The 70,309-nt window shown below is 32.2% G+C and overlaps 9 protein-coding genes across 17 annotated transcripts; 5 read left to right on the top strand and 4 right to left on the bottom strand.

Moving 5' to 3' along the window:
• The first annotated feature begins 4,244 nt into the window (after positions 1-4,244).
• IAA16 (indoleacetic acid-induced protein 16) lies at positions 4,245-6,716 on the top strand. Of its 2 annotated transcripts, none has more exons than XM_020356541.3 (4): positions 4,245-4,718; positions 5,638-6,030; positions 6,148-6,209; positions 6,330-6,716. In XM_020356541.3, the coding sequence occupies exons 1-4, from the start codon at positions 4,417-4,419 to the stop codon at positions 6,365-6,367; spliced, it is 795 nt and encodes a 264-aa protein (XP_020212130.2). In that variant the 5' UTR covers positions 4,245-4,416; the 3' UTR covers positions 6,368-6,716. The 2 variants fall into 2 exon arrangements, with proteins under 2 accessions (XP_020212130.2, XP_020212131.2); XM_020356542.3 differs by having other exon boundaries at positions 4,248-4,718; positions 5,644-6,030.
• Positions 6,717-13,612: 6,896 nt separating this feature from the next.
• On the top strand, positions 13,613-14,431 carry LOC109797127 (wound-induced protein). The gene has a single exon (XM_020357050.3). It carries the CDS (start codon positions 13,725-13,727, stop codon positions 14,334-14,336), a length of 612 nt encoding a protein of 203 aa, XP_020212639.1. The 5' UTR covers positions 13,613-13,724; the 3' UTR covers positions 14,337-14,431.
• Positions 14,432-19,250: 4,819 nt separating this feature from the next.
• On the top strand, positions 19,251-20,058 carry LOC109797141 (pathogenesis-related protein PR-4). The gene is made up of 2 exons (XM_020357068.3): positions 19,251-19,556; positions 19,666-20,058. The coding sequence occupies exons 1-2, from the start codon at positions 19,299-19,301 to the stop codon at positions 19,834-19,836; spliced, it is 429 nt and encodes a 142-aa protein (XP_020212657.1). The 5' UTR covers positions 19,251-19,298; the 3' UTR covers positions 19,837-20,058.
• Positions 20,059-21,856: 1,798 nt separating this feature from the next.
• On the bottom strand, positions 21,857-27,328 carry TPR10 (ankyrin repeat family protein). The gene is made up of 13 exons (XM_020356191.3): positions 27,179-27,328; positions 27,039-27,101; positions 26,781-26,951; positions 26,461-26,592; positions 26,181-26,320; positions 25,588-25,674; positions 25,028-25,153; positions 24,610-24,762; positions 24,029-24,094; positions 23,369-23,470; positions 22,949-23,122; positions 22,778-22,857; positions 21,857-22,322 (listed from the first exon to the last, which is right to left on the bottom strand). Exons 1-13 carry the CDS (start codon positions 27,207-27,209, stop codon positions 22,274-22,276), a joined length of 1,374 nt encoding a protein of 457 aa, XP_020211780.2. The 5' UTR covers positions 27,210-27,328; the 3' UTR covers positions 21,857-22,273.
• A 2,238-nt stretch (positions 27,329-29,566) lies between these two features.
• On the bottom strand, positions 29,567-30,842 carry LOC145949384 (uncharacterized). The gene is made up of 2 exons (XM_083059206.1): positions 30,157-30,842; positions 29,567-29,988 (listed from the first exon to the last, which is right to left on the bottom strand). The coding sequence occupies exons 1-2, from the start codon at positions 30,626-30,628 to the stop codon at positions 29,909-29,911; spliced, it is 552 nt and encodes a 183-aa protein (XP_082915332.1). The 5' UTR covers positions 30,629-30,842; the 3' UTR covers positions 29,567-29,908.
• Positions 30,843-32,155: 1,313 nt separating this feature from the next.
• Positions 32,156-34,921, top strand: ANX1 (Malectin/receptor-like protein kinase family protein). Its single transcript, XM_020357269.2, has one exon. The coding sequence runs from the start codon at positions 32,156-32,158 to the stop codon at positions 34,745-34,747; it is 2,592 nt and encodes an 863-aa protein (XP_020212858.1). The 3' UTR covers positions 34,748-34,921.
• Positions 34,922-35,174: 253 nt separating this feature from the next.
• Positions 35,175-39,831, bottom strand: LOC109796844 (FAD/NAD(P)-binding oxidoreductase family protein). The gene is made up of 8 exons (XM_020356666.3): positions 39,022-39,831; positions 38,667-38,936; positions 37,945-38,071; positions 37,795-37,856; positions 37,432-37,659; positions 37,081-37,202; positions 36,077-36,215; positions 35,175-35,654 (listed from the first exon to the last, which is right to left on the bottom strand). The coding sequence occupies exons 1-8, from the start codon at positions 39,346-39,348 to the stop codon at positions 35,493-35,495; spliced, it is 1,437 nt and encodes a 478-aa protein (XP_020212255.1). The 5' UTR covers positions 39,349-39,831; the 3' UTR covers positions 35,175-35,492.
• A 300-nt stretch (positions 39,832-40,131) lies between these two features.
• LOC109797583 (uncharacterized) lies at positions 40,132-44,463 on the bottom strand. Of its 8 annotated transcripts, none has more exons than XM_020357667.3 (7): positions 44,304-44,463; positions 42,572-43,043; positions 41,807-41,895; positions 41,486-41,579; positions 41,289-41,360; positions 40,921-41,031; positions 40,132-40,706 (listed from the first exon to the last, which is right to left on the bottom strand). In XM_020357667.3, exons 2-7 carry the CDS (start codon positions 43,037-43,039, stop codon positions 40,461-40,463), a joined length of 1,080 nt encoding a protein of 359 aa, XP_020213256.1. In that variant the 5' UTR covers positions 43,040-43,043; positions 44,304-44,463; the 3' UTR covers positions 40,132-40,460. The 8 variants fall into 8 exon arrangements, with proteins under 8 accessions (XP_020213256.1, XP_082915331.1, XP_020213255.1 ...); XM_083059205.1 differs by lacking the exon at positions 44,304-44,463 and adding an exon at positions 43,771-44,243 and having other exon boundaries at positions 40,132-40,703; positions 41,822-41,895; XM_020357666.3 differs by lacking the exon at positions 44,304-44,463 and adding an exon at positions 43,771-44,240 and having other exon boundaries at positions 40,132-40,703; positions 41,486-41,576.
• Positions 44,464-66,608: 22,145 nt separating this feature from the next.
• Positions 66,609-67,974, top strand: DAN1 (Alba DNA/RNA-binding protein). Its single transcript, XM_020356189.3, has 5 exons — positions 66,609-66,783; positions 67,134-67,182; positions 67,343-67,405; positions 67,490-67,554; positions 67,645-67,974. Exons 1-5 carry the CDS (start codon positions 66,658-66,660, stop codon positions 67,750-67,752), a joined length of 411 nt encoding a protein of 136 aa, XP_020211778.1. The 5' UTR covers positions 66,609-66,657; the 3' UTR covers positions 67,753-67,974.
• The last annotated feature ends 2,335 nt before the right edge of the window (positions 67,975-70,309 follow it).

The raw sequence follows: 70,309 nt of genomic DNA, 5'->3' as shown, positions 1-70,309 counted from the left end.
ATCTTAGAATCAATTATACTACTTCAAGTTTAATTTTTTAACCTGAAATATCTTAAGTAAATGTTTGAAGGCATTGTGCAATCAATTGTTTTCTAAAAAAATAAATAAATGAAATTAGCTTGTACAATCATGTTCACATTGAAGCACTTTAAAATATGTCAAACATAAGCAATTACAGCCACATATTTGAAGTTTTCTTTATAATATTGTATTATATATTTAGTATTTTTAAATATATTTATATTAATAATATTACTGTATAGTGCCAAAAAAATTGTTGACACTAATAATTTATTATTTGTATTTTCTTAACTAAAGATTGAAATTTGTAGCTCATCTTAAATATAAGTCAGCATTCAAAATACTATACAGTAATATTATTACTGTATACTAATAATCGATTCTATGGGAGATTGGGAGACGAGAAGTATACTAGCAGCAGCTTTTTGGGCTCTGTTCTCCAATGTCAGCCCGCGGTTAATCCAATCTAAGGGAATGGGTTGGGCCTCTCTCACTGACCCATTTTTTATGCTTCTTCAAAGTGATTTTGGGATGGCCATTGAACAGTTCCAGCAATAGAAACAACACAACATATTTTGGCTGTTTTCCTCTCCCTCTTTTGATTGAAGACAAATCCAGATTGCATAAGCTAATATTATTAAATCATTCAACTGGTTAGGAGATTATTTTTCTTCATTAACATGATTCGTTTAGTATTTTAAAATTAATAATTAAAAACTAATTTATCCTCGTAAAATATAACTTTATTAGTTAAATATTATTTTAAACAAACAAGAATCAAACTTATAAATATATTCTTTATAAATACAAATGTAAAAAAAATATTGCATATTTTTATGGATTTTTTTAAAAAATAAAAAATTACATAATAGTAGATAGTTAATTGAAAGTATAAAAAGCTATGAAGTGAAATTTGTAATTTTTTTTAAAAAAAACTGCGATTTATATATATAAAAAAACAGTTACAAAAATAAAATTGAATAAAAATTATGTATAAATGTATAATTTTCTTTAATATAATTATAGATATTTCACAACTTCTTCAAATGGTAAGGTAATTACCAAAAGCGAGATTAAATTAAATTATCATGTAGACTTATAAATGACATAAAACTAAATTATATAGAAGCAAATATATCCACATAAAAAGAAACACAAAAGACGGTCACTTAAATTAATATTTCTTTTATTAATTATATAGATTTACAACAGAGAAAAATAAAATAAAATTTTTCATAATTTTTTTTAAAAAAATTAATATGAAAGAATTTCTAATATGAGTAAACTTATCTAATAAATAAGTTTGAATAAACCTTTTGAAAATATTTTTAAGAGATGAAAATAAGATAAATTTATCTACAAGTCAAAATTAGCTTATATATAAAATTTAATTTTCTTCTTTACTTCGATAATGTTATAAAATCATTATATAGTACTTAGAAGAAGAAAAGAAGTGAAAATTAAAAGACATGAAGGTTGTATTGTACGAAAAAGAAATCAACATCAGGTGATAAATGGCACACGTGTGGTGTAATAAAAGCGTTTGAATAGAGTTTTGGACGGGGATAGGTGGCAGAACACGTGTGGGACCTGAGATTCAGACAAGACTGACAGAGAGAGGGATGGGGCCATACGCACACGAGGGTTCCTGTTAGTTGGCACACCCTAAGCCCATTGGGTTTGGGCCTCCATCTCCTAATTGCATGTCGTTTTCTCTCCTTTTTGTTGTTTGCACTCTCTTATCCATGCATGCATCGCCATTCTAGTACTGCATTTATGACATGCCCAACCCTCTCTTCAATTTCCTAGGGCCAGATTAACCTCTCTATAAAATACAATTATATTCATAATTCAAATTAAATGCAATATGCTAGTTCAATAATTCATCTTGTATGGAGAAGCCCCATATATAGCTGATGCAGATTAATTAATTCATTCTTAGAGGTCTCACTCATGTCTCATTCTGGTCCAAATGTTTTCAAAATTGCAATGGTCTCTCCTCATTTCAATTTTCATATGATCTGATCATTGGTTAAAATTGATTTCAAACTTTTGCCTACTTCATATTAGACACACATAAAAAACCTCAGTGATTTAGTGTAATATCAGAAAAAATATTTTTTTAATTTCTTTTTTTCCCCGACTTGATAAGTTGATTTGTCTAAGGATTTATTATTAGTATACATATATACGAGTTTCTATTAACTTGGAGTTACATGTTAACTGTTAAACCATGCTGTCCGATGATTTTAGGCAAATCCAATCTTTTCATTATTTGTCTTTTTCAATGAAAAAGTTCTTTTCTTACTTTTTAAAGTTTTTTTTTTTTTTTTTTTGAAATGGAAAAGAAAGTTGGGAGAAAAAAAGACAAACAAGAAAGGAGCGAAAAAACCATTTCATTGATGAGCATCATGTTCGCCCCCAAAAACTTCATTCGGTCCCCACTGTGAATCATTTCAGATCTACCATCCTGAAAGCGAGAATTCTAAAAACAAGATCAAACACATAACATCTTTGCTTTATTGAACAAATATAGATTGATTAAAATGTTCTTATACATGAAGATCATTCTGCAGCAAGGTCTGCTCTGGTTCCAATATTTAATTTAATTTACACACATACATACTAGGAACTATAATTTTTTTATGTGTATAATGATAGACAACAATATTTAAACCTACACTTTTGATAAACTATTTAAATCCTCTCATCTCCAAGCTGAATTTATATACTTGAAGTCTAGAACTAATTTTAAATATCTTATCACTATTTTTAGTATTTTAGAAGGTAAAATGATGCCTTAGCTAAACACCTTTACTTCCTTTCTTATCATATTTATAGCCTTTTCTATTTCTTATTTCTCTACCGTTAATTGAGGCATATATAAGCTTAAAGGGTGTCAAATGATTATATTTGAGCATGAAATGATCATTATTTCTTTTTCTAAGTGGTTCAAAAGTTTTAATAGTAATAAAGCAATACTAATTACAGAATATTGAAATATTCAATCGAGAGTAAAAACGAAATGCGATCTTAGATAAGATTTATTTGCTGTTTCATATATATATATAGCGAAATGCTAGCTCCCAAAGTCATTATCATTATCTCGGAAACAACTTTGCCTAATTATCATCTAAAAATAAATTTATTTACGTGAATAATTTTGAAGATACACATAAACTCGATCGCACTATCACAAGTGTGCCAAAAGCTTTTTAAGTTGTTTATTTGATTGCAATCATGACAGCAGGAATTTATACGCAAATAAAAAATTAAACGCTTTGTAGAAGGTGAAGTGGTATTGTATATGTGAAGTATAGTACTAGTTATGATAATTAATAAGGTTGATTGGTAATTTGGTATTAAAGTAGTATGTAATTAATGTTTGAAGGCATGGTTGAAAACAGTGAAACCTTTTAACCAGAACAGTGGTTGGACCCTCCGTAGGGGACCGCTTTAGATTGCGGCCACGAAAAGTGGACAAAGGATAAGTATATAAAGATTGAAAAAGATTCAATGCCAAACATGACAATAGTTAAGCCTTATCTCTCCCATCTCTTTTTTCTGCATAATCATCGATTACAAAACCAGCATAACTTTCATGAGTTTCACTCACCCACGATGTACTGCTGTTAACTTAATTTATATATGTTACACATCAAAGTTAAAAACTTTAATAAAGTAAAGCATTAGCTGCATAACATATTTTCTTTTTTATTTTGGTAGAAACTACCAAACAATCATACTCAGATAGGTAAAATTATTATAAATAATCAAACTTTTCTTTTAAATATTTAATGCACTTACATAAAACTTAAATTTCATTATTACTACTTAAGTTCAAACACACTTGGACAAATATAATGAGAATTTTTAATTCGTTAAAGATCACATAAAAAAAAATAGAATTATTTCACATTTGATTTAGAAAAAAGATTATGAGAACAAAATTCTGATTTTTTAATTCGTTGAACAAATATTTGCCTTCACCTAGTAAATGGAATTAATAATTGGTGTGTGGAGCCTGGCAAGCAAATTAAAGGCAGGCAGAAGCAAAGCAAACTAGGATGTTCACCACAATTATTCCCATTTTAATGACATCATCCCTGACGTCATCCCCCGACAAGCACCGGATGATCCAACCATCCGAATCTATTCCACGTGGAATCATATCCACCGCCCGATCCCCCTCCAACACACCACACTCTCCACATATATCACCAAAACCTTATTCCAAACACACACCTCGTTCTCCACACATCTCAAGCCTAAACACCTTTCTGAACTCAAATCAGAAAAACCAATCAAGAAAACACGAACATAACATATAACAACATACATAACACATACACACCCGACTCCTGACATCAACTGACTCTGAACCTCGGCGAGTTAATGACGGAGGCAGAGCGAGACAAGTACAGCATGATCAACTTTGAAGAGACCGAGTTGCGACTCGGCCTGCCACTCAGTGGAGGCGAGGCCGAGTCCACGCTCAAAAACACTTGCGCTGTCTTTAACGGGAAGAGGGTCTTTTCGGAGACAAGCACCACTACCGTCGATTTGAAGCTTAACCTTTCATCAACCTCCAATACTGTCTCTGCTGACGTGGCCAAAGACAACGCAACTGCGGCTAACTCCACTGCACCACCTCCTTCTCCAGCTCGTGCCAACGACCCAGCAAAGCCACCCGCAAAGTTAGTTTTTCCTCCTTCATGCTTTTATTACTTCCTAGTTCCTATACATGTTTCTCTATGCTTTTAATATTCCATGATTATGTTTAATGCATCCATGCTACCTGATAATTAGTTATCGCGCCAAACTGTCTGATCATGTGCTAGTTTTATGATCCATGTAAAATAGCCAAATAAATGTAGTTTTTGATCTCTGCCTCTCAACGTTGTAATTAACTTGTAATTAATACTCACAAGAATTGAGATAGAAAAGAATAAAGGGTCATGTCCCGGCCAGTTTCAATCATGAGATCTTAGTTTAGAAGGTAATTAATCTTTGACCAAAGGAAAATTAAGGGTCCTCGATCCCTTTGAATTTATGATACCAATAGGGTACTTTCAAGTTTGCTGGCTAGTAGTTAAATAATGAAAAAAATTAAGGGTAAGAAGTTGATATATATATTCCAAATAGGCATTCTAAATGATGTATTATGAACTGCAAACGCTTCTAATTGATTTGTGAATTGGAGTAACGGCTAAAAGTAAAAAAGAGAATTAATTCGGAATTGAAGGAGAAAAGGAAAGTGTCGTGGAGATTTTAAGCAAGAAAAAGTAAGGAGTGATGGAGGATGAGTATTGAGATAAACAAGTTTGGTTTTGCGGATGGCATGCTTCGTTGTCGGGTAGACAGTGGAAAAGGACAAGACACATGGAATCTTACTTTTTCTCAACCACCCAACAATTCCTCACACTCAAACCAAAAAGGAAAAGGATAGTCCACGCCCCTGTCCCATCACTCCAACATTATTATTATTATACTAATTATACCAATTCAAAAACAATCAATACATAATCTTTTTTATTATTAACTTATAAACCAGACCCAGACGCCTCGTAACAATTATTTCCGTGCCTTGACCGTGTAATTAATGAGTTAATTAAGTTTCAGGGCACAAGTGGTGGGTTGGCCACCAGTGAGGTCATTCAGAAAGAACATTGTGAGTAACGTTCAAAGGAGTAACAAGAAGGAGGAGGGTGAAAAAGGGGCGAGCACAAGTGGCAGCAACAACGGTGCAGCTTTCGTGAAAGTGAGCATGGATGGTGCTCCCTATCTACGCAAGGTGGATTTGAAGATGTACAAGAGCTACCAAGAGCTCTCGGATGCACTGGCTAAAATGTTCAGTTCCTTCACCACCATTGACAAATGTGGATCCCAAGGCATGAAGGACTTCATGAATGAGACCAAATTGATTGATCTTCTCAACGGCTCTGATTATGTCCCAACTTATGAAGACAAAGACGGAGACTGGATGCTCGTCGGTGACGTACCCTGGGAGTCAGTCTTCATCATTAATTTCATATTCTAATTTCTATCACATATATATATTTTAATTAATCATTAATATTAATTACTAACTACGATACATATATATATATGATTTTAATTTCACAGAATGTTCGTCGAATCATGCAAGCGCCTGCGCATAATGAAAGGATCTGAGGCTATCGGGCTAGGTTAGCCATCTAAATTATGCTACCTTCAAATTTTAACCACAAAACATCTTATCTTAATTTTAATTAATGTGTATTGACCCTGAGCTTGTTATTATTATTATTATTATTTTTTATTTACAGCACCAAGAGCCGTGGAAAAGTGCAAGAGCAGAAGTTGAAGTTAATTAAATTTGGAGTTTGTACATTCCATGTTAGACAACAATGAATATGCTCTTGGGCGTCCATGGGAAGCATTAATGCTATTTTCTCCAGCAAGGGGTTGTCTAAGTCTAGTATAGGAGCCGAGTTAATTATATAATGTGTCGGTACCATTTTTTAAAAATAATTTTCTTGTATATCCTATGTTATATGTATATGAGAAAATAGTTGGACATTAGGGGCAAGAAATAATGGAGTATGTTTATATGAGCCCGTTTTTGTTTCTAAGTACAAAAGTGAAACGGTTGTCTATCGTTGGTGTACGTACGTGCTTGTCTAATAAGAATAATGTCTACGTTGATTGCTGTACGCATACCCTATACGTTAGCATGTATTAATTAATTACGCAACGTGCTATTTTCTGTCACAAACATGAAACATTAATATTATTAGCAAGTAGGATTAGGTTTTGTTTGGCATGCATATGGTTGTGGAAGGAAATACATAGTGATAAGGTGGGCCAGAATGGATCATGTGCTTCGTGCAACAGCCTCTCATTAAGGGCTCCACTAATTTAATTCACATGTTCCCACTTTCTATCCCGTGGCTTTCCTTCCCTGTCTAATATCGCACTGTCTCTTCCATTCAAAGGGCACAACTATTTACTTATGAAATTACATTTGAGGACTATTAATTGTTATATGAAACTTCTTTTAATTCCTAGGTAGCTGGGAGAATTTGAAAATACTTTCAAGCTCTAAACGAGTAAATTCATTTTTCTTCATCATTTTCACAAACATGGCCTAGCTAAAAAATTTCATTTACAAAACTTATTTTAGAAAATTTAAACTCCCTAAGGAACACGTGGTGATGGAGTAATTGTTTAACTATCAAAGGTACAGGGTGGAAAAAGAAATTTCAGGTGAATGCGACGTAAAGTAGAACTCAGGATAAGGATAATGGTCTAACCTTGTAAAACAATGGAAGCATGCATTATAAAGTTAGCTAGATGATTTGGATGGAGTCCAGCTTAGCTAAGTAGGAGTCTCACGCTTTCTTTTTCGCGCATGTACAATAATGGTGTTAACTAGATACTTACTTCACCAACTATTTATTAAATTAAGATGAATAATTTTAAACAAGGATATTTTAATAAAAAATATAAAAATATTTTTAAATAATTCTTATAAAAGATCAAACATCACTTTTGGATTAGGTCAGTTTTTTAAAAGTAAAATAAATTTAGGATAAATTTAATGTTATTAACAAAAGTTAATCAACTTTATCATTGAGTTTGTGAATTATCTAATGTAGAATTTTTCTAACATAACTAAATATTTTGAGTTTAGGTTATGAGTATGCAAATACATTAAATAATTAGAGATAAAGTTTGATCCCTTGTAATGGTTTTATTTGTCTCTAGTAGAAATGTTTATGATAAAAAGGATCGAAAGGAATAGTATCCAAACTTTTCACTTTACCTTGTATAATATTTAGTTAAACAGAAATGAATAAGAAAATAATTTTTATACTCTCTTTTATCTGGTTCAAATATTTGGAAAAAGAAATGGGTATAAGATTTTGACTCTAGTAGAAATGTTTATGAGAAATGAATAATAAAATAACTTTTTTATTTTATTTTTTATATGTATATCTAATTTCATTTATAATAAGTATTTTTTTTTTGCTTTTTTCTTAAGAAGCAATTCCTATCTACTTAAAAAAAACTAATTTAAAAACATTAGTTCATAAATACTTTTTAAGTTTAAATAAATGCATCATAATTTCTATTAAAAAAATTAAGCAAAATTGATTTTTCATTTACTTATGCATTTCTTTTCATGATGGACTTTCATATATAACTCTTCATGACATTATTTTATTGTTAAATTTTCTATAAATGAATATACAAATAAACAAGATTCACTATTTGTAAAATGCGATGTGATGAAACTTGCAAGTCGGCCATAATAAAGTTTAGAGAAGTAATCAGAAGTCAGTAAGTATGTTTTCAATTATTATAAAAATCAATATATATTATATTTATATACATATATATTAATTTGTGAATGAATAATAATTGATATATTATTGGTGTAAAAATATAAATCATATATTATTTATTAAAAAATAATAATAAACAAGCAAATACTATTGCTTTTATTCGAAAAGCATTATATAAAAAATAATACAATAATATTATTTTGTAAAAAAAATAAACTTATTCTGAATTGATTGATTGTTGGGCAGAAAGTATTTTTTTTTTCTGTCAAAAATAAATGTGACTAAGTTCTAGTTAAACAAGAATTAGTTCTATAATCAATCTAAATAATTATAGTTTAAGAGATATTTTAACCAAGAAGCCGAAAGCCCTAATTATAACAGTTAAAAATGTGACGAGTGATATATCATATCCTTTTTATATATGAACACTAATAGAATTTGTAGAAAAGCCTTTAATAGCTTTAATAATTCCCTTTCACTCTCGCTCAAATAAAATGCAATGAATTCAAAAAATTTAATAAGTGAAATTATGTTCAAATATATAAAAGATATTGAGTTCAAATTTTGTGAATAAAAAATATAATTAATAGAAAATCATATTAAACGTAATCATTTACAGAATTAATAAATATTTACGCCAGTAATTTGATAACAAATTATGTCCAAAAATTTAATCGAAGCGTGTTAATCTTTGTCTGATTGTTGACCAAGTACCGGTGTAAGTTGTCATGCATAACTTTTTAATGAAGTAACTTTCTATTCCTTATTTATTATTTTTTTTTATAATTTTTGAATGAAGTAATTTTCTATTCCTTATTTTATTTTGATTTTTGAATTGTTAAAAATTTAAAATACAAAATATATTAATTAGTTGCAAATATGTTTAAATATAAAATAAGAGAATACGAGTAAAAATAAATTAAATCATATACAAAATACACAAATCCTTTCATTAATTAAATAATATATATACAAAGAATTATTTTAAAAAATAGATAATGTTTTAAAATATGAAAAATTAGTACTTGTTAATAAGTAAGAAATAAAAGAAATTAGAATAACTTTCTTTGAATTTAACAATTTTGTATGCTGCACGAATACATTAGAAAATACGAATTCTTAAGCAAAAAAAAAATATATAGTAAAAACTGTCCTCATATTCACTATTGTGTGTGTGTGTGTGTTTTTTTTTACCTTATGAGATAAAAATAAATTAAATAAAATACTGAAAAATTAAAAAAATTATGAAAATAAATTGTGCAAATAATCACTTGTCATTTTATATGGATTAAGCATATTTTTAATCCATAATTTTTATTTATCAATTTTCACTTTTAGTTCCTAAATAAATTTTATTTAATTTTAGTCTATTTATTTTTCCTCCAAAGACAAAAAGAAATGTTAATGAGAAGAAAAGTTTAAAAACCAAAAGTGAAAATCAACAAAAATAAAAATTAAAAATAAAACTAGTAAAAAAATTGTTCAAAGATTAAAAATAAAAATAAAAAGTTCAAAAACTAAAACATATTTAATCTTTTTTATATTGAGTTTAATAGACATATGCTAGCAATACAGAGATTTTTATACCAATATAACTTTTAAAGTTAGTTATTTTAATTGGTAACAAACTTTTATTATATAGCAATGCAATTAAATGGTAATATAGAAAAAGTGGTTACGTTTTAAAAATCGGACCGGTCATCAAGCTGGTTAGGGTACTGGATCAGTGGGTTAAAAGTCAGACTGGTGGATCACTAATTGAACCGCATGACCCGATTTTTATTAAATTTTTTTTTAAAATGTTAAATATATTTTATACTTATAAATTTCAATAAATTCATATCCTATTTTAAATTTTAATTTCCATCTTATTTAAAATTATCTTTATTTTTATTTTAGATAAAGAAATATATAAAAAAATATTACGTGTTAAACTTTATATTAATACAAATTAAAAATATAAATAATATGTACATATATAATATGTTTGCAATTAATATTATAAAATAATATATGTAATATCTATATAGATATTATATTAATAAATATATAATTTAAATTTAATAATATATTATAAAAGTTATTTAAGTTGCATATATTACAAACAAATACATTAAAATAAGTAGTCATTCTTATGTTTAATATAATACTCTTTACTTTTCCATTAACATATTTAATTCTTATTGTTATTTTTGGGGTTTGTGATCCCTTAAAAAAATAAAAATAAAAATTGTGGTTGAACCGGTTTAACCTACCAGTTCATTGGTCAAACCAGAAAATTAACTGGTTTAATTCAGTTTGAAACGGATCGACATAACCAATTTAACTTAAAATTCGGACCGGATGGACCACCGGTTCCCAATTTAACCAGTCGAATCTGGTTTTTAAAACATTGGTTACACGTACTATAACTGCGTGAACTGTTTTTTCTTTCTTATCTTTTAAATATTAATGTAGTTATCGAAATTCAAATTCAAGCCATGCAACTCGAAAAAGTTATTACTTTTATGTTTAAAACTAAAGTTCAGTGTATTTAGGGTCCTTAGGGATTAATTGGGTTTTAAATTGAGCTAATCTTATAACTTTTTCCCCTCTAATAAATTAACATATATAAACATAGTATAATTTGCAAAACCAAATTTTATAAAGTAAAACGATAAGAGAGAAAGCAGAGAAACATAGTTCATTAAATGAGTGGTGAGGTCGAGAAAAAACAGAAAAAATAAATTCTAGAAATATTATAAAAATTCAAAGTTTAGTTTTCATACATATTATAAGAATTTTATATGAATAACTAATCAGAAATTATTTTAAATAAGACTTTTAAAGTAATTATTATTAAAGTAAAAAAAAATATATAACCATTTTTTTTATAAAAACTATATATATAATTATTAGGATACAAATAAAATCTCACATCATTTAAAAAAAAAGTGAACATAAGTTTATGTATATACAATTATTTCCATTAATTTATGTAAAACTTTTATTTTATAATATATATAAATATATATTAATAAGATATTAAAGAGGTGTTGATATATGATAATTTCTTATGTCTAAAAATCATAAATCATGATAATTATAAAAAATTATTTAGTTGATCATAAATTTTGTGAGAATGTTTTTTATACTAAACATTGATTAAATGGCAGTAGATATTAGAAAAATAAAATTTTAATTTTATTAAAAAAAAATACCATCTATATGTTTAAAAAAAAAAAAAGAATTGTAGCAAGTTGTCTTTAAAGATACAGATGGAGAGAGGGGTTTGTGATTAAATCATAAAACTTATTGGCTGCAGACAGATCTTCCAAGATTGGATCGTTGTCTCATCCTCAAACCATTAGCCGCCTCATTTCTCATCTTATTTTACTCCTCTACGTAACTTCCTTCAATTCTCGAATTTTTTACCAAAATATTATTTTGAAAAAAAAATTACAAGATTAACAACTGTACAGGTTTATTTCTCACACTAGAACCATTTATTGTGAATGCTCAGAATTCGGTTCTTGGGGAACCGAATTCTGAGCTTCAAAATGTAATTTTTTTTGTTTTTTCAACTCAGAATTCGATTCCCGAGAAACCGAATTCTGAGTTGGTTTTATATTTTTTTTTCGTGTTTGTGGGGAAAATTTGGGCAGATTTTGGAAGTGGAACGGCCCGTTCCGAAATCAGAACGGGTCGTTCCGCTTAAGGCCACAGAGTGAATTTTTTGAAATTGAAACGGGCCAAGTACGGGCTGTTCCAGAGTTAAGAACGACCCGTTCTTGGCCCGTTTCAATTTCAAAAAATTCACTCTGTGGCTTTAAGCAGAACGACCCGTTCTGCTCTTGGAACGGGCCGTTCCACTTCCAAAATCTGCCCAACTTTCCCCACAAACACGAAAAAAAAAAATATATAAAACTAACTCAGAATTCGGTTCCCCGGAAACCGAATTCTAAGTTGAAAAAACAAAAAAAATTACACTTTGAAGCTCAGAATTCGGTTCCTTGGGAACCGAATTCTGAGCATGCACAGTAAATGATTCTAGTGTGGTAAATAAACATGCACAGTTGTTAATCTTGTAATTTTAAAAAAAAAAATAATATTTTGGTAAAATATTCTCAATTCTCTGCCATTTTTTTATGTGATAAACATACAGTATTATACACAAAACCATTATGCATTCTTAAATTCTCATATACACGTATAGCAAAAAGATGTTAATTAGTTTTAGAAACTAAAATTAAAATATTTTTAAAAAATAAAAAAAGTATAATAAAAAATGATTTATTTAGAAGAGTTTTGTATAGCCGCCGGGGACACGTGTTGTGTGGTAACATAAATGCATGGGAGAGACGGTGACTTGGTAAGAATGATAGATATAATTAGCGAGGCAAAGTTGGAAAAAAAAATGAATAATTAATCAGAAATTATTTTAAATAAGACTTTTAAAGTAATTATTATATATTAAAGTAAAAAATTGTATGTAACTAATTTTCTTATAAGCATTGTATATGTAACTATTAGCATACATTTTCATTAATCTTATAAAAGAAATTGTCTTAATAATATCATAATAATTGGTTAAGATACCGAAAAAAAAAACAAATATATAATTTTTTTTAGAAATAGTTGATATTATTTTCTAATTAAAATAAAAGTTTTACTTTGATAATATATAGAAATATATAATGATAAGATATATTAAAGAGATATTTGATATATAACAAAATTTTCTTATTGTCTAAAAATCATAAATCATGATAATCATAAAAAAAAAAACTATTTAGTTGATGATAAATTTTGTGAGAATGTTTTTTATACTAAACATTTCTTAAATGGCAGTAGATATTAGCAAAATAAAATTATAATTATAATTAAAAAAATACCATCTATATGTTTTTTAAAAAAATTGTAGCAAATTCTGTGTTTAAAAATATAGATGGAGAGAGGGGTTTGTGATATATTAAATCATAAAGCTTATTGGCTGGAGACAGATCTTCCAAGATTGGATCGCTGACTCATCCTCAAACCATTAGCCGCCTTATTTCTTATCTTATTTTACTCCCTCTACGTAAGTTCCTTCAATTCTCTGCCATTTTTTAATGATAAACATACAGTATTATACATAAAACCATTATGCATTCTTAAATTATCGTATACACGTATAGCAAAAAGATGTTAATTAGTTTCAGAAACTAAAATTAAAATATTAAAAAAAAAATAAAAAAAAAGTATAATAAAAAATGATTTATTTAGAAGAGCAGCCGGGAACATGTGCTGTGTGGTAACATAAATGCATGGGAGAGATCAGAGACGGTGAGTTGGTAAGAATGATAGATATAAATAGCGAGGCAAAGTTGGAAAAAAGATGTTGAAGTTTGAGACATGGGAAAATTGGGGTTAGGCCTTGTGGTATTGCTATGTTTGATAGCGACGGCGATCGCCGAACAATGCGGTAGTCAAGCCGGTGGGAAGACATGCCCCAACAACCTCTGCTGCAGCCAGTACGGGTGGTGCGGCAACGCCGAAGATTACTGTTCTCCCTCCAAGAACTGCCAAAGCAATTGCTGGGGCGGTGGCGGTGAAAGCGCTTCGAACGTGCGCGCCACTTATCACTACTACCAACCGGAGCTGCACGGGTGGGACTTGAACGCCGTGAGCGCTTATTGCTCCACTTGGGACGCTGGGAAGCCTTACTCGTGGCGCAGCAAATATGGGTGGACCGCTTTCTGTGGGCCCGTTGGGCCTCGCGGGCAGGCCTCGTGCGGAAAGTGCCTGCGGGTCACCAACACGGGCACGGGAGCCCAGACCACTGTGAGGATCGTTGATCAGTGCAGCAACGGAGGCTTGGATTTGGACGTCGGAGTTTTCAACCGTTTGGATACCGATGGGAGAGGTTACCAACAGGGTCATCTCATTGTTAACTATCAGTTTGTGGATTGTGGGAATGAGATCGACCGCACCCAACCATTACTCTCCATTCTCGATGCTCCTTAATCACATCAATATGTAATAATCGTCCAACCAATAATTACTTGGGGATTTTGTTATCCTTAATCACATCAATGTCCACCTTTTATTTTTTTTTTCTTCTTCTTTTCTTACTCTCTCTTCTCACTCTATTACTGCAAACTCTATTACTATTTATCAAAGATTGCACAAAAAGTATACTCTCATATCTCTCCAAAAACCAGGTTTTAAATTATGCTTATTACACATCTAGGTATGATAGATTGGGGACACTTGTTTTCACTATCAATTTATACATACATAATTTTTTTTAATAATAAATAATATATTTTAAAAAATAAAATTATATTTTAATAAATAAATAAATAAATAAATATATATATATTTATAAATTATCATATGTATAAAATATAAATTCAGAAAAATTATTTATTTATTTAATATTTTTAAATTTTTGAATGAAATTAGTTCTCATATAAATAATACTTTTTAATTAATTTTTTTTAAGTTTAATTATAATATATATATATATATATTAATGTTCACATATATAATGTAATATATTAAAAAAAATTAATTTTTAATAAAATAAAATTTACATCATGTATGTTTATTTTTTGTTCTTTTATTTATTATATATGTTGACTAAAAAAGTCAAAATAAGAAAGATTGAAAGTTTTATATTTTATTTAAATATTATTAAATATATTTTAAAATAAATTATTATTTAAAAATTTATATCATATATAAAAAATATATTTACATCATAAATAAATTAAACTTGATTTTTATAAAATTCAACATATATATTTTTATATTTTTATTAGTGTTAAATTATTATAAAATAGATCTTTAAGATTGTAGTTCTAATTAAATATTTTAAAAAATATTATAATAAATAAATATATCATATTTAAGACGTATATTTTTAAATAAAATAAAGTTCAAATTTATTAAATTATCATAGTCTAATCTAATTTTCATCTTTAACTATTATTATAAATATAAAAACTTATAAAAAATAATTATAATATATTTATACTTTTAAAAGTTATGTAAATTTTTTTTATATTATAAATATATTATGTCCACTATATAAATTTTTTGAATCCATTAGATGTTCACAAAACTTACCGCTACGGAGACTATAAATTTTAAGAAGAGGAGGTGGTGGATTATTACTCCACGCTATGTAATGGATAATCATTTATTGACTTTGACTTAGCCTTGTTAGGTCCCTGAATGCAAAATTTTCAACTTTAATTAATTTAATTGATAAAAACAGTGAATTAAATTGTTTGACATTTCTGGTTTTTATTTGAGGGGCAAGAACAGGGGATAGGGGATTTAACCTTAACTCTTTACCAAGAATATAACTTGCGACACTGTATAATGATACGTGTTATTGAATTATTAACAAAATGCTATTAAATTATTCTAAATGATCTCTTATAGAACTATATAGAGTATTATATTTGGGATATCTTATAATTTTTCTGCTTAAGAGTTGGGTAAGTAATAAATGAATTGTGCTTATTCTACGAAACACAGATCCGATTATAAGAAAGTGATTTGTGAAACAAAAATTAATGACATTATTTCGTGTGGTGAAATTAGCCTTAAACAATCAGAGGAAGAGGAAATATTGATGTGTACGTGGAATTTAATTTAGATAATACATCTTTCAAGATTTGAGTCTTCTAGAAGATTAACCTATACCCCTTTTTTGCCAAGTACTGGATCATCAACAAAGATTTGAGTTAAGTATTATATTGAGAAAATATTAGAATGAGTATTTACAAAGTTTATTTATATTTACAAAAATATTTATAAATTATATATATAGAGAGAGGGTCACTTAAATAATCATAAACTCTAAACTGTAAATAATTATAACAATATTTCTACGTTAATTTAAATTAATAAAATGAAGTATCAAATAACTTTCAAATTTTTAAAAATTTTGTAAATTAAATTTATATATCAAGAATTTTTAATTTAACGGTTGGATCGTTAAAAAAATAATATAAATTATAAATTATTAAGTGAAATAAATTTAAATATACTTACGAACCATTATATATATATATATATATATATACTCACATAATTTTTAATAAATTTATTGATAAAATTTTCTAAAACAAAATTTATTTTTTTCAATAGATTTTATGACAAAGTTTATACTACATATTTTTCCTGAAATAAAAAATATTAAAATATTTAATTAAATTATTTCAAATGCATTGTCATACGTTTTAAGATAAAAAAAATCCCAACTGCGATATTGGCCTTAAAGTGTCATTATCTCTTAATTTCATTTGTTAACTAAAACTCAAACTGGAAAAAAAAAAAAAAACTAAAACTCCAGTTAAATATACAATTATATAAAATATTAAAGGGATTAACTCCAACGAAGAATACCTGTGACAGTAATATATATAAAATAAAAATAAAAATCAAGCTCTAGTCCACACTAGGTTTGTTTTTAGCTAGCTTGTAGATAGCTATGGAATTATGGTGACTTTTAACATTTTTAAAGTTCAATTAAATTCTATAAATACTATTTTGTGATCTCGTAAGGTAATATATATATATATATATATATATATATATATATATATATATATATATATTCTTTTAACATAATCTTATATCAATGAAATATCAAATTATTTTAGATTAATATAAAATTTTACAATATGATATAAGATTAAAGAATTTTTAATTTAATAATAAAATTTAAAAAATAATTATTTAATTAAAAACTATTAAATAATATAATAGTTAATAAAAGTTATACCAGCGTTATTTAATATCTCTCACTACATGTATAAATAAATAGATAAATAATAACTGCAACTCTCTATTATTAATGCGTAAATACAAAAATTTAAACTGATTTCACTCTTTTACTATTATAACTACCATAATAATCTGTTATTTATTTTATATCTTATTATTTATTTAAATAAAATACAGAGACATAAAACACTCAACATTATGTTATAACGTGAAAAATGAAAATTTATTTTTAAAACGATGTTTAGGATGCGGAGAAACGAAAAATAACCAAATGGAAGAGGTTATAAATTCAATGGAATGATGGATGGCTGATGAAAATTTGTTTATGGCGCATCTGGTTGCGAAATTTTCGGGGATGAACAAATCAACATTCCGTTTCGGTCTAAACAACCAAACGTGAGAAAAAAGTAAAAGAAAAGTATATATATATATATATATATATATATATATATATATATATATATATATAGAAGAGGGTTCAAATGATACTGATATAACTTTTACTAAGGATTATACCATTCAATAACTTTATATTAAATGTAAATTTTATAAATTCAACTGTTAGATTGAAAGTTCACATCACTTTATATGTATAAATCAAATTTTGTTAAAATTGAACAACTTGAAAATAATCAATGATCTTATAAAATGTAAGATTTTTAATAAATATAAAAAATTATTAAAATGTCCCTTAAATAAAATATTTAATTATGGATAAATTTTTAATTTTACTTTGATTTTTTGGTTCGTCCATGGAGTATCCAGGGCTGATAGCAATGACTAATCTCCTTGCTACATTGGAGACACTCAAAAGGTGGAATAACTGGTCTCAAGATTTCGAATCCCTGACCTTACTTAAGCGTGGATCAACCCCTACTGCTACTGAACCACACGCTTGAGATTTAATTTTACTTTGATTAAATATCATATTAACATTTTATTTAATTAGTTTCACTACGTGAAATATTAAATTCCTTAAATGTTATGGTAACTTATTACAAAATATAAATAATTTTTTAATATTATATTAATTACGTAAAAAGGAATTAATGTATCAAATTTTTAAAAAAGTTAAATGAAATGAATTGTGTATTTTATAAAAGTAAATCAGTTAATTAATCTATTTTTTTTATAAAATAAATTAATTCAAATTTTTAAAAGTAAGGATAATTTTTTTTAAAACTGCATCAATTTGGTATGGTGCAATAATATATTTTATATCCGTATATGAATCAAATTTTAAAAAAAATAAACCAAACTAAATTGACTGGCTTTATGAAAATAAATCGGATAACTAAATTAATTTTACAAAATAAATTGATTCAGGTTTATTTTAAAATAAATCAAAATTTTTAATATAAATCATATGGGTTATGAACCGATGATCTATTTAAATTTTGTATCCACCTGGAGCTACGCAAGTGGACAAATTTACATACATCATGTTGATGTGCATAACGGCATTGGACTGGAAAATAAACCACACTCGCCGCTTACAGTTGGAGAAAGGAAAGTGAAGACCAACTTCCTAAATACCACATCCCTTCATTCATTTAATTGGGACTCGTAGGAGAGTTCAACTTCTTATGCTGACCGTCGCCAATCGTTGATAGTTTTTAACTTTTTCCCCCCAATTTCTTTGATTCAATTTTACCTAATTTCCTTTTTAATTATATCAGTGTCAAATACAATTACCAAATCAATTCACTTTTACAATTTTCTTTTTTAATTCACTTGATGGATAAATATAACTGAACACTACTACACAATTACCAAAAGAATTCACTAAAAAGGGCAAGAAAAAAGTGAAAATAAAAGTAATAACCAATTAACATCTTTTCAGAAACTTATATCTAATTAAATAGAATTTTCATTCATTGTCTTCACCTCATCTACCATACAGAATTTTCAACAACATGCATCATTTGTTATATTTCCAAGACTTTGAATTTCTTCCTCTAGAAGTAAGATGTTTGTCACCATAAGCCATGTGTCCTGTCTATGAAGCAACTCATACATTATTATCCCTTTGGATCTCCTCGTTACCAAGGAAAGCAAAAATTGTCATACTTTTCAAACAAAGAAAGGGCATTTCCATAATTTTGTATCCTAGACAGGCCCTATAAATATGCATGTACCTCTAGCTAGTGCTAAAATCAAGTGCAATTAGAAAGAAGTAGGATAATGGCAAAGGTTTCTCTGTTTGTGGTGTGTGTGGTTTGTATTCTAGCAGTGGCCTCTGCTCAGAGTGCGACCAATGTGAGAGCTACATATCACTTGTACCAACCTGAGCAGCATAACTGGGACTTACTGGCAGTGAGTGCATATTGCGCCACTTGGGATGCTAACAAGTCCTTAGCATGGCGCAGCAAATACGGTTGGACAGCTTTTTGTGGACCCTCTGGACCTCAGGGCCAACAAGCTTGTGGCAAATGCTTGAGGGTACGTGTTATTATTAACTCCTTTATTTCTAAATAAATATGATGGATAGATTTTAATTAATTTTTGGTTGATGGAAATGAGTAATTTTTGATGGGGGTACCTGTTGCAGGTGACAAACACTCGAACAAACGCACAACAAACGGTGAGAATAGTTGATCAGTGCAGCAACGGGGGGTTGGATTTGGATATTACTCCGTTCCAAAAGCTGGATACCGATGGGAACGGGAATGCTCAAGGCCATCTAATTGTCAACTATGACTTTGTAGACTGTGGTGACTAAGTAGTTCCATTAGTTTCTGGCTACTACTTATACTACAATAACCTTTTCCATGCTTTTTCTCTACTCATGTCATAAATGGAATTGAATAAACAAAGCCATACAAGTGCTTTATTACTCGATAACAACAAATAAATAAAGGGATGTCATTAAGTTGCTCTGGATTTGAAAGGAGCAATGAATAGTATTATCATGTAATAGCTGAAATGGGTGTCCCTTTGTTTCTTTTTGTTGCGTGCCTCAAACTGCCACTTTATACCATGTTTCTTTCGAAAATTGTCATTACATGTTGTGTGGAGATTCATCGGGATTACACGGATATTCAGTGATGTGACGTGAAAGATAAAAAAACTTGGCAAATGTGATTACATATGTTAGTGGTTTATCAACTTTCTATTCTTTCCCAAAGCAAGAGAAAAATAAAAAACTTGCCAACGTCGGGTAAGAAAGACCTGAAATAAATTCAAAGATGCACAACTGGAATTTGGCATATAATTTTGTGTGGTGAGGGCTTTCCGTGTATAGGATATAGGATATGCGTGACATAGGATATTGTAGTTAAATTTAGCAGATAATATTGTGTCATGTATTTTTAGCTCTTATTTCGAGTGAATACAAATGTTATTTCAGCGGTTATTTGATAGTTTAAGAGTTTGATATTACAAGTGTTTAAAATTTCTTTAGAATAAGATGATTATTGATCCAAGGGACACTCGAACTAGAGTAGTTCACTAGTTCCTCGGTCTCTAACGACGGCTTAGCGTGGCTGAGTATGATAGATGAAGTGATAGCACCAATAGAGACTCTTAATAGTCAAAGTCATTTGAGATTTTGTAAAATAAGTAATAACAGTACGTATATTAGATCAAGAAGATACCCGCAAATAGGGCTTAAGGTTATTTTTGAGCTTTGACATGTTTGAGTTTAAGAAATTTCACTCCAAGTATTTTAAGGATAAAGTTTAGGTTATATATATATATATATTAAAGAAGTTCAGGTTATACTTTGTATTGTCTCAAATCAGACTACTGTTGCATATTCTTTTAAAAAGTATCAATCTTTTAAATATGTATTAGTAATACAACTTCGACATATATCTCAGTGGATTATCTGGACATGTCCAGTAATCTCGTATAAAGATCTCAATCTTCTGGGAAAAATCCAATGCAAGCGACGACTCTGGTTATTAGGAATCAGAATGTTTCCAGCGTTGTGTATCAATAAAACAGAAATGGCGTATCTAAATAGAACTCTACAGACATACCCAGTGCTCATAATCTGGAAAAAGATCGTATCTTAAAAATAATGACAAAGCTAGAGATGCATATATTTACTTGGAAACAGAGGTGCCGAACATTTTAAATTATTTTTTTTCAACAAAAATGTTTTTTAGAAGAAAAAAAAACTAACCTCGTCTTATTTCATTTTTGTCTAAATTTAATTTCAATATTTTTAAATTAACTATTAAAATCTTATATTATAAATCTAAAATATAATTTATACAATTAAAAATATTTATTTATTAATATAGATTATATATTCAGAAGTGTTTGTGATACTTATATAAAATAAGATTTTATTAAAATACTAGTTTAAGTTTAAATTAGTTACATTTGTAAATAACTAAAGTTTATGTCTGATTGTTTTGGTATTGGAATAAGAAAAATCATCACATCTTTTAAAATACACAGATTTGGCTCCTCAATTTACAGAATAAAATAAAATAAAAATTATTAATTAAAAAATTAGTAATAAAATATATAAAATTTAAAATTAAGTATAATATCAATCGTTAATTTTTTAATTGACAATTATTATTATACTTTATTCTAAATTAAATCTTCTCACTTTGAAGGAACCAAACCCAAAATACATGTATCTTTAAAAACACATCTTAAACCTTTTTTAATCATAAAATGACAAATAAAAGATAACACTTTCATAATTAAACAAGAAGTGAATAACATGTTAAGAACTCTCATATTAAATATCACTATAAATATACTCATAAAAGAAATTTCACTTCTAGCATCAAAATATTTCTTTAATTAGATATACCCACTAGAGTAAGATTTTAATGAAAGCAAAAGACCTCCTTTATACAAATAAAATCAAATTTTCTGAATTTTAAAACAAACGAACCCTACAACAGTATGGGAGGAATACCCATGAAATCATTCACACATAATCACCAAAAATAAAACTAGTGATAGAACTTTGAACCCATGCAATTGCCATTTTATAATTTACTAATTCTGCAAATAAGCATAACCTTTCTAATTACTATAAATCTTCCTGTACGACTATCTCTCGAAAGAAAACATCCGCACGCGCACACAAAATTGTGGGAAAAAAATGTATTAAGTGAACAAGGCAGCACCATCCACAATGCTTGGATATCTTCTCTCTGAAACATGGTGTTAGCAACTATGTTTTGTTTTCACTTTTCAGCTGTGCCATGAAATTTCCTCCCAGCCTCGACAGCTTCCCTGTAAAGATGATGCACAATGAGCTACACAGTACACAGCATATTGAAGACTTCTATGTGCTAGCGTGACGATATGAATTGCATCTATGAAACATAATTCACTTCCAACTCGAGTAGCAATCACATCTAATGAGCGAGGATGCTTTATAATTAGGTCATACTTTTCTTTTGTTCCAATTTTATTTTGACAGACAGCACTACTAGTAACATGGCCTTCATCCTCATCTGGTGATTTTAATGTTTTTTAAACACTCAAAGTCATCACACACTAGCGCTCTCCAATGCAGTGCTCCACATGTGTATGAAGCATGTTTTTGTAAATTAGGTATGCCTCAAACCATGAAACAAAAAGTTCATAGGAATATCATCCCAAATCTTGGTGATCATATTAATTCCTAGTTAATAGTGCAATGTCTATATGCCAAGAAGTGATGATAAAGAAAATAATACGCAGACCTGAAAGCATTTACAAGCTCCTTATTTTCAGGATCAAGCTTTACTCCCTCATAAAAAGCATTTGCAGCTTCATCAAATTTCTGCAATAAGGATAATCAATCATAGTTTTAGAAACGCTAATCACATGAACTGCTGCTAATGTCAAGGGCAAAGTTTTCCAGGATAGCATGCCTGCAACACACGCAGAGCTGCCCCTTCCCTGTAACAAGCTTTTGGCCAATCTGGTCTTAAAGCTCTACAGGCCTTCGCATCAGCTAAAGCATGATCAGCTTGACCCAACCTAATCCAACAGAGACTTCTATTGGATAGCAAAGTAGCAGCATCAATGGGGTTCAGATCAATTGCCTGTAAACACGTTAAAGAAAAAAAAAAACAAAAAAACATCTGATAAACTGATCATAGTAAAGAATGAAGCTCATACAGTTATTTTTTCTCAAACCACACTACATAAGATAAGCATGCTCATGTCCTTAGAGACTACATAAGTTCATAGAAGGGATTATCTGAACTTGCACAAGAAAAGTACTCAGCAAATCTAAGTTACAAAAGAGACAAAATTCAAGAGTCAAATGAGAGATTAAAACACTTTACTTGTGTATAACAATCTATTGCCATATGATAGTCGTTTCTTTTAAAGGCCTCATCTCCTCTTGACTTTGCTTCTGCTGCTCTCTTTTTGGCTTCAGGGGACACCTAAATAAGTTGATAAACAAATAAAAAATTATAACAAATACAAAGATAAACTTTATACTCATTAACTGAAAGTTCAAAAATGTCCTTTTTATTATAGGGATGGACAATTAATCACAGCTTACTAACTTGGCAATGTATTAAAATCACAAATATCTACAAAGAAAGTTTATGCATGAACACATCTTGATATGATATAATGAACGACCATATAATCAACCACGAGAAGAATGATAAACAGAATCCCAAGAAGAAAGGGCCTGCTAAAACCAATTTTTTGTAAAAACAAGCCTACAACTTATTTATGGGGAATACAAATTATGCAATGGAAAACAACAAAGATAATGAAAGCATGATCTTTGAAACAATACAAAATTTGCAAATGAGATAGAGAGGCCAAGGGAGAAAATCCTTTTTGGTAGAATAAACATAATTATGAGACCTACAAATTTCTTCTACATTTAATGGTGCAGCTATTTATGTTCAATTATAAAGCTGCAACACACCCAATTAAAAACAAAAAAGTACAGCTAATACATGTTTAATAAAAGAAAAGCACACCTCAGGGACATTTTGCTCCGGAAAAGTATTGGCCTGATTAATTTCTTTAGCATTTACCATTTCATCCTGCATATTGCCCTTCATACATTAGGTTAAAAAAAAAAAAGAAGACAAGAAATCCACTTTCCCAGACAGCATGAAAACTAGCAACAGAAAGCATTAATTGTCCATTTTTTAACCATGAAAATGAGTAGAATATGATCAAAATCAGTTAAAGGATTGAGAATTTTAATAGTGGTAGAAGTATATAGAGCCCACTATTTGTTGAAAGATAGAATATTCGCTGGTCAGCTTGTGCAAAGCATATCTTCTTTTCCTTGGCAATTTAATTTAGAAAGATACAGCAAAATTCTAGAGATTGTGCTGTTTTTTTTGTAACAAAATAAATGCATTAACATATTTCCTTCTGGACAACATACAAATTTACATAGCAAATATTTGTATTTTAAAGGGAATGGTGTTTTAAGCATGATATCACAGTACCACATTCAAAAGAAAACAGTTATTTGATGTTCTTGCAGCAGAGATACGGCCCTTCTCAGTCCAGTTGGGCATAAAAGAAAAATTTATAATTTCAATACCTGTTGCTCTTTAGTTTCAGATTGCATATACTCAAGTATCCCATCAATAGTCCAAGTAGAAACAGTGTCTATTTTGGATGTCAAGGGGAACAATATCTCAACAATTCCACGGTGGCCCCTTGCAGCAGCAACCTGTACTGGCTTGACACCATCCTGTGATACAAACAGATGTTAATTTTTATTCCACATATTAATTGAAGCACATTGTTTACCACAATCATAATCACTACACACGACAAGCAAAGAGTTGGATCAAACTAAAAGTTTGAAGATCTTGAAAATATAAATAAACACGAGTACTGTTTTTGTGTTTTTAGGACTATTGAGTACTGAGATAAGTAAACTCTAAGAACTATTTATTTGGTCATTCCTACACTAACAGTATAAGAAGATAACATCGGGAATTAATCTTTCACACCTCGTCAAAGACATTAGGATCAGCTCCAGCTTTCAATAAGCAATTTATTAGTTCTAGACTTCCATTATCAGCTGCAATGTGCAAAGGAGTTGCTCCACCAGCACTTATATTTACTTTAGCACCTGCCTGCATATAAAGATTCAAATGTAAAGATACGGATGGAGCACGAGACAAAAACATACGGAAAGAAAGTAGCATCTTACAAACACAAATGCAAATGTTTAATACCACAAATACCTACAAACTAATAGACTTTTACATAAAAACACTAAACAATTGTTTAAAACCAATGTATTGCAAAAGTCTTTAGCTACATAACTTTAACATGTTGCATTATAGTACTGATAAATTCCATGCTGATAAATTAATCCTTAATCTGCATCATGTAATCTGTATATAGTACTTACTGATAAATTTTCTAGAATTTCCATGCTGGAGTATCTATATAATATCATCTGAGCACTCTACAATTCATTCCATGTTTCATAGATACAAAACAGATACATTGTATACTTAACTTGCAGTACAAGAAAGTTGACAGGTTGAGAAAGATATGGAACCTGAATTAACAGCTCTAAGCATGCCAGAGAACCAGCTGCAACAGCTGAAAGGAGTGGTGTAATACCATCTTCAGTTTCAGCATTAGGCTGCAAAGCAACATCAACAGGATGAAAAGGAATATAAAATGGTATTAATCAATAAAATATAAAATGAAAAACTAAAATTGAAATCTTATTTAAAAATGACATACATATTAAAGACCATTTGTTTTAACCATACCATACAAGGCAAATTGATGAGGCTTATGTTGATTTCACTAATTAAACCACCAAACTATTGATTGACACGGGAATTAAAAAATTACGCAACTACAGCATATTGATTATTGACATGTGGTCCAACCACTACTTCTTCATAAGTACACTGATCCAAAAAAAAAAAAGGAAGAATCTTTTTGAAACAAAAAACAGAAAAATAGATACTAAAGCCAATAAATACTCAGCATAACCAACTAAAAGGATACAAGATTCCCTTAGAAACAAGAAACTTTTGGATAAATAAAATTCCTAAAGATAAAGAAGTAAGGAACATCATTAAATCTTCCAATGAATTATACCAAGAAACAGAACCACAAAATAAAAAGACGACTTACATTAGCACCATGTTCCAATAGAACACTGACAGCAGGTGGTTGGGCATGACCAGCAGCCCAGACCAAAGGCGTTCCGGCATCACTTTCTAGATCAGGATTAACCCCCTTGGACAGCAAGTACTTGAGCAGCTCAGTATCTCCTGTAAAAAAAAATGATAAAAAGAATAGAACATAAGAAACAAGGTCACCAAACAAGAAAGAGAACCCATAAGGCAAATTTATTCATTTATTAATCATAAAAGGCAAAATAGAAAAGGAGAGGTGAAAAGTGAGAAGAGACCTATCCCTGCAGCATGGTGCAAGGCCGTAGCCCCTAAATTGCTAGCTACAGTGGGATCGGCACCATGGTCAATCAGATACTTAGCCGTTGCGGTGTGTCCCTGACGGGCAGCATGAATGAGAGCAGTCTCGCCTGAAGAGCAATAGCAAATATGAATTGAATGAAGAGAAACTTTCAACCTTACAAAACTGACTTATACTTATATATACTAAGTTTGCGGGGCTGGACATTAATGAATCACTACTCTTAAATATATATAATAATAATCTCTAATGAGAGAATAATTACAAGTATGAACAAGAGAGAGATAGAGGAATCACCATCGTCATCTCGAGAATCGACGGCGAGGTTCAAATCAACTAAGAGATACTCGCAAACAGCAGTTTGGCCTTCACGCGCGGCAAAATGCAGTGCTCCTCTCTTGTTGGCGTCCTTAATTGCTTCCACAGTTTTGGCCAAATCCTTGCCCTCGTCCAGTTGCTCCGCCAACTCTACCAAACCAAAAAGCTGAAGCTTTAGCAAACTAACACCATAGAAACACAAACGCAAACACAAAGCATGCATTACAATTTACATACTCTTTAAGAGATCGATTGCGCCTGTGCGCGCGGCGTTCAGAAACAATTGAACTTTCTTCCTCACTGCATTGACAGGGAAAGAATAAGAGAGAGCGTTAATTATAATTTAAAAGTAATGAATAATCGATTAGGGATGCGACCTGCAAGTGCGTCAGAAGCATCGGGAGCCATAGTGAAGAAGAAGAAGGAAGGGTTTGGTTTGCAATTAGTTGTTTTGAATTTGCAAAGACTAACGAAACCTTGTAGACTCACTTTGATTTTATATATAGGCCACCAGTCACAAACACGTGCTTCTCCTCTATCGTTAGGGTATCACTCCATCCATTTACCTTTCATTTCATCTCACTTTCACATTTCCATTTTTTTTATTTTTTTATTTTATAAATGTTAAATTTAGACACAATATTTTGATTTACTATATAGGAGTACAAAGCTAATAAATAATTACCAGTATTTTAATTTACACTTTGTACAATATAAATATTTTTATGCAAATAAAATTCTTTTAAAAAGTATATAAATATATAAATATTTTGAATTTATAATGAATAATTTAAATTATGATATTGTTATTTTTAATTATTGATATATTTTTAAAATGTTGAAATTTAATTTTAAAATTAAAATTAAAGATATAAATAATAATAAATCAAGTATATCAAATAATTATAGTTTGAGATGGTCGAAAGATTTTTTTTTTGGGTTATTTAATTACAAAAATAGTATAGAGAAAATAAAGAAATTGTTGAAAATGTCAATTAGAAAGAGTAAGTAGAACGAGAATTTTACTCACTTAGTTGTCTATTTTAATTTATAATGTTCATTAATTATTATTATATATGGCAATTTTAATTTTGTTAAAATATAATTAAAATATTTATTATATTGATTATTATTTTTATAAATACGTTCATTTAATAAAAAAAAGGTAGAGATAAATATTAATAGAGAATTTTTCCTCATGTATATTTCTTGATGAGTAAATATTTATTTCATTAATTTTATCATATTGAAATGTTATTTTATTGAAAATAAAGAAAGAATCTCACTAGATGATTTTGATTTAATATATTAAGATAAATATTTTAGTAAATAATAATATATTGAGTTACTAATTATTATTTTATTAATAAGTGATTTTAACTGAAGAATGTAGAGTTAAAGAAAAGAGAGTTTTTTCCCAATTTATATTTCTTGATATGAGTATATATATATATATATATATATATATATTATACTATCTATGTTTTTTATTTAACAAATAAGGTTAAGTATTTAAATAGATTATAATTTTTTTTATATTGTATTGACCTTTAATTTATATTAAACACCTCTAGCTATATTGAATGAATATTTTTATGAATTTTTCTGGGATTTTTTAAAGATTCATTTATTTATTTAACTAGTTTGATTTTTATTTATTTATAAAATAAATCTTAATATTTTTAAAATAATATTTAAAAATATTATTGTATGATAATATAAAATATTTAATATAAATTTAAAATATAATTTATATGTTTTAAAATATCTATTTATATATTTTTAAATATAATTTATATATTTATAATTTATTATAAATTTTAGTTATATATAATAAATATTTACCGTTCAGTTAAAATTCTAGTTCATTATTATTTTTACTAATAGATGCCATTTTAATTAAAAAGGTATAGATAAAGAAATTAAAAAAGATTATTTTCAACTTATATTTCTTGAATAAAAATAATATGTACTTTCCTAATTATTAATCTTTTGAAATATCCTTTTTTTTATTAAATGTATAATTATCTTTTATTAATGTACAATTATTGCAAAGTAAATAGATTCAATTATCTTTTATCAATATCAATTTGACAAAAGATAGACCAAAAATGTACAATATTCAAATATTAAAGGGATCAAATTCATTAAAAAAAAATGAGAAAGCCAAATTGATAGGAAAAAAAAATGTTTTTGCTTTACTGAAAAAATAATAATTGTTAATTAGGTGTTTATATATATTGAGGATATTCGTGTATTGTTTCAATGTTGTCGCATATTAATGGAATAAGTGGAAGTAGGAGTGTGCAAAAAATCTAAATTGATCTGAACCAACCCATAACTGATCCGATCCGTTTTGAAAAATTCGATCCGTTTTGAAAAAAAATCCGAACCGAACCACTTTATAAAACCGATTCAGTTATTCGATCCATTTTTACAAAGTGGATCGATTTAGTTCGGTTTGGTTTTTTAAAAAAATCAATCCATATATGAGTAAAAAGTAGATAATCGCACCGCACCAAACCGATCCATTTTTAAAAAAACTAATCCATATAATAAAAAAACCAAACCGATCCACTTTATAAAAAATGGATCGGTTAACTGATCCACTTTTATAAAACGGTTTGGTTTAGTTCGGTTCGAATTTTTCAAAAAACCGATCGATAAACACCCTAAGCGGAAGCTGTCTCGTAATGTTTCAATGTTGTCGCATATTGAAAGAATAATTGGATCGTATATACATATCATTTAAATTAAATTTGAAATTTACGTACAAATTAAATACTTTATTTGAATCATGGTAAAGAAATACATATTCCTATGGTGTGGTATTTACCGGTGGCTCAAAATTGTTTACATGAATAGATACTCAGAGAGACGATCAGTATTCCACATATACACATAACAAAAAAGTTAACGGAAAAATGGGGTAATTGACTAGACCATAATTTCCTAATCAAATCTTCAAATCGGAGCCAGCTCTAAAAAAAACCCCAAGAGGAAAGCTGCACAGTTTTTTTCTTTTTTTCTCTCTCTCAATTTTTTCTCCTCCGTGCATATATCTAGAACATCTCTCTCCTTCTGTACAAGACATGATATTCCACACTTCAATGAGACTGCATAACAGAACATGCTACAGCCTGAGCCCAGTGCCTCAACTTGGTCTTTACATGTTCAGGGTCGTCCCCTGCATATTGCATCAATAACAACAAATGAGAAACCATGCATGCATGCATGCATCAATATATTTACGTGCAATGCAAACATGCAATGAATGAACGAGAAACCTGGGTGGCATGCATGCATGCATGAATATTTACGTAGAATGCAAATATGCAATGAATGAATGAGAAACCTGGGTTACAAATCTTCCAAGAATCAGAGTCAGGCGGTGGTAGCGGTGCATTGACAGGGCTGCCAAAGGAGGAAGAGTGGCGGCTGTGAGGGGTGGAGACCGGACTCGGCGAGAGCTGGCGGTTGACGGCGAAGTAGAGGTCGAGAGCCGGCAAGGTGTTGCACAGTTTCTGGCCATCTTCCTCGTTGAAACCAAACCCTAATTCTATGCATCCTTTAAGCTCGTGAAGATCATCGTCGGTGATGCCATCGCAAATGTGAAAGCTGTTCCTCCTAGCCCTCGTCTTATTGTTACACCTGCTTCCTCTCTCTTGCCTCCTTCTTCTCTCCCACGCAATGTCTCGTGGCGCTTCATTACACATCGACAACTGCTTCGACAACCGCTTCCTTTTCTTCAAATCCGCTCCTGAGAATGCCACATTCTTTAGTTCTGTTTCTACCTGCAAGAATCGTGCTCGCTCTACTTCCCCCATATATATTTATTTACACCTCTCTATATATTTATAGTCAATGATACCCAAAATGGTATTTAATTAAAGAAAATTTATGAAATGTATGTGCGTCTGGTGGTTAACGGCGGAGGCAGCCAAGATAGACCGGCTGCCTGCCTCGCCGAGAAGGGTTGATTAGTGTGGGACAATGGAGTAGTGTGTGTTGGGAACGATGATGAATTAAGTGGAAATAATAATGGAGGAGGGACCTAAATAGGAACTATTAATGGGGTTTTCAATTTCCTCATTCTTCTTCAACCATCCATTTGTAACTGTCGCCACAGTTAATTATAGGAATAGGAATATTTAGTAGATTCTACCTACATTAATTTGGGTCAAAGCTTCCTTATGTTATCAATCAGAATATATATATATTTGATTATGTTGAACCCTTGTTCCCAAATTGCTTCCTTCCACTAATAGCATTATTCAAAACTTATTCGTGGCCTTACTAGAGGACCGGTCAAACATATTTGATGCCTAAGTAAATTTTTAAGACAGTTTTTTTCTTAAAATGAAAAATGTACATGTCGAATTCTTTTTTTTTTTTTTTTTTTTTTTTTGCAAATATGAGTACAACTTTTTAAACACACATATTATATATGTATATATAATATAGTTTTTTTTTTCACTTTCTAATACCTAATAACAAATATTTTTTTAGCTATAGTGCACCTAAAACTTAAGTTTTAATAGTCTTACAAACATGAGAACAATTTTTTAAAACATATTTTTTTGTTTATACTTAAAACTGATTAGAAAACATTTTGTAGAACTATACAGTTTATACATGATGTACCAAAAAGAATGGTAATAAGCAGAAAATAATAAGACACGAATAACCCTATGATTCCTGGGGGAATACTTGATATTTTAGACGCGAAGCAGAGCTTTTTTAGCAGTTACGGTGAACTCGAAGAGATTATATATGTCGTATACTTGCATACGGTATTTGTGTCTCTTAGCTAGGTGATATACGAGTTGCAAGTTGGCAACACATGCTTGCATGTCTCATTCAGTGTGTGTAACGACTAACGACAAACTGTGAACAAAAGCTAGTATTCCACAAATTCTAGGGGAATATCGAATACTAAATATAGCTCTTCAAATTGAAGCCACGCTGTAACCAGTGCATTCATTCAATTACGATTCTCGCTCCCAACCTCCCATTCTCAGGTACGAAAACGGGAAAAAAAAATGTTCCCAAGTGGCTAGAATACAAGAAAGGTAGAAATTAACTTCATCTCCTTCTTCTCGCCTGGTTTGGTACCTCCAACCCAGGTGAGTCTTTGTTTGCTTGAATCTCCGAGGGTGATTAGAATGGCTTGACCTTAACCTATCACCCCATCACAAGATCAAGCACAAAGAAAAATCCAGAAGCCACTTTAATCCTTTTGGCGTACAGGAAAACGTTCTCCATCTTGTCTTGTGAGTTATATTAATTTTTGGTGATAAAATATAACCACCCATTATAATCGTTTTCCTGTACGGCCAAACGTGTTTCTAATCATGCATTGCAGTGCAAAAGGTCTCTTGGTTTCTCTTGTTTGCATCTTTGTTGGGTTGAATGGCATTCATGCTGATGAGGGGGCAGGGTTGATTTTGGGTTGTGGGTTGGATGAAGGAGGTGGCGTAGATGATGATGGAAGAGAATGGAGTCCTGATGATAAGTTTCTTCAGACAAAAGCTAACACAGTCACATCCAAAGCTTCCTACCAAGAACCTTCTCTCACGTCTGTGACACCATACATGTCAGCACGAATTTTCATGTCTGAGACAGCATATAAATTCCCCGTTCAACCAAATAAGCGATACTGGCTCAGGCTCCATTTTTATCCCTCTCTTTATGGCAGTTTCGATACCTCTGATTCATATTTCTCCGTGACTGCAAACGGGGTTACCCTCCTCAACAATTTCAGCTCCGCAATCACTTGTGAGGCTCTCTCACAAGCTTACATTGATAGAGAATACTCCCTTGCACCTTTGAATTCAGATACATTGATTCTCAATTTCAAACCTTCTGATAAATACCAAGGGGCTTTTGCTTATGTCAATGGCATTCAGCTGATCCAAATGCCCGACTTGTTTGATTCTGGAGTGTTGGTAGGGTATGATGACCAAACAATAGACATCAAGAGCTTGAATTTGCAAACCATGTTCAGACTAAACGTTGGTGGACAGTACATATCTCCAACCAAAGACTCTGGCCTTACAAGGGTGTGGTATGATGACACACCTTACCTTTACGGTGGAGGCACTGGTGTGACCAACGAAGTTGAAACGTCTGTCGCAATCGACTACCAGACCATGCCAAAGTACATTGCTCCTTTTGATGTCTACTCCACTTCAAGATCAATGGGGAATGAAAAGGATGTCAACATGGGGTACAATCTCACGTGGGTTTTCCAAGTTGATCCCAATTCAATGTACCTTGCAAGGTTGCATTTCTGTGATTACTATTACTCCAGGGTCAATGAGATTGTTTTCAACATCTATCTGAACAACCAAACGGCACAGGCTCAAGCTGATGTGATTGGGTGGACAGGAGGTAAAGGAGTGACAACTTATAAGGACTATGTGATATTTGTCCCAGATGGAGAGGGTGATGAACAACTTTGGCTTGCTCTTCACCCTGCACCAGACTCAAAGCCTGAGTACTATGATGCCATGCTCAACGGAGTGGAGATATTCAAGATCAATGAGACAGACTTGTCTGGTCCCAATCCTGAGCTTTCGGATATGCTACTCAGGCAGCATGAATTGGATGAAGAGGATTTCGGTTACCACAGATCATATCATAGGCATGCTGTTATTGGTGGAGCTGCTGGAGGTGCCGCTGGTTTTGCTTTTATGGCTGTACTATGTGTTGCTGCTTACAACAAGAAGAAGAGAGTTCCAAGATCTGATGGTCACACAAGCTGGCTCCCCGTCTACTTGAACAATCACTTCAGCAAATCCAGCTCCTCTACGAAGAGCATTAGCAATGCCAACTTGTCTGCCATGGCTCAAGGTCTTTGCCGCTATTTCTCCTTGCACGACATAAAACATGCAACCAAGAACTTTGATGAGTCCAACGTCATTGGGGTTGGTGGATTTGGAAAGGTGTACAAGGGTGTCATTGATAATGGACTGAAGGTGGCAATTAAGAGGTCAAACCCGCAGTCAGAACAAGGAGTTAATGAGTTCCAGACAGAAATAGAGATGCTTTCCAAGCTGAGACACAAGCATCTGGTGTCCTTGATTGGGTTCTGCGAGGAAAATAATGAGATGTGCTTGGTTTATGACTACATGGCTCTTGGCACAATGAGGGAGCATCTTTACAAGGGCAACAAGCCTTTGTCTACTCTATCATGGAAGCAAAGGTTGGAAATTTGCATTGGAGCTGCAAGAGGGCTTCACTACCTTCACACGGGGGCCAAGTACACCATCATTCATAGAGATGTCAAAACAACAAACATTCTCTTGGATGAAAACTGGAGTGCCAAGGTTTCTGATTTTGGCTTGTCAAAAACGGGGCCAAATGTGAACAGTGATGGTCATGTTAGTACTGTGGTGAAGGGTAGTTTTGGCTACTTGGATCCTGAATACTTCAGGAGGCAACAGTTGACTGAAAAATCGGATGTCTACTCATTTGGGGTAGTTCTGTTTGAAGCCCTGTGTGCCAGGCCTGTTCTCAATCCTAGCCTTCCAAAGGATCAAGTTAGTCTTGCAGAATGGGCATTGATTTGCAAGCAGAAAGGAAATATAGAGGATATCATTGATCCGTGTCTCAAAGGAAAGATTAATCCAGAAAGCTTGAAAAAGTTTGTAGACACCGCGGAGAAGTGCTTGTCTGATCATGGTGTTGATCGTCCCTCCATGAATGATCTCTTGTGGAATCTTGAATTTGCTCTCAACCTGCAAGAAAATTTTGAAGGTGGTTCAACTCGTTCTGCTCGTATTGAGGAACCTGAGTTTGAAGAAGTAAACTTGGGAGACAAGGACATAACAGCAAGCCATTATAAAAACCTGAGCCTCGGAAGTGAGAATGAGATTAGGGACGATTCCATTGAGAAACCGGCTGCCATCTTCTCAGAACTCGTGCTTCAAAAAGGACGATGAAGAGAAGTGCTCTGAATACATTGTTGTTTTGCTGTATTCGAGCATTCATGGAATTCAAGCAAATAAAACCGTTTAGTTTGCCTTGTTTTCAAAGTATTTCTTGGGTTTCTTATTTTTTAACCTTTCCCTAACACGACTTTTTTTTTTACTTAATGAAACTTCTTTTTTATTTTATACCCTCTCTCTATCAGTTATATAGACCGCACTTGGATTACTTGTTGCTTGTCGAACATTATCGAGAAATTGATTCTTACTCGTATTGTGCAAAAAGCATCACCGTTTTATGTTTTTGCTAGACTAATTTCTAGTTGATTTATAATGCGTGCGAAAACCCTGGCTAAAAAGCATTACTTCTTAAATTTGAAGGCAAAAGTTGCAAGTGATATACTTTCTATAGATTCAAATTTTTGTTTTCTTTAACCTGAAATTTGAAAAGAAAAATATTTGTAACGGATATCATGAGAAAGAGGATTTGTTGTCATTTGAAGGACAAATTTATTCATTCCAGGAAAAGAATAATGCCACAATCTCTTTCTTCAGAAGAGATGCCTATATTACAATTGTATGACGTCTCATGATCATGTGGCTGTCGAAGGGAGATAAGGCCCCTCTTTCCTCAAAGAAGTTCGAGCTTCAAGCTATATCTTCCATTGAGACCCGGTGAAGCTTTCAGGGGGATTTCCTTTGCACTGCATATGGAATGAATTTCCTGTTACTAGATGAAAGACTTCAAGAGCACCATGGACTACTTGGCAAGTTCGTATGCTTGGCCTTCATTCATCTTTTCTTCTGACCCCAAACCAGGGAATTGTCCAATATCATGGCCTTCTAGTGGTTGAAACTCGTGATTTAAACCAACAGCAAACTCTCCAGAGTCAGTTACGGGACTTTGGAAATAGTCTGCGATCTGTGTCAAAAATGTCCAACAACACAATTTTGAATGAAAAAAAAAACTATTTTTAAAGCACTTCACAATAGAGTAAAACTGAATTACTTATTGACAATGTTCACTAAAGACCAGTTTGGATAAATTTATCTAGAAACACTTATAGGAGAGAAAAATAAGAAGAAAAATCAAAATAAATTTCTTCAAAAGTTAAACATGAGTTAAAAATAAGATTTTAGGTAAACTAATAAGAGAGTACTTTTACAAATTAGCTTATGCATAAGTTAATTTTAACTTATGGAGAAACTTCATTTTTCCTTCCTATTTTTTCTCTCTTAGAAATGCTTTGAGAGAAGTTTACCAAAACAAACCTTAAGCATATGAAAAAAATTTGTGGAAGACAAAATAACAATAATTGACGAGTCAAAGTGAAAGTGGCATACATGGTTTGCTAGAGCGATTCCACTTAAGACAGCTGCCTCTATATTAGAACCCAGAAGCCAATCACCACATATCCCAGCCCTTCCAAAAGGATCAAAGATACAAGGAACTCCAGGTGTATTGGTTGGAAGAGCTGCACCCCTGCAAATCTCAGAATAACATAAATTTTAATGAATTAAGTTTACATGCAATGTTCAAGAGTAACCAATATGATATTTTAGTTCTTTTAAAATTATTAAATATTATATCCCATCTGATTTGTTGATGATTGTACTGTGCGCTGTGGCTTAGAACATCACAGAAGAAAGGCTACCGAGGGAGCAGACATAGTTAACAATTTTATTGTCAAACAACTGTATGGTCAAATGATTTCATAGTTTTTCCGTACCCCTTCCATATGGCACGATCTGCCCTACTAAAAATAGACATTGATATTCACATTTCACCTTCCAGCAAAATACCATTATCACTAGTATATATATGGCCGCACAGAAATGGTAGGGTTTGAATCTACAACAGTTGCTGAGCCTCAGCTGCTGGAAGGCCAATCCTCGAGGAGAACCCGAAGCGGAGAGAGGCAAAAACCAATGAAGCAAGCACTCTGTTCGATTACTAGAAGAGAAAGACAGGAACAAGCAATAGCAATAAATGAAATTTCTATTGCTATTGTGCAGTCCCGACTTTGTAGACTCTTACAGGGTCAGGAGCCGAAGGAATGGTGGGATATATAATATCCCGATATTCTAAACTAAAGGATGAGCGTAGTGACTGCCCTTATCATTTACGCCCTTTTTATCAACTTGATCTGTTGTTCCCTTTTACTCCTTATTAACCTAGTTATTTCATGCATAGACTACACATGCAGAATACCTAGCTTGAAAACCCATTTCCTAGTTACCAACCTGGCTACCTCCTTAGCACAAACAATAAAAAACTGTACACCTAACTAGGCCAAAACTATGGAAGGACATTTCAAAACAACAATTCTTCAATATACGATCCTTACCATAATTGAAGTCTAGTATAGAAAGGTTTTGGAAGTGACCCTTTTGATATTCCAAGGGCAGTCTCAACACCCTCTAGCATTCCTGCCTTTACTTTTGCTGCTGTAGCAGCAGGGATGTTTTCCTGATAAACAAATGATAGTTAAAAAACCCTAATTATTGTTGCAGGCAATACATGTTCATTAAAAAGTCCAATCAATACATGGCAATGCAGAGGTTATAAATAATCAAATCCCTTTAAAGTGTAATTCTAGGTAAGATAATGAATGATATATCATCATTACATTAATATTCCTCCCCCAACCCAAAAAAACATATTGAACGTTAACATTTTTAAAATTTTAACCACCAACCTGTGGAACCTTGTGCTGTTTTCCATAAGCAGCCGTGCTCAGAAAGGTCCAGCAGTGAGGACCACCACTCTGGGAAATCAGTAGTTTTTTGGTATTATTGGCCATCCATGACACTGAATCAACGCCTCTCACAAAAGCTCCTTCAAAAGGAACTTCTGTGCTACCAGGAAAAGGAAGAGGGTCCTCAAATGCTGCTAGAAGGGCCCATATTGAACTCAACTCCAACGTCTTCACACATTATTAAGCAATACAACAGAAACAATAATCAGTACGAGATGAATATGAGAGTGCCTCGGCAGTAAATCAAGCTGAAAAGAGTACTAGTCTATCACATAAAATGAACAGGGTATATCATGGACTGACCTTCATTTGTTTCGCAATTAATGGTAATCCTGATGTCATAAGCAAGCGATTTGCACATTTTCCTGTCAGTAAACAAGTTACAATAAGAAGCCAAAAACAATGGCATCGAGTTAAGATGGACATTTGGTTAAGATGGACATATCAAGTTACCATTGTGTGCAATAACAATGGCATCGAACTTGCCACGAGGCTTGCCATTTTCACTCAAGTGCCACATCCCATTGAATGGCTCCAGTTTACTGATCCAGCATGGCCTCACCACATTAACCATTTGAGTCTGCACAATTCATAACAGACAATAAAAGCAGCACAAACTGAAATTAAATTACAATCACCAATTTAAACCTTGTTTAGATAAGGTTAAAATTAACTAATGTATTAAGATAGACTCATTTTAACTTCTTGAAAAACTAATTTTGAGCTTATACATAAGCCAATTTAAAGTTAAGGAAAAAAACTTGATTCATTTTACCTTCTTAATCTCTTATCCTATACGTGTTAAGTTTTTCGAGAAGTTTATCCAAAGACCTTAATTGAACGAGTAAGCAATCTAATAGAGTAAAAACTCATTTTGGTCCTGAATTTAGAAAGTCCTGTCATATTAGTTTCTAGACCTAAAAAATTGTAAAACTATTATGTGAAAATTGACAATCACATTAGTCCAAAACTAAAAAATATGAAAAGTAATAATACTAATATATATTCAAAGACTAATATAATGGTAAATAGTTAAATTTAAGGACTTATTTTACATTCTTGTAACTAATTTTACAATTTCATAATTTCAAGGACTACTACCATAGCAGCTTCAAAATTCAGGCAGGAAAGTGAATGTGGACTCAATCCAATTAATATAAGGAGAAATGAATTACCTCAGATAGTAACGAGTCAGCAAGGAAGCGCATTCCATTGGTAGCTACATATCTCGTAGGTGAGGGTAGAAACGGAACAAAGCCACCACCATTATGAAGCTCTCCAACGGTCCCCTGCCACTCGCGCACCAAACCCTTCTCCATCCACGCGTTCACGATCTCAGCGAAGCGAGAATCCTCGACGGTAAAGAACTGAGCCGCATGATCAAATTTCAACGGCTGAGGATCGACGAGCCTGGTTCCCAATCTTCCTCCGAGACCGTGAATACCCTAAAACAACGTCGCACGAGCAGTCTTTAGCTTTGGAACACTGAAAGGGTGAAATGAGAAGTGAATTAGAGGGGGAGAAACTGACGGTGTCGAATACGGTGGAGCGAACGCCGCGCTTCTCCAAGAAGAGGGCGCAAATGAGGCCGGAGATGCCGCCGCCGATGACGGCAACGAGAGGGTCGTCGGAGAGAGGAGCGGTGAAGGTGACTTGCTCCTGGCTGAAGGATTTCTTCAGAATGGACCTTCTAGAAGTTCCGTACGACGATTTCCTGCGGGTTTTGGGGGAACTACGTTTTTGGCCTTCCATCGTCACGGTGCCACTGCCGTAGCCATTCATGTATCTTTTGCCACAGTTACACTGACACACACTCAGGGGTAACACATTCCACTTCTTCACACTCACACAAACCATGCTTTTCCAGATTCCGCTAGTAACTAACAGTCTAACACTAACGCCCCCATTTTTGTTTCAGCCTTATCTATTTATATTTTCATAATACTAACAATTCATGATTATTAAAATTGAAGAATACATTTATTTTTACGTAATATAAAAATAATTGTTATAAGCATGTGTTGTTTTTTCTCTTATTTATTAATATCTCCCTTCTTAGTTACTTCTTCTCTCTTGTTTAAGCTACGAGAATGTTTGAAAATATTTAAGCCTAAATAAGTTGTATGAAAGATTTGTAAGTGGCAATTGAAGTGTTTTTTTTTATTATTAATGTTGTTACCCGGTAAGAGGAAATTTCCTAGTGGGTTGTCGAGGAAAAACCTTGTGTTTTGGTGCTTCAACTAAAAAATCTGACCGAAATTTCTAATTTGTTTCTATTATTTATTCTGAGTTCAGTGTATTTGTTCTCGAGTTCAACATCGTAGGAGTATATATAATTTTTTGTATAATAAAAAAGGAGTATATATATAATTAACAAATCCAAGCTCAATTCTGGAAAAATCAAATCGCATAAAAATCCCTTGTTTTAACACAAGTATCATATGATCGTTATGTTTTCTCCTACCAGCAATGTCAAATCGAAGAAAACAACAAAAAATTCAAGCTCAATTCTGGAACAATCAAATCGCATAAATATCCATTGATTTAACGAGTATCACATGAACGTGATGTTTTCTCCTACTAACAACACCAAATCCAGCTCCTATTACCACCTAAAATAGAAAGACAGTGGACACGAGATTAAGCATTGATAAAATATGTTACAGACCCTACAATAAGGAATATATTTCATATAAATTTGCCTTACCAAGTCTGGAGCAATCTGAGGATATCAAATAAAATTTCGTACATACATCTTACATCAATAACTATTTATATATGAAATAATGTGTGCCGATATAACTTACAAAACATATACACTTCCAAGTTAAAAACAAGCCACATAAAAAAGTCAGTCCGGATGAAAAGAAAATTAGGCCATCTTTTGTGCAAAGTATCCCATCTGGTGTGCCAAAGGAAAATGAAGGCTATTTTCCTTTCAGCTGGAGGTCAGTAAAATCTTCTGAAGCTCATGATTGGACTGATATGTCCGCATTTGTCTGCTCGGTGATTTTAGGAGGAGATGTTTTTGTTTCCTTATCCACTTTTGGACGTTCTTTGGTTTTGTTTTTATGAGTGACAGAGCTACCATGTTTGGGGTTACTGCCAACACTGAGACGTCCTGGAGTACTAAATTCTGGAGGCATGTTGACAGCATCACCACAGCTTCTTCTCCGGGACAGTTTTGGCGACTTGGGGCGAGTCAGTGGCAGCTTCTATCAAAAGGAAAAGGGATGAAGAGTTTCACTAATTGATGGCTATTAGCAGATTTGGAAAATGGAAAGAGCCATAAATGAAATGATCATGACATAGGTGTATCCTAAATTTGTACTCCTGATTTTGTCATGCACTTTGAGACTATTCCTGCAAATTCCTAAATTCTTGATGGCAATTCGCATTCATCCCGAGAGTTGGAAAAGAAAAGAGTACCTTCTTCAGTTCTGTCTTGGGGGGTGGCCCCTCATAGTAGAAGCTTGGTACTGGTTTTGCTTTAATGACCAGGTTCTTTCTCAACTGTTTAATGGCTGCATCTTCCTCTTCCTATACAGGTCATATATTTATATAAATAGCGGAAGTCATTTAATCAATTCAATACGCAAAAGCAAATCTAGAAGGATAAACAGAGAACAAGTCACCCATGTACATGGGCAATTGGCATGAAACTAGGCTAGGCTTTGGCTAAAGTGATTAAACGTTTCTAGCACGAGGGGAAACTAAAAACAAAAGCAAAAAGCACTATAAAAAGCCACACATGGGTCTGTGGTAGGCAGGGTAAAGAACTAGAGACTAGTATATACCTTTTTCCTTGCCTCATACTGGCTTTTTTCTTCTTCAAGAGCTCGATGTTTCTCCTCTAACTTCATGTAAAACTGGAGAGATAAATCAAAGTAGCAATAAAAACCAAGACCACAAAATAGATTCAACTGATAATACGAAAGTCACCAACTAGGAAATTCAACCAATATACATCGGAATTAAATGTTCGGCACAATACCTCCTTCCGCTTCTCGGCACGATCTGAGCATCTGAAATTAGGAGCTGAACCTACAGTTACCTTAGATTTGGCAGTGCGTGCAGATGTAACGCTACTTGTTATGGTTAAAGAACAAAAGAAAATAAGTGTCATATTATGTTTAAATATAGATAAAGTGTAGCTCTGTTTGGAGGATTCCAAATTGTTTTCATTAAAATTCATAGAGGAAGTTTTGATATTTAGTATTCAGTATGGAAGATTCTAATTTTTATTTTTTTCAAATATACCTAAACCTTGATTTGTTCAGAATAAACAATCGAAATGTTCAAGATTTGAGGATACGAGGAAGCAACAGACCAATTATCTTCATCATCATGATGCTTCTTATCATCATGATGGAACGACTTCCTTGGTGAAAAAGGTGAGTTCGGCTGAAAAAGATGGAACAGATTTTGCATGTCAGTAATCTCATTAAACACACTCAATCTCACCCAAATAGCAATAGATGGAATTGCAAATCATCCCTACAAGACATATAAGCAGGTTAAAGTAAATCCTTCACATAGAATTTCTAGCAAAATTTTCAAACAGAATATTTTTTTTTTATACCAATTTTGCAAAGTCTTAGGTTGAAGAACTTCTTTTAAGACATTCAATCTGAATTAAAGTTGCTTGTATTTATTAGTTATGGACCTATGGTATTACGAGTTTCCCAAGAAATTTTTTTGGTACAGCTTGCATTTGAAATTGACCCAGTGCAACCTGTCAAACACTCAAAATGTAGTTTTTCGATTGAATCTTTGGCAGTTAGCAGGTATGTGTCAATCTAATTATTTAAACCATTGCTGATGAACTATCAAAATTGTGTTTTATAAGGAGACCCACAACATAATTACCTTTTTTAAATGGTGGCAGCAGGGAAAACAAATCTTTGATCACAAACATATATCATGCAAATAAACGTGCATTAAAAACAAAAAGTAGATCCCAGTTCTACTACTCTCTAAAACCTACACTACCATTTCACATACTTAATTAGGTACTCACATAAGAATTTAAGCTGATCAAACTTAAAATTTCAAAATATGATGTCACAAATCACAATACCTGTGAATTCTTAGAGGAATTAGGTGAGTGTATATTGTTAGCTTTAGGAGACGAGTTCAGACTAGTTGTGACAGGTTCAGTATCAACAGCCTCTGCATAGGTGACGTGCTTTTCAGTAACCTGATCAGATGGCTGGGGAGCAGAGGGGCTTGGAAGCTCTTTATCCACAGCATCCATACTTATTTCTTTGTTGTCATCCAGCTTCTGCACTTCAGATTTCTCATTCTTCTCTTCTGGCAAGCTAACATTTAATTTATTGATTTTGGCACTCAAAACATCTTTCCTCTCGTGATGTTTCTCATAAGAATTAGCTTCAGCAGATTCCTTTATCTCATGATCCATTGCTTGAACCATTGCAGCAATTTTTGGAGAAACATGTATTCTATTACTTAAATTACCATTTGAAGCCCCTATGGCACCGTTTGGCTTCTTTTCCATAACTTGTAGGCCAGTGACTTCCCTTCCCATGGCACTGCACGCCATAAGTTGCAGGGTAAGTAACTTAACATTTTGATTAGGCGGCTAACATTGATAAAGAAAATATATGCCTTTGACAAGCAAAGAAGAATTCTAAATATGTGTATTACAACAAGAATATATTAAGATTGATAAATAAACATTCTACAGCTACATGTGCAGGTCTCTTCTATCGGCATACGATATACATAATTGTGTGCTAAAGCAAACAGATGAAGAAAAAGACATGGGGGCAGGGAAGAGAAGCATCTTTAAATATAATGTTAACTATATATGTAAGATCAAATGGTCCAGATTAGCTATTCCCACCTCTCATATTCTAACTTTATACACCCCTTATACCCGAATCTCTATGAAGTGCCAGAAGCCCAGAACTAGTTCCCTAATATTTCCCACCTCAAACCTAGAAAGACGGGAATGAAAAGAAAGAAAGAAAGAAAGATACAAATATAAAATACAAAACCAGAGATCTAAAAAAGTATTTTAAAAAATTTTAAAAAAGGAAACATGGGTGTTTCAAATAAATAAACAAGGGGAAGAAAAAAAACACATAGGATGGAGGTATAGATATGAAATAAATTCTAATGAAAAAAAATTGAGCAACTGATTTCTGGTAAGAATAATTCAAGATAAAGGATGTACAATCAGATAGATGACAATTTGTTAGAGCAGAAGAACAAGGGTGATTTCTTCCAAGTAAGTTTAAACAGATAATAGCAAACCTCGAAAGCATCTTGTGGCCCAAGCTAAGCTAACGACAATAAGGGATTAAGCTCGCGCACAACAGGTACGAGAATTTCTCCTTATTTATCTTACCAAAAGAGATGCAGAAAAATTGCTTTTCTAGCAGAATCTGTTCATATGAGTATATCCTTCATGTAATTCTAGCCATTTTAACAACCACTCTGAAACCTTTTACTTTTTGAAAAAAGAAAAAAAAAACGACGACTTAGACTTTGTTTTGACTTGTAAGTTGTAACCGGAGAAAACCGGTAAGAGAGAGGCATGATTCCGGGAATAAGTGCAGAATCATTGTAACTATGCATGCAAGTTTGAATAAAGCCGAGAAAAATCAAAAGACAATTCCAACGTGGTCCAAAGACGAAAAACACACACAACAATAAGAAAGTCCACAAAGACAACGCTTGGTTGGGTTGGGTTTCGATTAGAACAGAACATAAAAAGCACAACATAGGATTAAGAGAGATCTCCGAAATAGGAAAGACCGAAAAAGCACATTGCAGAAGAAACGCACCACAATCTCGGTGGCGGTTTGCGGTGGCGCTCCGATCTGATAAGATCTCAGCCCTCTGCGTGCGAAATCCAAAATTTAAGTATGAATATTCCTTTTCTTTAGGGAGGTTTTTATGTTTAGTGTTTCTTAGTTGGATTAATGGGTTTGGTTATAAATAGACGCGGGCATTGTGGTTTTTCACCGTTTGAGACGGCGTTAATTAGAATGGTGCCACTCAGATTTGAAGAATTAATGTGACGTTCTAGTCAAATGGAAAACAACCCTCACCCCCATTTTTCAATCCAGTCCATAATAAGTTGGACAAAATAAGAGACAAACACCGGACACGTGTACGCTCCTCTGTGGTCCGAACTTGGAAACTTGTATGACCCTATAAACATTACGTGGCCCATTCTTAAGGGCTAAGGCCTACGCGTCCCTTTCAATTTTCTCTTAATTATTCTTTATTAAACATTTAATTAATTCTTTTTTAAGTAAGATCTCTCATCTCTTATTCCAATTACAACTAAAATTTCAAATTTTACTTTAAAACACATGTATCCGAAATGTCATGATTCAGTGGTTATTTTAAGAAGTATTTTATAAAATAAACATGATAACTTTTTCTGTCTCTTTCTTTTTCTATCATTAGTGTCGCTTCACATGTGATTAATATTGAATATTTTATTATTAATTTAAGTATCTTGTAAGATAAAAAAAATTAGGTTAGTCTTTTATTTTATTTTTTTAACTAGTCCCTTTGATATTTGAAATTGTTTTCATTTGTTCGTGTCGTTACTAAGTTGTAACTGTAGGTTGATAACTTAATGTAGCTTACGGGTCCTTATTCCTTAAGGTATATTAGAGGGACTTTAAAAGAATAAGTATAATACTGATAGGGAAAAAATTCAATATTGTATAAAGAAATGTGTGCATTAAATGTAAAATTAAAAACAACAATTAATTAAGTGAATTAACGACAAGTAATGGCAAGAATTAATGTTAAAAATTGAAAATTATAGGGACAATTTAAAAAATAAATTTAAATGGACTATAAAGATGGAGAACATGTTATATGAATTTAAAATATATTTAAATTAAGAAAATAATAATTTAATTACTCCAATAATATATTTTGGAATTGACTTAAAAATGCTTTTAGTTCTTTAAATTTTGGTATATATTTAATTGATCCATCAAATTTAAAATTTATATTTTTAGTTTCTAATTTTAAAAAATATTATTTTAATTCTTTTATTTATATTTTTTGTCCCTCAAAATTAGATTTTGTGTTTTTATTCTTTAAAATATCAAAAATTATTATTTATTTATTTTATTTAAATGTCATTTGTAAACTTGTTAAATAAAATTCACATTTTATTAAATATGTCATACAAAATTTTTGTACTAATTTTCTTATTAGTATCATATTTAATCAACTGATATTATATAATTATTTAAATTTATCAGTGTTAATTACGTTATTAATAGGTCTAAGGAATAAAATAATATTTTTTGACATTAAATAAATTAAAAGGGTAAATTTAAGATTTGAGAGAAAAAGAATTCCCAAAATTTGAGGACTAAATATTCAAGAATTTAGATAAAATTGCCATGCTTAATTAAAAATATTGTGTTGATAGTTGATAGCTAGTACTAGCTAGTTTCCCTACTAATGTCTTTGAGATTGAAGCAACGTTTTGATATATGAAGCTTGCCGAATCACATTGACCATTTGGCTACAACCACACTACTTTACGGAATTGACAGTGAACCAATACCAACGAAATTTCCGTTGCTAACGCCGTCCCTTAATGCCACCGTATTTTTACAACATTTCTTCAAATTACGAACCCTTTCTTCATTAAACTATAACATGTGAATACTATATCAACTATAGTACTACGTAAATTCTTCGAAGTAAAGCGATAACTTTGATTGCGCGAGTTTAATTAATGATTAAAAGTTGTCGTCTAAGGGACAAATTTAAGGATCAATCTCCCTCAGCTTGTCTAACATAGTAAAGATCCAGAAGACACCATAGCAACCTTTGCATCAAATAAAGTACACATGGTAAAAAGTTCTATATCACTCACAAGTAATCAGTAACGATGCATTACCTACAATTATTAAAATAGGTCATTTTCTAACATATTGTATAAATTATAACTTACTCTTTTTTCTTTTTTTATCAAAACTTCACAATTCTATATCTAATGGAGCCATAACTTATTTGGACATCTAAAATTAATCAACCAATGTACCATCAACTTAATCCATGCTACGTACCATAATAGGTTTATAGAAGTCGGTAATCATAATAGTCATTTAATAACAGAAAGTCACCTTTGTTGCCACGATTTCAAAAGTTGCTACCATACCAATTACACGCATAGCTCCTTCGCATCAATTGATCTATAGCCTCACTTAATACATGCTACGCAACACCTATAACTTGTAGAGACCGCCACCATTTAGGTTAGGGTTCATGTTTAATTTCCCAAATTATTTATATAAAAATAAAATAAAAAAGTTCTAGAAAATGTTAGGCAACGTGTAGGAAGTGAAAAGGATGCATACTGCATGCAATTTAAAATTTTGAATTTGTTATCGATGAATGACGATGTTGTTGCATGGGTTAAACGTATTATATATTAATTAATGCCACTCATGAATAATATATAATGTGATGGACATGTATGGATTCTATTTCTCTCATTTTCTCTCTCTCCGTCATTCCGAGTGAGGTATACAGGGTAACAACTTAATTGAATGATTTGTGCATTGCTTAATTAAGCATCGTATTCCAGACATAGCCTTGCCACTAAGCTCAAGATTTAACGTCAGTAACATTATAACATATACGTTTAAGTATTATCTATAGAAAAAGACGTGCCTGCGTACATATCAACATTAGAAAGCTTTACTTTAGATTTAAGAAAATGCACATTAACCTAATTAATTACTTGAATATGATTTGTTTGTTTCTCTGTCACTTGATTTGTTTTGCAACAACTTGTACACTTGAATTTCCCACACCATGTAACATTCCACTGATTGATTACTGACAATTAAAATGTGTATAATTTAATTCATAAAGAAAACGTAATTAATTCAAAATTGAAATCTTCATATATCAGCCGTTTTTGCATTAATGCAAAGTAACCATAATTTTTATTTTTTGTCGAATCAAGGGGTAATAAGTATATAAATAAAAGCCTATGATCTAAAAGTGGATAGATTGATTAATTTAAATTGTTGAACGGCGCGTATTTGTGTATCTATTTCATGCGTTTGTTTTTAGTAATAGGAGTTATTTGACAAAGACATATTTTCAACCATTAGGGTTGAAAGAGATGGTAGAGATAGACATTGTAAACTTAACCTATATATAGATAGGTTGGCGAGTTTCTATTTAGATGCTTATTTTAATTTGCGATCAGTTCTTAATTACCATTGCTATTTGCTAGCTAGGTTTGCTATAATTTTGAATAACTAAAGCGCCATTATACCTTTTTGAATTTGAAGCTGCCAAGGAGGGTAAAAGTTTATATCTTTCTGATTATCCATTTCAAATTCATAAAGTTCATCAGTACTCTGCACTTACTCATGGTCGGGGTATTTATTTGGTATTAATGTGAAAGTTCAAGTAGAAGGTGGTAGAGAATTTAATCAATTATGTGCAAGTGCAATACTTCATTTCTGTAATGTTTTGGCCCATAATTTATGGTTTTGAATTATATATATAGTTTTACTAATTTAACACATTAATAATTATTTTTGTTAAAAATTATAATGGGATGAAATAATAATAGTTTTATTTTTTATTCTTTTAACTAAAACTTTTATGGTATTTTTTTCCCTAGAAAGAGGACAGACGTGGGAATGAAGAGAGGATAGAAAAGTATGTTCTTTTATCACCAATAAAGCAAAGTATGAAAGCCTTCTTCTTAAAGGGAAGAAAAATACTATTTAAGATGCAGAAAGACTATATTGTTTTTATTTTCTCATACTTTTTTTTTTTACTGATAATTATGTCATTCAATTTGTGTATCTCTTTTCTTTTGCTTTTCATGCAATAGAAAATATATATTTTTCTTTTCATTCAATTTTTTCTTATTAAATTTTTTATCTATTAAATTATAATAACGTCAACAAGTTTCAATCCTAAAATCTTATATTTAATATCTAACTCTCTACAACCAGATGATTAACTTTAATGATTCTCCTATTAAATACTTTACAAAATTCTCATTTATTTTCCTTTTCTTAATTAACTTCTCTTTTCTTTTCTTTCCTTCTGTTTCTTTTTTCTTCTCTCTCTCATTTTTATTTTCATTCTCATTTTTACACACTTAAAAGGTCTATTTTATTTCAAATTTTTATAACATTTTTTTTACATTTTAAAAAATTTACTTTAAAAGGTCTATTTATAAAAGATATGAGAATATAATTTTTTTAAGGTCTATCTCTAAAATATTTTTAATTTTTTATTAAATATATTATTATTAATTAAAAAAATCACCTTGAAATTTATTTTAAGCCTAGTAATATGTTGGGCCAATCCTGCATAATCATATTGTAAATCATCCCACTAATAAGTTGTCTCAATCTACTAATTTAAATATAGGAATTAAATATATTTTTAATCCTACAAAATTTGATGTCATTTGTTTTTAGTTTCTCAAAAACAAATTTCTTACTTTTAATCCTCTAAATTTGTATAGTATATGATTTAAATCCTTTCTTTGATACCATTGACTTTGTTGTAAGCCAAGTTAGTATCTAAATCTCTATTAGTTTTATATGACATAATTTTTTTATAGACAAAATCAGTTACAAGATGACGTATATTTCCCTTTATCTATTACTATAGATAATCAAACAACTATATATTTAACTATTTTTCTTCCATTCATTTTCTCTGTCTTTATCTCTACTTTCTATATATAGATTCATTGAAATTTTAAATACTCATATTTATACTCGTTACTTTGTATTTTACTGATTTACTTAAATATAAAATTCAGAAATCAATAAAATGTAAATTTAAGAAATTACTACAACTTAAAGAGATATTTTTAAATCAATCAGTTATTAGGAAAAAATAAATAATTATTTAGTGTAATTATTTTAACTTTAATGTTTTAAGTTTTAAATAAAGAAGATTTAATCTAGAAAAAATTCCATTAACCCCTACTTGAAGTTTTTCTTAATAAAGTCATACATATCTCTTCTCAAATTTTTAAGTGAGTATTAATTTTCTTATTTATTTATTTAAGTCGCACATACAACTACTTATATAAGATAATACTATTTATATACTATTAAGAGAAAATAATTTATTAATACAAATATCAATAATTAAATGAGATTTGATATCTTATTTCATTATTTCAACTTTTTTGAAATTTATTTTAAATATCATGCACACTGTGATTTAAAAAATATGTTAAATTTAAGTAATAATTTTAAAAATGAATTGAAAAAAATCTTATTTTCAAAATTGAAGATCAATGAAAGTTTTCATGAAAATAACATAGTATTGGATGTAATTTAGAAATAAATGATAGATACATATATATGATTTGCAGAACATAATTTAACTTTTTTTCCCCCTTATTTAATTAATAACGTTATTTTCAAAGAGATGAGTAATTTTTAAAAATTAAAGAAAAGATATGTTATTCTTAAATTTAAACGTCATGTGTTGGTATTTTTCAAGATAAGTAAAAAAAAAACACATTTACGCTAATTAGTTTATAATTTATAATAACCTAATTAAACATATAATTATATATAGGTAAGTCATACCTCACTCACTCTAATTTATATTTATCTTATTCATTACAATATATTTATATTTTGAAAACACTCATATAATAATGAAAATATTATATAGTGCATTGTTGTGTGTAGCGATGGGATCAGGATTGCTTGCATTTGAAAAATAATTAGCTTATATTTTATTTAATAATTTCATACGGATTTAAATTCGTGGGAAATTCCGTCGCAAATTTCAGACGAATTTAAATCCGTGGAAAATTCTGTCAGAAATTTCAGACGGATTTAAATCCGTCGGAAATTCCGTCAGAAATTCCATCAGTTAAAATTTCGTCGAAAATTCCGTTAGAAATTTTTGACGAATCTGAATCCGTGAGAAATTTCCGACAGATTTTTATCCGTGGGAAATTATCCGTCGAAAATTTAACTTTTTCTTATAGTTTCCATGACATTTCCTTTATGTTACAATGGGAATGAATGAATTAATGAGATGGAATTTATGCTTCAACCTTGCAACTTGTTGGTGTGATATATATATTTCATGTATTTTGGGAATTGAGCTGACATCTTAGGAATTTGTCTGGTAGGCAACGAATGAATGAAGAAAGCAAGTTGAAAAAAAAAAAAGAGAGAGATTCAATTGAGAAGAGAGTTAGCTTGAGTGTTCTCCACGAAAAAGAAGACAAAACAAATAAATGAAAATATATCACATTCAAATCAGAAGCTAACACAAAAAAGAAGAAAAATTGACAGACAAACAAAAATATATAGCAAATCGAAGAAAAACTAAAAGGCAAAATAAATCACTATGCGAACCTCCATACCTAGGTATGTGATTTGTGGTTAATAGTGAAAAATTTTAAGTATAAAATTAATTTACTCTTACACTTAATTTTAAAATAATTAATTATTCTTAAATTAAAAAATAATTTTAAATGTCATATAAAGTTAATGACTAGGATGCCAATATGATTTATTTTTAATAGAAAAAATTAACAACGTTAAAAAAATAAAATAAAACAAGTATTATATAAATTTAAAAGATTAAAGATAGAAAAAAATTAAATGACTAAAAATTAATTGAGTCAATTTAGGGAGAACAAAAATATATTTAACTATGAATATAAACACAATACAAAGATGAATGTCAAAAAATAAAAATTAAAAAAATAAATTTAAGATAACACTGAAGCCTACTCAGAGGAAATCATTAATCCTAGTACAACTTTTGTTCTTGCTTTTTTTTTTTTTTTTTTTTTCCTTGCAATTACTCAAAGTTCCAACCTCCCAATTTCTCCCCTTTCCAAGCCTTTTGCAAAGTCAAAAAGATAGCACCGTTCATTTAGAAAAGTTTAGGGTTTAGGGTTTTTCTAATTAACACACAAACCTTTGTTCTTTGGTCATTAGCGTCAGCACAATTGATTAACTGGATTAATTTATTGTTTTAAGATACATCATAATGCTGTCATCATTATAATTTAGACAGAGATAACAAGCAAAGTCCAAAACAAATCAGTCAAAGTCGTACACGTGAATTAGGCTCTTGTTCATTTTACTTAATTAATTTATTTATCATCAAATGGGACCTCCTATATTTCTGTAGGGCTAGTTATATAACCTTCATTTTGTTAGTGACTTTAGGACATTAATTCCCCTTCATTTTTTTCCTCGTCAACAAACAATGGTCAATGTGTAACAACAAATTTACGTGTTATATATGTGGGAGTAATTATAGGGGAGATATATGGGAATATTTTTTCTCTTAATTATTAACTTTATATGTTTTTTTAATGAAAGGAAATACCCACCGCATATAGATGGAGTTTGATTTGATTTGCATACATAGATTTTAATTATGTTGTTTTATAAGGCTATGGGGGGTCGTGTGTTCCCAACCTCCTAATTCGTGTATGGTTCATTAATCGTCCATGCCGACGGCACCATTACTATTATTTTCTGTTCATGATTACGTGAAGGAATGAAAATGTAGGCTTTAATTTGTTATTCTAATTCAACACTTTAATTTATATATAAAAATTGATACTATGAACACTTCAATTTTCAAATGAATTTTCTACCTCAACCGACACTTTCCTCTCCTCTCTTGAACAAATTATACGTTCATGCAACGTGAGAAACACTCGTTCAAATAGATCGATGATGGGACGAAAATGCAAGTTTAAAATTTTAAATAATTTCAAGAGAGAGTAATCTCGAGAGGCTATTAATAGCATGTTAAGGAAGACGTTCAAATTCGTTTTTAACAGTTTTGTATGTGATTTTGTACAAAATAGTCATATTTTGTTGTTATTTTTCTGAAATTAAGTTTGTTTTTAACTTCTCTCCTGTTTAAGTGATAACATTTTAAGTAAAAAGTGTTTAGTATTAGTACTAATTTAGCTAATATCACCGTAATAAGATCAGATCACTAAATTAAATTTTATTTTGTCATGCACTAGTTTAAAGTTAGTAAATAAAGATTGAAGTGTACAAATGTGTATTTAATAACTTGTCTGTGTAATTTTTCTTATCTATAAAAATATCAATGACAAAAATATAGTTTGAAACTAAAATGTTGTGTATACTATCTTAATTTCTCATATTTAAAATTGACTCTAGTGGTTTATGTTTGTTTGATTAAATACTATGCATATTTTAATCAAACATTTTGTGTATAAAAAATGGGTACATTTTATGAAAATGTAAAAGCAATTATAAAAATGCATGAACTCGTGTTTGTAAAAAAAATGTATTACATGTGTACTTACACGAATCAGGTTGGACTCCTAACTCGGATAAGTCGTCTTCCTGGTTTTGGTCCTGCCAAGATCGTATGAGATCGGTCGTTGGGGTGTCTTCTCTCTCTCTGATCTCCTTGTTCGAGGGTCTTGGAGGTACCTGCAAAAAGGACTCTGAAGATTAAGTTAGTAGTGTGTCCAATCTGGTGTAATGCTTATATCACTACCTTTCGTGGTTTTCCGAGTAACCGTGTAACTGCTGTATGGTTATTTTCTGAGGGGTATCCTCGGTTGAGTCGTGTTTGGTGTTGTTAATGTGCCGAGGTGTATCATCGATCTCGCTTGTCTGATGTGACACCTCGACGTTGAATATATTTACTTTAGTTGGACTAGACCAAGTAGTGACCTCGGTCGAGCTTGTCTGATGGGCTCGGTTGAGCTCGGCTTTGAGTCAGGTTGGTACATAAGCCCCCCAAGCTCTGAATGATGGGAGAATGAAAGAGCTGACAAAACCAAGTATAGGTAGTTGAACGTCCGAGATGGGAGGCCGCATAAAGAGGTATGGTTGTACGAGTTGAAAAGTTACACGTGTAGTGAAGCGGGAAGTGTAATGTTAGAAGGCCAACAGCTGTAGCATAGGGAAACGCGAACGGGTACGGCGCGTGATCATAAGTATTAAGTGTGATGGGGCAGGGCATTTAAGGCGCGGGTTTTAGAGCCACGCGAAAATTAAGTTAGTAGTGTGTCCAATCTGGTGTAATGCTTATATCACTACCTTTCGTGGTTTTCCGAGTAACCGTGTAACTGCTGTATGGTTATTTTCTGAGGGGTATCCTCGGTTGAGTCGTGTTTGGTGTTGTTAATGTGCCGAGGTGTATCACCGATCTTGCTTGTCTGATGTGACACCTCGGCGTTAAATATATTTACTTTAGTTGGACTAGACCAAGTAGTGACCTCGGTCGAGCTTGTCTGATGGGCTCGGTTGAGCTCGGCTTTGAGCCAGGTTGGTACATAAGCCCCCCAAGCTCTGAATGATGGGAGAATGAAAGAGCTGACAAAACCAAGTATAGGACGTTGAACGTCCGAGATGGGAGGCCGCATAAAGAGGTATGGCTGTACGAGTTGAAGAGTTACACGTGTAGTGAAGCGGGAAGTGTAACGTTAGAAGGCCAACAGCTGTAGCATAGGGAAACGTGAACGGGTACGGCGCGTAATCATAAGTATTAAGTGTGATGGGGCAGGGCATTTAAGGTGCGGGTTTTAGAGCCACATGAAAAGTGTGAATGGAGAGTGGCGGCTCTCCATGGGATAATGAAAGGGTGTGATAGTATATATATATACAAGGGAAGGTGGATTGCAGAGAATAGGATATTCAAGGGTTAGAGGTCCTCAAGAGCCCACGGATTCCAGGTATCAAGCGTTATTCTTTTGAACTTTTTGTTGTGATTTGGTTGGAAAAGGGTTTGGGAGGATGGGTAAGGCGAAAGGTAAAGGCACCGATAGTAAAAGAGGTGAAGCGAGTGTGCCAAAGAGGGGTGGGAACAACAGGAAAGATTCTCACCCAAAAATCATGGTTACTGGTTATGAATGGGTGAGAGGGGATGTAGGTAAGTATGAGAGCAGGGTGAGAGGGGAGATGGAGGCGAGTGTGTTACAACATAAACTGAAATTTTGCCTCCCTCCATACCTAGAAAATCTTTCAATTGAACCGTGTTCCACAGAGGAACGTATATTTTTCAAGGTACCGACATCTCCTTTGTATATATATATGTATCAATGTGTGTTCAAGGATTTGGGAGTAGTAATCCCCTTCACCCCGTTTGAGTGTGAGTTCCTAAAAAAGATTAATGTAGCGCCAAGTCAATTACATCCCAATAGCTGGGGATTCCTGCGTGCTTTTCAAATTTTGTGCTCGGTAATGGGGATGAATCCGAGTTTGGGAACTTTTATGCACTTTTATCAGTTGAAATTAGGGGAGCCACCCTTTGGGTGGATATCGCTGAGTGGGAGCTCGAATGGGGGGTTTTTGCAAATCTTTTCCCAATCATATAAAATTTTCAAAGAAGAATTTTTTAAAGTGCAATGTGTGCATGATGATGCGAACTCGGACTCAATTTTCCACTCAAATGGTGAACCGAAATTTTCGCTGAGTTGGCAATCAGAACCTATAAGATTCTCTAGGTCAGAAGGTTTAGTATTGTCGGCGGAAGAAAAGAAGAATATAGAGAGATTGGAAGGGCTAACTCGGCCCCTAGAAAGCAAAGCTATCCTGTTACTTGCGGGGTCAAAAAATCCGCAAGAGGATTTAGAGAGTAAGTATAAGAAAATAACATCTAAACTTGATTAAAAGTATATGCGTAGCTGAATGTATTATGTATTGTTATAATGTGCAGGTATCGTGGGAAGGAGTAAATGGCGAGAGTTGAAAGCCAAACATGGGGCAAAGGAATTAGACGTTATTAACGTGGAAGGCATAAAGGAAAAAGAGAAGTTGGAGACAAAGAAAAAAAGCAACGAGTTGGTGATAAAGATGTGGACACGAGTCGTCCGAAGTTGGCTCACACCGAAATTAGTGTAGGAGAAAAAGATGCTCATTTAAGCCATTCGATCGGGGAATCAGGCCGTCCAATCGTTGCAAACGTGACCAGGCCGAGTTCCTCAACATCGGACGGTCGTCCAATTGTTGCGAATGTGACCATTCCGAGTTGCTCAACATCGGACGCTGGTCAGCAAAAGGGAAAGAATCCAACAGTGGTGATTCTTGATGAAGATACAGTAAGTGGCTTCATGTTCTTTTTGAAAATAAAATCATTATAATGATGAAAATAAGATATACTGAAGAGATTTACGTTGTGCCTTGCAGGTAGTGAAGTCAAAAGAGATGACCAATTCGATCTCCTCGGACGAGTCAATGTCGGAACTTCAAAAGGCAATTGCGCAACTCGGCTTTTCGTCCCCACTGCCGCAAGGAGGATCATCCCAAGGTGGTCAAACAAGCCGACCTCGGACACTACACCAAAGATATGATTCTAATCATCCATTAGAGAGATTAGATCATGTGAGTATGTCTCCAGATGTCACCTCATTCTGGAGTGCGAAGTTAACAGCAGATGCATTTTATAAAGCGGATCGTGCGCACATTGCCGATAAGGCGTTAATCGAGAAGGTGGGTCCTGTTGATGGATTAGATTCGGTGGAAGTGTTTTTGCAAAGATCAATTGTAGTGGTGGATCACTGGAAGAGGAGGTGGAAGAAAAATATAGAGCAAATGGATAAACTGAAGATGGAGAATATAAAGGTTGGATCATTGAGTGCTGAGTTGGATGATGTGAAAGGAAAATTCACTGAAACCAACAAGGCGTTTGAAATATCACTGCGCTCCAACAAATCTTACTCAGCAAAGGTAGAAGAACTTTTAAATAAGGTGAAAAGTTTGGAGGAAGAGAAAGAGCAAAAAGAAAAAAAGAATGCGGAGTTGAGAACAAAAATTGAAGAAAGTAGTCAGAAGGAAAAGGAAAATGTTGAGCTGAGGATGAAGTTGGAGGAACAAAGTCGTCTGACCTCGGAATTGCAAGAGGAGTTGCAAAGATTGAAGGAGCAGAATAAAGCTTGCCAGGAAGTGATAGCTGCCGATGTGGAAAAAGCTGCAGAGTTGGATAAGAAGAATATCAAGTTGAGCAAAGAGCTGGAGACCCTGGAGTTGCACGTAATGGCTGAGCATAGGAAAGGGTTTGCCAAGGCTCTTCGTCAAATTAAGGTAGTGTCTCCAGAAATCAATCTCTGTGAATTAGATGTCCACAAGGATGTATGGGAAGGGAGACTGATCAATGAAGATGAGTTGCCTGATGACATGAGCAGTGAAGACTGAGATGATAAAAAATTGTAGTAGCGCCTTGCATGGGCTACGTTTTGATAATGTTTTGTTTTGGTATTGTTTTGGTATTGTTTTATGTGAAGTACATTGGGCTTCTTTAGAAGCGAATTACTAGAATTAATATATCAGTGGCAACATTTGATTTCTGTTTAAGTTCTCTACAGATAGATAAAATTTTTGCAAGCTATTAGTTGTTAGCAAATGTGGTGTGAAGTAGGATAAGTTATATAAAACGTATATCATGACTTGCGTAACCATAAGAAATTTGAATCTGGGTGAATTTTATTAACTGCGTTGTAGATTTGGCCAAGTTTGTTAACATTGGCTCATACTTGACCAATTTCGCTAACATTGGCTCAAACTTGGCCAATTTTGTTAACATTGGCTCAAACTTGGCCGTTACCATTGGCTCAATCTTGGCCAAGTTCATTAAGTATAAGGCTCAAACTTGGCCAATTTTGTTAACATTGGCTCATACTTGGCCAATTTCGCTAACATTGGCTCAAACTTGGCCAAATTTGTTAACATTGGCTAAAACTTGGCCGTTACCATTGGCTCAATCTTGGCCAAGTTCATTAAGTATAAGGCTCAAACTTGGCCAATTTCATTAATTAGTAGGCTCAAATTTGGCCAATTTCAATAATTATTAGGCTCAAACTTGGCCAATTTCATTAATTAGTAGGCTCAAATTTGGCCAATTTCAATAATTATTAGGCTCAAACTTGGCCAATTTCATTAATTAGTAGGCTCAAATTTGGCCAATTTTGTTAACATTGGATTAATTGCAAGTAATAATTTCAAGTAATTTCGGAGACAGAAATGCTAACAGTGAAGTAGAATAAAAAGAGAAAGAATTAAGGTAAGAGAAGAGATGATGTATAATGTATATTATAAGATTGGAAATCAAATACATCTCTCCTACTTCCTCAGGCATGCCTCGTTAAAACCTCTTCAGCCAAAACCCTTTCTTTTTTATTGGGAAAAAAGACTGAAGTAGGAAAAAGAGTACAATACCTGGGTTTACAACATTTCAACTATAATAAAATTTCAGATAAGTAGCATTCCAAGTTCTTGGGATAACTTTGCCACCCAACTCTATGAGTCTGTATGCACCATTTTGTAGACATTCCAAGATACAGAATGGACATTCCCAATTAGCTGCGAATTTGCCCGCTGATATGTCTTTTCTAGCGTCTCTGACAGCTCTCCAAACAAGGTCCCCTTCTCGGAACGATCTCGGCTTAAGCTTGGAATTGTATCTCCGAGATGCTCTGAGTTTGCATGCCTCTTCTTGAACTCGGGCGCCCTCTCTGGCTTCATCTATGAGGTCGAGATCGGTTCTTAGGGCTTCCATATTTTGAGTTGCATCGAAAGTTAATCTTCGGTGACTTGGTTCCCCGACCTCCACTGAGATCATAGCATCGGATCCATAAGTCAATCTGTATGGGGTTTCTTGAGTGGTGGTCTGTGGTGTGCAATGATAGGCCCATAAAATACCAGGGAGCTCGTCCACCCATTCTCCTTTTGCCGAGCCAAGCCTTTTCCTGAGTTCTCTAAGAATAACCTTGTTGGCAGCTTCAACTTGTCCATTCGTTTGTGGATGTTCCACCGAGGTAACTTTGTGATTGATTCCGAGTTGCCCCAAAAATTACTCAAAATTTTTATCAACAAACTGCTTGCCATTATCGGTGGTTATAGCATGAGGTAAACCGTACCTACAGATAATTTTCTTCCACGTGAATCTTTGGATATTGGGCGCAGTAATCTTGGCTAAAGCTTCAGCCTCAATCCATTTTGTGAAGTAATCAATGCCAACTAATAGGAACTTTAGTTGACCTTTGGCTACTGGAAAAGGACCAAGGATATCAATCCCCCACCAAGCAAAGGGCCATGCTGACTGCATTGAATGTAGAGTTGTCGGAGGTAACTGGTGTAGATTGCCGAACTCTTGGCAGGCTTTGCATTTCTGCACATATGACTTACAGTCTAATACCCGACTGATGAAGTATATGGGAGTTTGTGTTTTGGCATTCTCTTATACCAGTGTTGAGCTAATAGCATTGTCAGCCACTGCAAGGTATAATAGGAGATCAGCTTGGTAAGTCGGTTTGGATAAGATGGGGGGAGCTGACAGGAATTGCTTGAAGTTGGTGAAAGCTTGTTCACATTGGTCACTCCAGCAGAATTCTTTTGGCTTTTTAAGTAAATGAAAGATAGGCTTGGCCTTTTCTGCCAGCTTCGAAATAAACCGAGATAATGAAGCAAGTCTTCCTGCCAACCTCTGCACCTCTTTGTAATTTTTTGGACTTCTCATATTGATCAACGCCTGACATTTGTCGGGATTTGCTTCAATTCCTCTACAGGTGATCATAAATCCCAAGAATTTGCCTCCATGAACCCCGAAAACACATTTTTCCGGGTTTAATCTCATGTTGTGCTTGCGAATTTGCTTGAAAATTTCCTCCAGATCTCGGACATGATTATCAGGGGATTTTGTCTTGATGACCATGTCGTCAACATACACCTCGAGATTACGGCCGATCTGATTGGCGAAGACCTTGCCCACGAGTCTTTGGTAGGTGGCTCCTGCATTCTTGAGTCTAAAGGGCATGACATGGTAACAATAATTGGCTTGTTCCGTGATAAAGGTAGTGTGCTCCTCATCGGGAGGGTACATCAAAATTTGGTTATACCCTGAATAAGCATCTAGAAAACTGAGCATGGCATACCCTGAAGCTCCATCAACCAATCTGTCAATACTGGGAAGTGGATAAGCATCTTTTGGACAGGCTTTATTCAAATCAGTGTAATCAACGCACATACGCCATTTGCCATTAGATTTTTTAACCATTACCACATTGGCTAACCAAGTGGTGTATTTGATTTCTCTGATGAACCCGACATTCAAAAGCTTTTGCGTTTCGGCCTTGACTGCTTCCCTTCTTTCACCGCCAATCTTTGTTTGCTTCTGAGATATAGGTCGTGCCTCTCTGTGGATGGCTAACCGATGACAAATGAAATTGGGATCTATCCCAGACATATTTGCACTACTCCATGCAAAAAGATCAGCATTTTCATAAAGTATTGACATGATTTTACCTTGGACATCAGGTTCGATATGTTTGCCAATCTTGGTGCATTGGTTGGGCTTCTTGCCAATCTGAAACTCAATCAACTCGTCAATGGGATCAGGTTGGTGGTCATGCATATCAATTCGGGGATCTAAGTCGGCCATTTCCCTTGTACCGATGTGAGCAATGACAGGAGAAGCTGACACCTCGGGTTGACGATTTAGGGGTGTAATCTTCAAACTTTCAGCATAGCATTTCCTTACAATTTTTTGATTAGCCTTTACAGCTATTATGTGTCCATCAGTGTCTGGGAACTTCATAGTTAGATGAAGTGTTGATACGACTGCTCCTAATTGATTCAACGTTGGTCTCCCGATAAGGATGTTATAAGAGGTGGCAGCATCAACCAGCAAATATTTCACCAGGATTCTCCTTGAGTTTTGAACTGTGCCAAAAGAAGTTAGTAATTCAATAAAACCACAAGTATGAACTCGCTCACCTGCGAACCCGACGAGAGACTCGGAGTATGGTTGAATCATACTGTGAGGAATGTCAAGCTTCAACATTTTTTGGACCTCCCAATTGGCCACCTCAACTGAGATGACCATTGGATCGTCTTGGTTCAAACTGATACCTTCATAGTCATCATCTGTGAAAATGATAGGAGGGGTTGGAGTTTCTGACTTAGATCCCGAGTTATGCAAATTGTTGACGTTTTGGACAATGCGTAGATGTCGCTTCCTGGCTGAGTTAGAACTTCCTCCTCCTGCAAACCCTCCAGAGATGGTATGGATGACGCCACGTATGTTATTTCCCTCTGAGGATTTATCCATATGCTGCGGGTCAGCGCTGTTTGTACTTGGTTTGCTCTCCTCGCGCGTGTTTGTTTGATGAAAATGGCTTTGTTCAGATCGTCCTTGATAATTCTGATATCGTCCTTGATATCGGCCAGGAAATCTGCCACGTCCTCTTCCACGTCCTCGGAAGCCCCCACGAGAAGTTTGGCCGCGTTGGATATATTGTCCAAGTTGGCCAGCTTGAATGAGTTCCTCAATTTGATCTTTGAGGCTCCAGCATTCATTTGTTGTATGTCCGTGATTTCTATGATAACGGCAATGCTTGCTCTTATCAGCGTTGACCGGATTGTGTGCCGATGGGGGTAGAGAGATCAAATCTGCATGGTTAGCTTCCTCCAAAATGTTAACACGAGGAGCATTGAGAGGTGTGTAAAATTCATACCTAGGGCCTCGTGATTGACGAGGTCTTTTTGATCTTTGATCAATATGAGCCTTTGAGCTTTCCCTGGTACTAGACTCGCCCTTAGTGGTGAAACTGTCACGGATAGAGTTACGAAACTCGGCATGTTCCTCCATTTGAATATAGCCAGCTGTACGTGCTCTGAGTTCATCCATGCTTACCGGCTGATGTCGGCAAAGACTGTCAACAAATGGCCCAGGTTTGAGTGCCATAAGCATGGAATGAAGGGCGACCTCCGAATTAAGATTTCAGATTTTTATAGAAACGTTGGCAAAACGTTCCATAAAATGTCTCAAAGACTCATCATCTTGTTGTCGCAAATTTGAGAGCGCGGCTGATGTGATATGATGTGGTCTGCTAGTGGCATATTGGGCGGAGAAAAGTCATACCAAGGTGTTGAAGTTGTCAACCGATCTGGATGGCAGTTGGGTGTACCAACTAAGAGCGGCGCCTTTGAGGGAAGTCGGAAATACACGGCACATGATGGCATCGCCGTTTGTGTAAAGGTTGATTTGAGTGATATAGGCATCGATGTGCTCATCGGGGTCTGTAGTGCCATCATATCGCTCAATATTCAACGGCTTCCAGGTAGTTGGAAGGGGAACTTCCATGATTCCATCAACAAAGGGGTGTCGACGAACCGAGTGGTGATCGTCAACCGGACGACTGATATGGGTATGTTCGGAACGATGAGTCCGAGTTGGGTTTGATGAATAAGTAGGATCTGGGGAAGAATGATGTTCTTCGGTGGCAGGGGAGACATGACTGGCATGATGTGTGTGTGGTGGCTGATGTTGCTGCCATTGAGTTCTGAAAGCAGCATGCTCAACATGCATTTGTTGGAGATCGGCTTCATGTTGCTTACAAAGATTCTCCATTGCTTCTGCATGTTACTGTCGCATCAATTCTATCTGCTCGAGTAACCGTCGTAGAACCGGATTGTCTTCCATATTTGATGTGTTTCTATGAGCTGTACTCGTCGCTGTGTTGGCTTGGCTTCGGGTTGAAACCATAAGGATGACGAAGGAAATTTTTTACCAAGCCCTCCTTCTAGCGCCAGATGTACTTACACGAATCAGGTTGGACTCTTAACTCGGATAAGTCGTCTTCCTAGTTCTGGTCCAACCAAGATCGTATGAGATCGGTCGCTGGGGTGTCTCCTCTCTCTCTGATCTCCTTGTTCGAGCGTCTTGGAGGTACCTGCAAAAAGGACTCCGAAGATAAGTTAGTAGTGTGTCCAATCTGGTGTAATGCTTATATCACTACCTTTCGTGGTTTTCCGAGTAACCGTGTAACTGCTGTATAGTTATTTTCTGAGGGGTATCCTCGATTGAGTCGTGTTTGGTGTTGTTAATGTGCCGAGGTGTATCACTGATCTCGCTTGTCTGATGTGACACCTCGGTGTTAAATATATTTACTTTAGTTGGACTAGATTAAGTAGTGACCTCGGTCGAGCTCGTCTGATGGGATCGATTGAGCTCGACTTTGAGCCAGGTTGGTACAACACGTTACACACTTCTCATGTAATTCGCCAAGTGTCTTTTGTTTTTTAATTTAATTTAATTCAAATATCATTGTAAAAATAAATTGTTTTTGTCATCTTTTGTGGAAAAAAGTCATTTTACTATCCCAGAAATCAAATAAAAATTCAATTATAGTAAAATTGGATCTATGGTTAATTTTTATATGTTAATAAGAAAACAATCTTGATTATAGTTTTTTCAGGACGATTATTGTTTTATTTAGTACTATAAAATTGAACTTTTTTGCATTTATCGTGCAAAACATAGTTTAAGAGTTAGATGCTTGATTTTCTTTGAGTAAATTTTGCATTCAAATCATTTGTACAAAGAGTTTTTTATTTATTTATTATTATTATAATATTATCGATATTTTAATTTAAATAAATAAAGTCTTATATATTAAATATAAATAATTATCTTGTACTAAATATTTTTAAAATTTTATTTTTGACAAAGTTTTAATAATTAAGTTCTTTATCTAATTTAATTTTTATTTATGATAATTTATAAATAAATTTTTAATATTTAAAAAATAAATTATCAATAAATAAATATAATCTTACATTATAATATAATTTTTATTATAAATATAAAATATAATTTATATATCTAAAAATTTCATTTATATAAATTTAAATATAATTTATATAGTCAAGTATAATATTTATATGTATATTTTATATTATAAATTTGAATTATGTATAATAAATATTGTTGATACTAAAATAGTTGTTAAAGTAATTTAATAATAACACATCTATCTCGTGAGTATATCCTTCGCTTTCATCCTTTATTATGACTCTGCACCGACTATATAGTATGACGCATTCCCATTTCCTGGTCCCATAAATGTTGATTAGTTGATTTGATTCATCCATTTTATTTATTTTATTTTTTTCTGTGCTATGCACGTATATATATATATATATTCCACATTTATAAAAATTCATAATTCTATCGAAACTAAATACAATGAATCGTAATCAAGACAAGACGTGGAAGCTTAACTGATGAAATGATTAGTCAATTGTGTTAGGAAAATGATAAATTTTGCAAAGGCCAATCCAAGAAAAAAGATGGAGACCTAACTACCAATTATGATTTTCATTCATTGTCAACTTTCATCAACTTGTGCAAATGCCCAACCAATCTCACTCTCAATCGCTCAACTGAAATAGATTTAGACGTTAATCGGAACGATACGTACAATTAAAATACCAATTCCTTATATAATGTCAATCACAAAAGCCATTGGAATTTTCTCAAAAAACAAATGATTTTGGATCCGCTAATCTTTCTTCATAATAAATCAATCACATTATCAAAATTGGGAGTTTATACCACACATAATTTGGATAGATTGCCAGAAACAATCCGGTAGCCATTGAAATAGATTACCCAATTGAGTCAGGCCAAGCCAGTATAAGCTTTTTATTTTAAGAGTTAAATAAAATGAATCAATTTGATATACCTTGACAAGCTAATAGATTAAATTAAATCACAACATAAGCAACTCATAAAAAATATCATATCATATTAAAGATTTATTTCTTTAATTTAGACAAATTCACAAATTGGTAACCTGAAAATAGGGTCGTCTAAAAAATTTGAAGAACATAACTGACAAGAGACGAAATGAGAATCCATAAGAGTAGAGAGTAAGAAGAGAGGAAAGATTTTTCGAAATGCTCAAATGGTGTTACAGATGCCTTTATTTATAGAGTTACGAAAGCTCATAAACCATCCAAAAATTAAGAGATAAATCTTATCCATAAATAGATTGGATAGACTTTATCTAAATATGACACTAGACTCGGTAGAGTCAAACGAGATTTTAAAGACTGAGCCAACTCTTAATTTGAACATAAAAAATGATTATTTTTTGATAATATTTGCCTCAATTAAAATAATTTAATATAATACATATTTGAACTACAACGGACTTACAAGACCCATTTTCATGTATGTGAGTTCAACACCCTTTGCTTGCCCCTTTTGAAGTGTTCGAAACACCGCGATATATAAAGACTCAACACTTAAGTTGTCCAAATAATATGAGACTTATTCTTTTTGAAATAACATGCACACACACACATATATATATATATATATATAGAGAGAGAGAAAGAGAGAGAGGATGAATCCGTTTACTCCATAGTAAGTCTACCTAGACTCATTCTATTCAATAACTCATATTTTACATCAAATTTGAATGATCCAACCGTTGAATTTAAAGTTTTTAATGTATAGATCAAGTCTGTAAATTTTTAAAAAATTTGAAAACCATTTGATACTTCATTTCATTAATTTAAATTAATGTATAAAATGATTTTATGATTATTTGTTAATTTGAATTAATGAAATGAAGTATCAAATAATTTTTAATTTTTTAAAAATTTGCAAATTTAATTTATACATTAAAAACTTTAAATTCAATGGTTAGATCGTTCAAATTTGATGTAGAACGTGAATTATTGAACATAGTAAATTTAGGTAGATTTACTTATGGAGTAAACGGATCCCTCTCGTATATATTACCCTGAAGCATACTCTCACGAAGGATAATAGTTGTGCAGACGTGTTTCATAAAATTGGATCTGAACTTTAGTATTGCATTGTAAGAATTGAATGTGCCATACTATCATCTATTGAACTTCACCACTTACTACTAGATAATGCGAGTGGGGTATCTTACATACGCTTTAATTTTCTATTATTTTCCTTCTTCATCTTACGTTAAAAAAAAAAAAAACACCAAACTGGACCGACACATTTGATAGTTCTAATATGTTTATTCTCAAATAAATGCTAAGCTAGGACACCTCATAATGGATTATCACAAAGACAATGACTAATAATTAAAAAAAGGCTTTCGGATTTATTTGATTGGCATAAGAAAATGACAAGTAATTCAAAAAGGGTTTATGGCTCCACGGAATATAGCACTCCAAGGAATCAAATATGGCACTCCACGCGGGAAAAGAACTCTACATGGCCTTTATGTGGAAGGGTCATCAAAGCGAAGCTAAGTTAATTGAGACAATGCAACTTCTCTTTACGATAGAGACGCTGTGACCGATTTTATTATGTGTTTGGACCACCACACCAATGTTGAGGACCTAGCTGCTCCAATGCACACCAAATAAAGTTGACAAAAAGATTACCACAACTACAATGTTGGGACCTAGTTTTGCTATCGTTTCATATATGCTTTCGTTTTGAAGATTAGGACTAAAATATATAAAAAAAACTATAGCATAAGAGACAATTGATCCATTCCTTTTCTTGTCATTGTAAGTTTCTTTAATTTAGGGAAAGAAAAGTGCACATTGACGCGATTGCATAAATGATAAATGGTCCCTTTTTTTGTTTTAGCTGCGATGTGCACACGTAAGTTCCAGAATCAGAATTAGAGAAAGTTAACAACAATTTCTAACACGTGCAACATTTGTCCTCCAATCATTCATATTAGACATGTCATGTGATACTTTTTCATTTTTTCTTTGAAAGATCAGAATAACACATCTAATCACAAACAAGTTTCCTTTTTGTAATATATGATGATACTTTTTTTTGTTGACATTTATGATCACCTTTTATGTACTAGAACAAAGGGAAAATTTGTAACTTGTTTGGTGTAAGAAAATATTTTTATTTTTAATATTCGCCTTAATTTTCCCTCAACGATTGTATAAGACACTCGTTTGATAAAGATTTAAAAAAATGTTTAAGAAATCTGATTGTCAGATTTAAACGCATAAAAAAAATCACGAATATTGGCTAATATGGAGAACTCGGTAACGCAAACAAAAGTAGAAGCAATGAAGCCTTTTAATTTTAGTTTCTGGGCCCATGAACATTTTTTATGTTGGGCTACATGATGACCTAGCCCACGTGGCCCAGTAGGAAGGAGGGGGCATATTCGGCAATGAAGTAAAAAAAATAACGACCATGAAGAGTTTCTCTTTCCTCGTAACAGAATTCCAACAAAATTTAGTGTTTACTCCGTCCACATGCCCTTGAAAGAGCGACATGTGTCCTCTTATTTTTCCTATATGATTCGTACCATTGTAATTGTTGAATCAACATACAGAGGATAGAATATAATAGAATAGAATAATAATCACAATGCCCACCACAGCTACTGCATCTCTATCCCCAAAAAGTAACCTTGAAGTTGAATCCCCAAGGAAGAATAGAATTCAGGTTTCCAACACTAAGAAACCCCTATTCTTTTACGTCAATCTTGCCAAGGTACTATCATTTTTTTCAATTTCCTTATTCTTTTACATTACTTAATTCCTAATCCAAGCAATGCACATTGTTTTTCTTTATTTTTTTCATTTATTAACCTCTCTCTTCTTTAAATGCTCTCATTGCTTAGATCTGCAACCAAGAAAAGTAACACTATTCTTTATGCAATCATTGAATTTGTTGCTTTGATAATTTATCAATCTCAATTGCTCATACAATTTTCACAGGCTTTGTTGTTTTTATTCTTAATACTAAAAAAGTATTTTCTTAACAAAATGACAACATATAGAAAGTTCACCGGTGATTATGTGCATAATGCTAAAATTGAAATAGTTTCTCCTTTGACACAGAGGTATATACAACAACGTAATGAAGTTGTGCTTTCTGCTCTTGGAATGGGTATTTCCTCTCAAACTTTTCTTTCATCAAAAGATCTTTCTTCTTTGAATGTATTAATTTATAAACTCAAGATTTTCTATGCTATTTACTCCATATCATGTGTAGTTTTGAGGACATTTGTATATTCATGTTCATTAAGTTAGTGTGTACCTCTCTACAGCTATAACTACAGTTGTTACAATTGCTGAGATTTTGAAGAATAATGGGCTTGCTACTGAGAAGAGTAAGATTTATCTTGTTATGCTAATGTCTCAATTACAAGATGATTAATTGTAGCTATCCTAATCAATATTGTGGGATGAAGCAGAAGTTTTGACATCTTCAATCAGCATGAAGGATGAGAGCAAAGGTCGTTTGGTGCAAAAGGCTAAGGTGGGTTCCAAGTGGATTTTAGTTTTAGTTTCTAGCAACTTTATTTGGACCTATTATGGTAATTTTGATGACTTTTTCATTATTTTATAGATTGAAATTATTCTGGGAAAATCTGAGAAGTTTGACAATCTGATGGCTTCTGCCAACACTGAATCAAAACCAAGTGCTAATGACAATGACAAGAAATCACAAATATAGGAGAGTCTGGCCAATGTGCACCTTATGTAGTTAACTTTGAGTTTCTCTTAGTGCTATTTACATCCATAGACGTACATAGGAGACAAGTTAGATAATTGTTTTTGTTGTTTTAATCCATGAGAAAAATAGTCATCAAGTTACAATGATAAGCCACCACTGAGTGAGTCAAACATATATAAATTCCCATATATACGATGATTGCAAGATCCTTAAGTTGATTAATTACTTTTTATTTTTTCTTATTCGCCTTTTTTTTTATGAGGCGAGATATTTATCAACTTTATCAATCTAATTGATTTAATTTCTTCTTTGTGGTAAAATTCTTTATATATGTCTTGTTACTAGTTACAAATGCTGACTATTGGTGAAACTTTTGTAACGTTGTCCTTCTCGTAAGTTATATTAATGAATTGTTCTTGTTTCACTCTTTCCCCCATGTAAAATGGTACTCCACTTGAATCAATTAATTGATGATATAACTTCTCGTCTTCAACAAATATTATATAGCAGTAGAATCACCACATAAATAATTAGGATTTCTCATAAAAATTATTAGGATTCCTCATGAAAAATGTCACACTACACACAATTAAATTAACTATCAAGATTCTTCATCCAATCTACCTTCTCAGTATGATGCTTTAAAAAAAAATTCACTTGAACGAAAATCTTAGAACTTTTCTTATTTCATATTTTCTTAAGTAGTGTTTGTTTTAAGATATATGATCATATTTTGACATTAATATTTTTAAAGTTAAAATGACACGGACAAAGAATGGAATATAAAAATTAAAAGTATTTACTTTTATTATTTTATCATAAGTTGGTGCATAATCACTTTAATTTGATAATAATGTATAATTTATTTTTATTGGGTCAATTAATATAAAAATAAAGTCATGACTTCATGTTTAATGTAGAAATCAAATCTTTATCTTTAATTAAGGAATACAAATGTCGAAATACTTGAATTAACAATTTTTTGACATTTTACGCATAAAAATATTATTTCCCAAGTCTTTATATTTTTTTTAATTAAAAAATATTAATCCTTGAAACAATCACAAAGTAATATTAGCATTAAGAAAGTTATTTTCTTACAGGTTAAGCAACATATGGTTTAATTTACTTTTTTCTCAGGATTTGAAGGGGGATAGTTAAAGGAAAATAATAGGAAAGTATTAAAGTAAATATTTCAATTGAATTAGAATGATAAAAAATGTTTGATATGTTTTTTTTTCTAAAAAGAAACAGGAATATCTAATAGTATAAAATACTCATTAACCCATATCTTTATATTACTCAGATTGCAAAACCTTCTCATGTTTAGGAATTTGGAAAACTTATGCTAAAGACCATTAAGAATCAATATTTAATCTAAAAGGACAAAAAATGTTAAATTTATGAGAAAAAATATAAATATAATGAAAAGAAATGGAGAGAGATTAAGGTAAAGGGAATAAAGAAATTAGTTAGAATATTTCTTTCCTCGTGATCTTTTTTAAAAAGAAAACACACATATATATATATATAAACATAAATAAGAAAAATAGGGTTATAATTTGTAATATGATAATAAAAGGAATACTAAAATTTTTATTTTATATTTTTCTAAAGTTATTTAAAAAATAATTGATGGTGATAAATTTAAAAAAATAAAGTGAAAAATAATTCTGGTTTATAAACAGTAACAAAATCCGACAAAATTGTTAGCTAGATAATTGATTGTGAGGAAAAATAAAGTTAAATTTAATATTGTCTTCCTCTAAAAAAATTAGCTTACGACTGGAAGATACCTCGAGCAACAGTTGATAAAAAAAAAATTATACCCAATTGAACTATTTTATCGATAAACTTTAAAATAATTTCTCAAATGTTTACAAATTGTGATTTATTATTCAGTTTTTTTTTATAGAAATAATATGTTTACAGTTATTATTATAAAATTATTTTATTCCCCTTTATGAAATGTTTTTTATTCTTATTTATTTAAGATCATTTTTATTTGGTTAAAACCTTATTTTGGTTCCTTATAATCTTTTTTTGTTTCAATTTAGTTCCTCATTAATTTTTGGTCTCAATTTGGTCCCAAATTAATTAATTAGTTTTAATTTAGTCCTAAATTAATTAATTGGTTTCAATGTGGGACTTTCCGTCCAAATTGCTTTAACGGTGTTAACTTTTGGTCACGTCGACGCCACGTAGATGCATACGTGGCATCCACGTGGATGAGAATTTTTTGAAAACACCTGGACCCAGAACGGCCCGTTCGGAAACCGGAACGGGCCGTTCTGGGTGCGCTTTTGGTGTGTTAATTTTGCATCCGGAACGGCCCGTTCCAAAGTGCAAAATTAACACACCCAAAATGCACCAGAACGGCCCGTTCCAGTTTCAGAACGGGCCGTTCCGGTTTTATTTTATTTTATTATATATAAAATATTAATAATTTTATAAAATATATATTATTAATTATATTTTAATTATGTTATTATATCCAATAAAATAAATATATTAATATTTTTTATATATTTTATTTTATTATGTTTATCTTATTAAT

This window comes from Cajanus cajan, chromosome 6 (genome assembly GCF_000230855.2).
Source record: "Cajanus cajan strain Asha chromosome 6, NIPB_CcT2T_4, whole genome shotgun sequence".
NCBI classification, from domain to species: Eukaryota; Viridiplantae; Streptophyta; class Magnoliopsida; order Fabales; family Fabaceae; genus Cajanus; species Cajanus cajan.
This window is presented reverse-complemented; position numbering and strand designations above follow the sequence as displayed.

What these genes read in the sequence shown, in the direction of transcription:
- IAA16 (XM_020356541.3), top strand. Translation starts at nt 4,417, where the DNA reads ATGACGGAGGCAGAGCGAGACAAGTACAGCATGATCAACTTTGAAGAG. An exon ending in CCAGCAAAGCCACCCGCAAA is followed by an intron (nt 4,719 to 5,637) that starts GTTAGTTTTTCC and finishes GAGTTAATTAAG; the next exon opens with TTTCAGGGCACAAGTGGTGG. An exon ending in ATCTGAGGCTATCGGGCTAG is followed by an intron (nt 6,210 to 6,329) that starts GTTAGCCATCTA and finishes TTTTATTTACAG; the next exon opens with CACCAAGAGCCGTGGAAAAG.
- LOC109797127 (XM_020357050.3), top strand. Translation starts at nt 13,725, where the DNA reads ATGGGAAAATTGGGGTTAGGCCTTGTGGTATTGCTATGTTTGATAGCG.
- LOC109797141 (XM_020357068.3), top strand. Translation starts at nt 19,299, where the DNA reads ATGGCAAAGGTTTCTCTGTTTGTGGTGTGTGTGGTTTGTATTCTAGCA. An exon ending in CTTGTGGCAAATGCTTGAGG is followed by an intron (nt 19,557 to 19,665) that starts GTACGTGTTATT and finishes TACCTGTTGCAG; the next exon opens with GTGACAAACACTCGAACAAA.
- TPR10 (XM_020356191.3), bottom strand. Translation starts at nt 27,209, where the DNA reads ATGGCTCCCGATGCTTCTGACGCACTTGCAG. An exon ending in TGCTTCTGACGCACTTGCAG is followed by an intron (nt 27,102 to 27,178) that starts GTCGCATCCCTA and finishes CTGTCAATGCAG; the next exon opens with TGAGGAAGAAAGTTCAATTG. An exon ending in CGATTCTCGAGATGACGATG is followed by an intron (nt 26,593 to 26,780) that starts GTGATTCCTCTA and finishes ATTGCTCTTCAG; the next exon opens with GCGAGACTGCTCTCATTCAT.
- LOC145949384 (XM_083059206.1), bottom strand. Translation starts at nt 30,628, where the DNA reads ATGGGGGAAGTAGAGCGAGCACGATTCTTGCAGGTAGAAACAGAACTA. An exon ending in TTGGAAGATTTGTAACCCAG is followed by an intron (nt 29,989 to 30,156) that starts GTTTCTCATTCA and finishes TGCAATATGCAG; the next exon opens with GGGACGACCCTGAACATGTA.
- ANX1 (XM_020357269.2), top strand. Translation starts at nt 32,156, where the DNA reads ATGCATTGCAGTGCAAAAGGTCTCTTGGTTTCTCTTGTTTGCATCTTT.
- LOC109796844 (XM_020356666.3), bottom strand. Translation starts at nt 39,348, where the DNA reads ATGGTTTGTGTGAGTGTGAAGAAGTGGAATGTGTTACCCCTGAGTGTG. An exon ending in CATTGTTATTGCACACAATG is followed by an intron (nt 37,857 to 37,944) that starts GTAACTTGATAT and finishes GTTTACTGACAG; the next exon opens with GAAAATGTGCAAATCGCTTG. An exon ending in TAATTGCGAAACAAATGAAG is followed by an intron (nt 37,660 to 37,794) that starts GTCAGTCCATGA and finishes TAATGTGTGAAG; the next exon opens with ACGTTGGAGTTGAGTTCAAT.
- LOC109797583 (XM_020357663.3), bottom strand. An exon ending in AATTGGTCTGTTGCTTCCTC is followed by an intron (nt 41,580 to 41,806) that starts GTATCCTCAAAT and finishes AACCATAACAAG; the next exon opens with TAGCGTTACATCTGCACGCA. An exon ending in GTGCCGAGAAGCGGAAGGAG is followed by an intron (nt 41,361 to 41,485) that starts GTATTGTGCCGA and finishes TTATCTCTCCAG; the next exon opens with TTTTACATGAAGTTAGAGGA.
- DAN1 (XM_020356189.3), top strand. Translation starts at nt 66,658, where the DNA reads ATGCCCACCACAGCTACTGCATCTCTATCCCCAAAAAGTAACCTTGAA. An exon ending in TTTACGTCAATCTTGCCAAG is followed by an intron (nt 66,784 to 67,133) that starts GTACTATCATTT and finishes CCTTTGACACAG; the next exon opens with AGGTATATACAACAACGTAA. An exon ending in GCTTTCTGCTCTTGGAATGG is followed by an intron (nt 67,183 to 67,342) that starts GTATTTCCTCTC and finishes ACCTCTCTACAG; the next exon opens with CTATAACTACAGTTGTTACA.